At 38.0% G+C, this 72,089-nt stretch overlaps 3 protein-coding genes across 3 annotated transcripts; 2 read left to right on the forward strand and 1 right to left on the reverse strand.

Annotated features, from left to right (window-relative positions):
- Positions 1-11,435: 11,435 nt before the first annotated feature.
- Positions 11,436-21,449, reverse strand: LOC132851450 (synaptotagmin-5). Its single transcript, XM_060878346.1, has 5 exons — positions 21,291-21,449; positions 18,304-19,301; positions 14,071-14,242; positions 13,533-13,699; positions 11,436-12,313 (listed from the first exon to the last, which is right to left on the reverse strand). The coding sequence occupies exons 1-5, from the start codon at positions 21,307-21,309 to the stop codon at positions 12,164-12,166; spliced, it is 1,506 nt and encodes a 501-aa protein (XP_060734329.1). The 5' UTR covers positions 21,310-21,449; the 3' UTR covers positions 11,436-12,163.
- Positions 21,450-25,223: 3,774 nt separating this feature from the next.
- Positions 25,224-48,336, forward strand: LOC132851443 (semaphorin-7A-like). The gene is made up of 13 exons (XM_060878339.1): positions 25,224-25,382; positions 28,885-29,036; positions 29,850-29,894; positions 36,268-36,457; positions 37,182-37,286; positions 38,070-38,209; positions 38,986-39,164; positions 40,194-40,302; positions 40,388-40,583; positions 44,886-45,001; positions 45,912-46,057; positions 47,035-47,084; positions 47,293-48,336. The coding sequence occupies exons 1-13, from the start codon at positions 25,271-25,273 to the stop codon at positions 47,634-47,636; spliced, it is 1,884 nt and encodes a 627-aa protein (XP_060734322.1). The 5' UTR covers positions 25,224-25,270; the 3' UTR covers positions 47,637-48,336.
- Positions 48,337-51,978: 3,642 nt separating this feature from the next.
- LOC132851444 (semaphorin-7A-like) lies at positions 51,979-67,555 on the forward strand. The gene is made up of 13 exons (XM_060878340.1): positions 51,979-52,144; positions 52,925-53,076; positions 53,664-53,708; positions 54,021-54,210; positions 55,080-55,175; positions 55,986-56,125; positions 56,621-56,799; positions 61,345-61,453; positions 61,539-61,734; positions 64,373-64,488; positions 65,085-65,230; positions 66,242-66,291; positions 66,512-67,555. The coding sequence occupies exons 1-13, from the start codon at positions 52,033-52,035 to the stop codon at positions 66,853-66,855; spliced, it is 1,875 nt and encodes a 624-aa protein (XP_060734323.1). The 5' UTR covers positions 51,979-52,032; the 3' UTR covers positions 66,856-67,555.
- The last annotated feature ends 4,534 nt before the right edge of the window (positions 67,556-72,089 follow it).

Genomic DNA, 72,089 nt, shown 5'->3' on the forward strand with positions numbered 1-72,089 from the left:
TGATGATGATGATGATGATGGTGTTGGTGATGGCAGTTGTGGTGATGGTGGTTGTGGTGATGATGATGATGATGGTGGTGGTGGTGATAGTGGTGGTTGTGGTGATGCAGATGATGAAGGTGGTGATGATGATGGTGGTGGTTGTGGTGATGATGATGATGATGATATGATGATGATGATGATGATGATGATGATAATGGTGGCTATGGTGATGATGGTGGTGGTGGTTGTGATGATGATGATGATGATGATGATGATGATGATGATGTTGGTGGTTGTGATGATGATGATGATGATGATGATGATGGTGGTGGTAGTGGTGATGATGATGATGATGATGATGATGATGGTGGTGGTGGTGACGATGGTGGTGGTTGTGCTGATGATGATGATGGTGGTGGTGGTGGTGATGATGATGATGATGGTGGTGGTGGTGGTGATGATGGTGAGAGATCAAGTATAATATTCACAAACAAGCACAGACAAACTGAGAGCCTAAAAAGTTTCTATATTTGTTAAAGCAGTTGCTACAGCAAACATTATGGCACAACATTACATTTAAAACATTTAAAATATCAATGAAAAAGATGTTTTCCAACCCCAACTGCTGGCATGAGCCATAAAACAGCAGGCTTTTTACTTAAGAAGGAATCAAACAGAAAGTAAATCAAGTTTTAAATGTCATAAACTAAAAAACAGCTTCAGCCAGTCTGCTTTTTTATTTTCAAACCCCATGCTGAGATTCACAGCTCACAGCACAGGGTTATGTTTTCCCAGTGCTTCACTTACATCTAAACTAATAACCATGACAACTCACCCATGGAGTATTACAATACCCACACATGCTATTCTATTTATTAAAACCTGATATATTTAGACAAAGTCCCTGCCCATAGTTAACATGATTTTAAGAAGTTACTATAGCAATTGTAATAATAAATACCAAACAAATTGGACCACAAACGACGGCCGCAGGTTTTAACGACGGGGCGTGTATGAGGGAGTGAACGCCAGCGATGTATGAAGTAAAACGGATGGGAAGCAACTGTTATGTTCTCTACAAGCTCCTGATTAAAAGTTCTTTAAATGCAGCTTATAAAACAGGAGGAGTTGGGAAAGCAGGTACGCAGGACGCACCACTGTGACTACGACTCAGTAAACACACAGTGAAAATGTCAAGATTGTTTATTACTGACTTCCTCTGACTCGTCAGGTTTAAATGATTTTTTCATATTATTTTTATATTAATCACAGACAAAATTCACACATTGTAAAGAAATTCTTTGGTTACTGCAAACAAATAAAATAGACGACACAAGTTCTGTCATTGTCAGAAATCTTTTATTAAAAACTCATCAGCCAGCTACAAATACAGTTCTGGTGAAGCGATAATGAAGCATCAAGGAAACCTGGATCGCAATCTGAACGTTGTTCTATAATCAGACATGGAGAACATGTGTTATCACTTAATCTTAAAAGACAGCTGAAATTCTTAATTAGACTGCGTTTCAATCAGCTCCGTATGTCTCTAGGCCATGAATCAGTATACTGGACCCTGATGGCATCTAAATTTCCTCATCAGTCATTGTGTGAAAACCATAACATATAAAATATTTCAGATTTTTTTTATATCTAATATAAATTTGTGTCTGTCATGGCACTTTAAAACAGCCCAGCATCCACTTACCTCATAGCACTTATCACACCCCACACTCGCCATCTGCTCAGGGTACAAGGAAGACCTGCATCTTCCTGTTCTGGCTCCTGGGTGTTAGCCCGTGACCTTGTGACCCACTATCCATGTCTTCACTCAGAGAGATTTCAACGTACTTCTTTAAGTCGCTCTAGATAATCACATGCCGAATACATTAAACATAGTCTGAAGTATTCAGGGCTTAGTGGTTAGCACGTTCGCCTCACACCTCCAGGGTTGGGGGTTCGATTCCCGCCTCCGCCTTGTGTGTGTGGAGTTTGCATGTTCTCCCCGTGCCTCGGGGGTTTCCTCCGGGTACTCCGGTTTCCTCCCCCCGGTCCAAAGACATCCTTGGTAGGTTGATTGGCATCTCTGGAAAAATTGTCTGTAGTGTGTGATTGCGTGAGTGAATGAGTGTGTGTGTGTGTGTGTGTGCCCTGCGATGGGTTGTCACTCCGTCCAGGGTGTATCCTGCCTTGATGCCCGATGACGCCTGAGATAGGCACAGGCTCCCCGTGACCCGAGGTAGTTCGGATAAAGCGGTAGAAAATGAGTGAGTGAGAGAGTGAAGTATTCGGTCCAGACCACAAACTATATTTAGAAGGTTTCTTTACCTCTTGTCTAACTTTTTTTTCCCACAGCGTTTTTTTTTTCAAGAACGTGTGGTGATTCTTCATCGATTCTACGTAACCACTTGTTCATAAAGCACACGGATCTCCACCAAGGTGTTTGTGTTCACTCGGAGCTGTTAGGCTGCTGTTAGTCCACTTTATTTCCAGCGTACGAGACAGATCGTGTTCATCCTGTACAGAAACCCAACCCAGATGGGAGTGTTAACATCAAACACGCTCTATAGCTGTGTGGACCGAGCTGAGCTCGATTGGTATGCGAATGTTGGCCTGGATACAGTCAGCAAATCCAAAGGGTATATTAGTCTAGATATCTGTTTGTGTCCTTAATCAGTGAGCGAATGTATGTGGGTTTGCATCTGAGCCAGTTGGATGAGGTGAAGAAAATACAGACATGTTGCCAGTAATTGGATTTTTCCGTGTGGTTTGATTCTTGCTATGGTTAGAGAATTTTCAATGAGGGTTATAGCATTGCTCGTGAAATACAGAGAAATATGTATGTGACTGTGAGATGGACGAGAGAGAGAGAGAGAGAGAGAGAGAGAGAGAGTGAGAGAGAGTGAGAGAGAGTGAGAGAGAAACAGACCATTAAAAAAAGGGAAATGTCAGACGATAATGACAGTTTCGTGCCTGTGACTAATCCGTTTCAGCTGCAGCAGCTGTTTACTCTGAGCCTCATTAGTTAATATAAAGCAGGCAAATATTTTTCTTCTTTGTTCAATCTTCCCACTGAGCAAAGACAAGACATATCAGAAACTAGGATCGACATTAAACATGATATTAACTCTTTTTTTTTTTTTTTTTTTGTGATTGCGTTCAGAATATGTCAAGCTTGCTGAAATACAAGATTCAGACCGAGAGATCGTCAAACAAAGTGTGACACATTGTGAAACTACATGGAACTGTTCTGTAGAAATACAGACAAACTGACCTTAATTACACAACATAGGGAAAAAAGAAAGGATGAAGAAAGAAAGAAAGAAAGAAAGAAAGAAAGAAAGAAAGAAAGAAAGAAAGAAAGAAAGAAAGAAAGAAAGAAAGAATAGAAGGGAGGAAGGGTAGAAGGAAGGAAGTAAGGAAAGAAAGAAAGAATGAAAGAAAGAAAGAAAGAAAGAAAGAAAGAAAGAAAGAAAGAAAGAAAGAAAGAAAGAAAGAAAGAAAGAAAGAAAGGAGGAAGGGTAGAAGGAAGGAAGTAAGGAAAGAAAGAAAGAAAGAAAGAAAGAAAGAAAGAAAGAAAGAAAGAAAGAAAGAAAGAAAGAAAGAAAGAAAGGATAGATGGGAGGAAGGGTAGAAGGAAGGAAGTAAGGAAAGAAAGAAAGAAAGAAAGAAAGAAAGAAAGAAAGAAAGAAAGAAAGAAAGAAAGAAAGAAAGGATAGAAGGGAGGAAGGGTAGAAGGAAGGAAGTAAGGAAAGAAAGAAAGAAAGAAAGAAAGAAAGAAAGAAAGAAAGAAAGAAAGAAAGAAAGAAAGGATAGAAGGGAGGAAGGGTAGAAGGAAGGAAGTAAGGAAAGAAAGAAAGAAAGAAAGAAAGAAAGAAAGAAAGAAAGAAAGAAAGAAAGAAAGAAAGGATAGAAGGGAGGAAGGGTAGAAGGAAGGAAGTAAGGAAAGAAAGAAAGAAAGAAAGAAAGAAAGAAAAGAAGAAAGAAAGAAAGAAAGAAAGAAAGAAAGAAAGAAAGAAAGAAAGAAAGAAAGAAAGAAAGAAAGAAAGAAAGAAAAGAAGAAAGGATAGAAGGGAGGAAGGGTAGAAAGAAAGAAAGAAAGAAAGAAAGAAAGAAAGAAAGAAAGAAAGAAAGAAAGAAAGAAAGAAAGGAAACCCTGGTGTAATTGTGATTAGAGGTGAACAGAAGCTGATCAGAAGTTTTTATGAGAATCAGACGTTAAAGCTAAAGATTAATTTCTTTATATTTACAACACAAATCTTTCATCTTGTATTAAAAGTCAAAGACATTTCTGAGACAGTTGAAGCCCAAAAATTGAGTTTGTTCCCTTTTTGTTTGTTCCTGTTGTTTTCACGTTCAGTATTTGAACGTCTTTGTCGTGTCTCACTCCACAGTGGTGTTAATATGAAGCTCATATCAAAGTAGGCACTTAGGACTTTAGAGTAAATGTTGATATCAAACCCATTTCTGCTCTCTGAGACGCCCGATTTCTTGTTCATAATCATCTCAAATTTGAAGGTGTTTATCAACAGAGTTAAAAACACACGTGTCACAGTTGTTTATACTGATGTCCCATAAGTCCATATATAATATCTATATATTTATCTGTTGTCCTTCCTGACAGGCATCTCGGACGTCCGCTTGTCTCGTTCCATCCGCAGAGCTTTGATCAGGAGACTGAAGACTGAAACTGTGACAAACCACAGATGGAGCACGAGGACGTGTAACACACGGCTGCTGGTGAGTGTGTGTTCATTTATCATCATTATACAGTGGCTTTCATGAAGAGGAAAAATCATCATCTTAATCAGGCCTCGGTCTGAACTGTTGGACACTAGGGCTTTCTTAGTTAAACCCAGATGTTAACACACACACACACACACACACACACACACACACACACACACACACACACACACACAATAGACATTTGAAAACTCCAAACCACAATTTACCTTAAAGTTCAAAACACCAGGAAAAAATTAGTCAGATTTTTTTCCCCACAAAGACGCCTAATGAAAAGCAGTAGGATTCATCATGATTAAAAAAATACCTGCAAACAGGAGCTACTGCTCAAAATTACACCCCATCCCACCCCCCAGCTGTCAATCAAACCTCAATAAAAGCTAATAAAACACCTGGCTTGAGTCAAGCAAGAAAAAACATCTGTACGCATTAATTTCCTGTTGTTGTGTCTTTTAGCTAGGAACCGAATCAACAGAGGTTCATTTCAGGTTCTTAGGACACACACACACACACACACACACTCACACACACACTCACACACACTCACACACACACAATTAGGGTTAAATGTTAGTCAAATCCTTTAATCCTGGAGGTGCGAGGCATTGTGAACCCTTGTATAAAAATCACACATGAAATTAAAACCACATGAATTGTGTGAATTGAGTAACTTTAGCATCTTTGTGAAGTGAGTGGAGCTTATAAACCTTCATCAATCACTTCATGTCATGTATTATTCCTGAAATGTTGTTTCATGATGCATGTCAGTGTCCAGGGAATTACGATATTCACATAGGTTTCCTTTATAAACCTCAAAAAACACACAACATTTATAAATAAAATGTATTTCCTTGATTTTAGAACTGAATTCAGAAGCACAAAATCTCAAGTATCGAAATGACCTGCATTCATGTATTTGTACACATTCGTTCCTATCACTAAATAGAAAGATATCATAGAGGAATTTCCTAAAATATTAACTTCCATAACTTACATTTTTAAATAAACCAAAAATCTTTTTTATATCTTTCTAAGAAGACTAATTTATTGTCCTAAATTTTTGCTTTTATTAAGTATGCAAATATATATGTAGATGATGCCTCATTTGCACAAAATCATTTTCGGAAATAATTGTGGGAATATTATCATATATCTTGCCTTGTTTAGGAACATCATAGATCTGAATAAAGATAGAGGATGTTATCTTTTGTCACATTTTGTGCTTTTTTAACTTGAAGTAGAAATGTGGATGTGTTTTCCGTCTGACCACCAGAGGGCACTGCGGACTACAGTACAATACTACATCATACATGATCTACTATTTCTTAAATTCATTTATTAATGTGTCTCGTGTGTCTCATATTTTTATGGTCCCAGATTCCTCCTCCTCCTCCTCCTCCTTCTTCTTCTTCTTCTTCTTCTTCTTCTTCTTCTTCTTTCTTTAATCCAATCGGGGCTGTGGTTTGATCCTGTTGTGTTTTGATCCTTCTACCACAGCAATTACTTTATTATAATTAGAAGGAGGAGGAGGATGAGGACAAAAAGAAGAAGAACAAGAACAAGAACAAGATGATATTGTGGGGGAGGAGGAGGAGGGGAAGAAGAAGAAGAAGAAGAACAAGAAGGATGAGGAGGAAGAAGGAGAAGGATGAGGAGGAAGAAGGAGAAGGATGAGGAGGAAGAAAAGTAGATCAAGAAGAAAAAGGAGGAAGAGAAGAAGGAGGAGGAGAGTGAGGAAGAAAAAAGGTAAAAAAAAAACGAAGAAGGAGGAGAGAAAATGAGGAAGAAGAGAAGACAAAGACGAACAAGAAGGAGAAGAGAGAGAAGAAACTTTATAGCCAAGTTCGTTCAAAGCCACACAAGGAATTAGACTGATGAAGCCTCCAGTACAGACACAATAGAACAGACATAATAATATTAACAATAAACATTCAGAGAAGACCAGAGTTAAGGACCAGGTTCTGAAAATAAATGAATGACGGTAATAAATGTGTCGTAGGCTGCAGTGGTCTATATACTGTGTTAATGAACACAGCTTCTTCTTCTTCTTCTTCTTCTTCTTCTTCTTCTTCTTCTTCGTTTAATTACCACAAAGGAGTCACTCATATTTATAAGAAGCAAATGATGATATAAGCTTCTTTGGTTACTGACCACTTTATAGTAATGTCACTAAGAGAACGAGATGGATCTGTGTAATGTATTTTATACGCAGTGTGTTGGCTAAATGTGTGAGTCACAGAGCTTCCATCATTTCATCATAGCCGGAACACCGTCTCCGTGTGCACCAGTCAAATACACCAGTGAGCTGATGTGTGTTTCTGCCCTAATGGCCATCCATTACAGCGTATCAGACAGACCATTAAAACAGCCTGGCCTGCTTTCCCACCCATGACGCACGTTTTTGACATTTACGTGCGGCGCAGGAAAGATTGCTGGATAATCAGAGATACAGTTGTCGAGATTAAAGAGTAGATGTTTGTCATGTTAAAGTTGTGTTCTTAACAACTCGATCTGATATCTGTAGGCAGTAGCATACTGCGTGAAAGCATCATAACTATGTGCTTTGTATTCGGTACAAGTATTTTTCACGGTCTGGATTTCAGACCCTGTAGCTGCATGTCATGTCAGATTCTCTTTGAACTTCAGTGGCTTTCATGAGCAGAAACAAGCAGAGCTGGTTTTAGCAGCGTCTCTCTAAACAGTGCTGCAGAATTCTCCATTCTGATCGGTTCTCGCTTATTCGGTTCTCATCACTCATCACTGTCACCTCTGGCTTGCTCATTAATGATTTAAGTGGAAAGCTGGATTTCTATTATGCTGTTTCTATGGTTAAAATTGCTATTAAAAATTTTATTGAAATAAATTAATGGAAAAAGTGAGACGTGATTGTTTGTGAGTCTTCTCAGGCAGGGAGGAGAGAAATGGCAGGGTCCGAGTCCCAGTGAAGAAAACCTGCATTGATAGTCTACAGTCTCCTGCAGACTGTGGCGGAGTCGTGAAGGTTGGGGAAGACAGCATGAATCACACACACACACACACACACACAGAGAGAGAGAGAGAGAGAGAGAGAGAGAGAGAGAGAGAGAGAGAGAGAGAGAGAGAGAGAGAGAGAGAGAGAGAGAGAGCAAATGAGTGGGCAGAGAGTAAATGTCAGGGTGTTGAGTATATCATAGACAATGAAGGTTGAACTGATTGGGAAAGTGAGTCATCAGGAGTCAGACTCCCTGCAGAGAAAGAAAAACCAGCTAGTTTTTCACCCCCTCATCAAACATCAGGCAAAGGAGAATGGAAACAGGAAACACTTGTATAGATCAAGCTCAAAGGTTCATGCTGTCAGACTTTTCACAGAGTCATCTGGAAATGAATGTTTTTAAAACACATTAATATCTTCTTCTACTTTCGGCTTTTCCAGTTAGGGGTCACTAGAGTCGAATCATCTGTGTCAACCTAACTCTATCCTCAGCATCCTCTACTCTTAAACCAATTACCTTCATGTCCTCATTTAACACATCCATATATCTCCTCTTTGTCCTTCCTCTTGACCTCTTACCTGTCAGCTCCGTCTCCAACATCCTTCTACCAATATAACCATCTCCCTCTACTGTACATGTCCAAACCATCTCAATCTAGTCTCTCTGAACTTGTCCTCAAAACAGCCAACCTGAGCTGTCCCTCTGATGTGCTCGTTATTAATCCTGTCCATCCTCGTCACTCCTAAAGAGAACCTCAACATCCTCATCTCTAGTACCTCCATCTCTGCCTCATGTCTTTTCCTCACTGCTACAGTCTCTAACCCATACAGCAGAGCCGAGAACCTCAACATCCTCATCTCTGCTACCTCCATCTCTGCCTCATGTCTTTTCCTCACTGCTACAGTCTCTAACCCATACAGCAGAGCCGAGAACCTCAACATCCTCATCTCTGCTACCTCCATCTCTGCCTCATGTCTTTTCCTCACTGCTACAGTCTCTAACCCATACAGCAGAGCCGAGAACCTCAACATCCTCATCTCTGCTACCTCCATCTCTGCCTCATGTCTTTTCCTCACTGCTACAGTCTCTAACCCATACAGCAGAGCCGAGAACCTCAACATCCTCATCTCTGCTACCTCCATCTCTGCCTCATGTCTTTTCCTCACTGCTACAGTCTCTAACCTATACAGCATAGACAGCATTGCTGGTCTCACTATTGTCTACACCTTTACACACTGAGAGACAACAGAGTCCTGACTCACTTTAGATCACAGACACAACATCATTCATTTGTATATACTGATTGAAAATGCCCCATACTATGATTTCCAGTCGTGTCTAACTCGTTAAAAATCATCAATTTAAATTAAATTGAATCTGAAATTTGAATTTTCGTGGCTTGGTTTAGGATTTTTACTGCTTAAATAATCATTTGTTATTAAACCCATGAACTTCTTTTGTATCTGTAGTATATTAGAAAAATCCTGGGGGGAAAAAATGGAAAAAATAGGAAAGGTACCTTTTTTTTTTTTTTTTTTTTTTACATTTCCAAAATTAAAAAAGAAAAAAAAGTTGCAGGGATATGAAAAAGACAACAATATTTACATCACATCAGTACTGGAGTCATTCCAGGTTTTTTTCTTTTGTCTTTTTTTTATACATTTTGATGATTTAAAGTTTTTTCCCCAAAAACAAACAGAAAAAAAAAAACATATATTTTCCATCTGTCCGTCTTCTTTATTGTGTCCCAGTCCTAAGGGTGCGCAAACTTCTGCTCTCGTCCACCGAACCAGCCCAGGATGAGTCACCAACATGCCCAATCTGCCATTCGTAATCTTAATAAGTTCATTACACTGTGAGATGAACTGAATTGGATTACTGCCTCATTACACATGACTTCCGTTTCCAGCTGACCTCGTCCTTCAGCTTTAGAAATAACCTCACTTGTTAAAGCTCAGTTTGTGGATAAAAGAAAGAAATACGGTTGAGACAAACAGGTCGAAAGTGATATTATGCAGTTATGTTAAAAAAAAAATAAAGCAGTGAATGTAGAATCTATTAATTCTTTCATCAGAGCAGTGTCTATCATCATCATCATCATCATCATCATCATCATCATCATCATCATCATGGTATCGTTTTGTGATATGTACAAAAATGATATTAGGAACAAAAGCCAAGATAATCAATATTATCTTCATCCTAATGAAGCTTGCTAATAGGATTGTTGTTCCGCTGTAGGAATAAAGGAAAAATAACCGACGCACTCTGATGATGTCGGATCTTTTTGTTTGCAGTGTTCGTAGGGTTACATAACACCTACGTAAGCCCTACATACTGTAAGTCAGTGTGGTTTGTTCTTTAAAATACCAGTTTTTTTTTCTTTCACTCATAATTACTAGGATATTTAACTAATAAAGCCTCTTCACATCGCTCACTCCTTAAGAAGCTTTATAACACATGACATACACTGTATTTCAGTTCTTTTATTCCTTGGATAACGAATAATAAAGTAAAAAGCTATGAAATAGTACTGCAAATGTAAAGCAAGATGATTTAAGTTTATGGTAGTTTTTCATTTTTTAAATAAAAGCATAAATTTGTGTGTGTGTGTGTGTGTGTGTGTGTGTGTCTGTAGGGTGGGGGTGGTGGGGGGGTGCTGTAGGTCATTTTTGTAAATGTTTGTAAATAATAATTTTAAGTAAAATATTTAGGTTTAAGAGTTGAAGGGTTAATAAATGACAAGTTTTACTTTCATATCTCTTTTATGGTTTCATGTTGTTTAACAATTATAGCAGCTATTTTTGACCCATCCTGAGGCATCTAGAGATGTACCAGCTCCAGTCGCATTGTACTTTGGACATGTTGGACATTTTAAGAGAAGATGCCGACTCTATGTGGTCTCTGAGGACAACAACCTCCTCATCCATACACAATAATCAGACTGTATCTAGGTGTAGAAAGGACATTATTCATAATAACACTCTCTGGTGTTTATAACAGTTTATAATCACACCCTCTAGTGTCACCCAAATGAGGATGAAGTTCACTTTTGAGTCTGGTTCCTCTCAAGGTTTCTTGCTCTTCCATCTAAGGGAGTTTTTCCTCACCACAGTGGCCTCAGACACAGTCGCTGAGACGACGTCCATCGTTAAAAACACTATACAAATAAATTTGAATTGAATTGAATTGAATTATAAAAAGTCGTTCACTCACCAGCTTCTATTTTTTTGCCTCAACCGACAAAACAAACAAAAAAAACTCTTTATCTTCCATGTTACAGAGGCTCCACAAAGTGCAAACTGTCTTCTGAAGACTTTTGTATGAATACAGACTGTTTCTGTTCAAAGCTCTGAGACTGGAGACTCCTTCCATAAAAAATAAATAAACAGCTCATTTATTATAACTATTATAACGTAGATATAACGTTTCCTTTTGTTTAAAAAAAACAACACAATTTTAACGTTTATTATTAGACACGAGATTACGTAGAGCTCACGCATGTGCTGTTACCATAGAAACAGTATCGTTATCGTATTAGCCGATGAACCACAGGCAGATCTGCTGTTTCGTTTCTGACCAATCAGATTTGAGAATTAAAAACAAACCTATAAAACACACAGACATCTTTTGTCTTTTCGCGTGCACAGGTGAATCAAAAACACTTTTTACCTCCTCTTTATTATAACGTCATTTTAACTTGTACAACAGAGCAACAGATATGTCATGATTGTGTTGAGCGTTTAGACTCGCTAACGATGCTCACGGACAACCGGAAAAAAAGACGTACACATGGAAAGTGTTATAACACGAGATTATGTCGCTTGACTGAGGTGTTTGTCAGTTGGTGGTAAAGTAAATGTGGACAAATTCTCAGCAACTGAAGTCAACATTTTCTCATAGCTCCCAGTTTATTGGATGTTGATGTTTCTCATTATGGCGTAACGGACCGTAAGTGTATTTATTGTGTAATTGTGCTAATTGTCATTTCTGAGAGAATATTTGATATTTTTTAATCATTTGGTCATGATTTCAAAGTCACTGTGCTTTTACGCTGTCTTGACGAGGTTTAGCCTCAGTCAGTCTCTGAGTTACATCATTCTGGGAAATACAGAATATATACGTGTGTAGTTTAGAAGAAAAACAAAACAGCACAATGTGCCATATCAACACATCCATGTGGTCAGTTATCTGTAATGAAACTAAACATTATTCACATAAATAACCACGAATGCTCTCCTAAACATTACACCAATCAAAGGAAACTGGATTGAATAAAGACCTTACAGACTCCTGCACTCCATAACAAAAAATAAAATCATTTGCAGTTTACACTTTGCATTAATAAATACAGAGATATTACACAATAATAAATAAATACACCATTTATAAGTGTCTCAGTCCCAGTAAAAAGCTGTTGTTGTTGGAGATGAGTGAGAAAAGCCCAGTGTTTAAGAGACGTGTCTTCAGGGTGTATCGGACAGGAGCGTGTGCCAGCGCGCTGTTTCCACCTGCCCTCGGCTGCACATCTCCTTCCAGTGCTGTTGCCCCGCCTCTGGGCCCTCAGAGCCAATCAGAACACGGCCGAGCACGCTGCTTTTCGTGTACAACCGTCCCTGAGGAAATGCAGCACAGTTTACAGAAAGTTTTTATTTTGAAAAAAGTAAAATTAAAAAAAAAATAATAATAATAATTAATGAATTAAAAAAATGACATTTCCACTTAAATGTCATGTCAAGTATTCTCCTCTGTCCTAAAAATGTTTAGTCCTGACACTGGAGACTCCTTCCTTAAATGTTAAATCAACACCTCTATAATTGTTCTTGTTAAATATCCCTTTTAAAAATAAGTATATTAATATTGTTGTTAGATTTTTAAAGGCTGAAAAGTGAATATATGACTATACTGTAAAAATCCTATCTTATTCGATTGTGTGCGTTATTGTAATGATTTGTCTTTCAACTAGAGAAAATGAATGAACAAGTTCTAACCAATCAGAATTGAGTATTTAACAGGGATGAGGCTTTAATAACACTTTGATGTCTGTGTCAGCGATGATACCATGATGTTTTATTTTGTTTAAACATGTCATGGACGGTTCGGACAATTCCGGCTTGTTTCTATCCTGTCTTTGTTGATGTTTTGTGCTCTCACCTGTGTTTTCCCCACCCCATATTTAGCCCGTTCCTCCCTCTGCACACCTGTACCTCATGTTTTATGTGCACTAATTACCTCACAATTCATACTTGCATGTTTTTTTGTTACCTGAATTTCTCTGTTTTAGGTTTTTGCTTTTTTGTATCCTGTTTTAAATGTTAGTCTTTTATGTTTTCCCTAGTGTTTTCCTGTGTCTGTTAATTTAGGTTGTTTGTTTGTTTTTTTGTTTGTTTTGTTTGTACATTTAGGTATGTTTTTTTAGCCACCTGTTTTCTGACAAAACATTTAAAAATGAGAAATTTAAAACAATACACAATATTTTTGACAAGAATTTCGTTTTGTTTTGTTTTGTTTTGTTTTGTAGCTTCTGACTTTTGCACATATGTACCCAAAAGTGCTTTATTTAATATGTGAAACTACCCCAGCATTTCATGATGCTTTACTGAAATGTGAGTTTTTTTGCAATGATATGCTAAAAGTAGAAAGTTATTAATATGTTAATGAACAGTCCTTAACTCTGAGAATGATACAAGCACAATCTCTTTGTGTCTTTCTGCCCATTAAAACAAATATCGTCATTGGAAAAAAAAACAATTGAGAAAGATAAAGATTTGTTGTTGGAAATATAGTTAAATAATTGTTTTTAAGAATTAGAAAGGTCTGATGTCTCCAGTTTACCTGCATGATGATGAACTCCAGGACTAGCTGCAGTCTGATGATATCACCGGGCGGTAAATCGAACAGGAAAGGTGCGTTCCACACAGCGTTCGGTCCGCTCGCTCCCTTCGTCTCTTTAGTACTGATCACTTTCCCGCCATGACGCAGGTTGATAACAACGTAATGATCTGGACCAGATAGAGAACATGAACCAAATAGGATGCGTTGGATCTTATATACTGTATATACTTATGTGCTGGTTGAACATTTTCTTCATAAACAGATCAATTACTGAACATAATTACATTTGTTGAAGCTGTGGGTTTATCAGATTTAGCATGCTAATTGAGGCTTTTAGGAAACTAATTGGAGTAATTGTTTAATTAAGAAGGATAATTTCCTTGTATCGCATTATCACACTGGATCTGAGGAGTTGCTGCTAACATTGTAATAAAACATTATTCTGGACTCAGATAGCAGCATCTTGATCAAAAAAACTACATATATACTGTATGTGTGTGTGTGTGTGTGTGTGTGTGTGTGTTTGTAGCTAGCATACCTGCAGCTCCAGGCATTCGTGTTAGCTTGGCCAGGTTCTCCGCTTTGCGCACCATCACTTTGATCCGATGAGCCTGAGTCTGGTACTGAAGCAGGACAAAAAGTTGACCCAAAGGCTTTAAAATGCACACCGACGTCCTCAGCGTGCCCAAAGTCTCCTGTGTGCTGTGACTCTGAAACCACACGTGAGAAAAAGAGCTGTAGACGTAGGCTGAATAAATTAATTTCTATCCTAGTTGCACCACAGTTCTGCTGAATCCCCACATGTGCTTGGGTTTGAAGGTTCAGTTCAATTCAGTTTATTGTAAAGCACTTTTAACAAATGACATCGTATCAAAGCAGCTTTACACAAGCATAGAAACAGAATAAAACTTATAAAGTTTAATTTATTTGATAGTTCTATAAGGAGTCTCCAGTGTTTATTTATTTGTTTTTAACATTTTTCTTTTTTTTTCTTAGTATTTTTTTTATATTCATTTTTTTTTTTTTTGCATTAATGTGAAAAACAGGCTGGTGAATAAACGACTGAATTTAACTGCTAAATTGTAAACAAATGCAGAAACAAAGTTGTTGTTGCATTAAATGTAACTCTAAACAGATAAAAAATGTGTTAGTAAAAAGTCTGTATGAGGAATACAACGCTTCAGGACTCAGAGGTGGGATTAGTGCTCCAGATAAAACAGAAGAGCTGCACAGATAAGAGCTTCTTGGTATCGTAGCTTTTATATTAACTTTATAAAGAGTTTAATGAGATACAGTACGGTGTTAATGACGTCTAAACCAAGTCGAGTTCTGACTCGGCATAGAGTTAATGCATGATTAATAAAGTGGAGTGGACTTTTATTCTGTAGTTCTGCAGTGCATCAGTTTAATGCCTTTAATATAATATTTCATGACAGAATTCTAGATAATGGCTCGATGTGATTTGTGTTGGTTATGTGTTGAGATGTTGGTGTTGTGGGATGATCGGTGGGACGAACAGCTTTTATTACTCAACAGTCTTGGCTCCAGGATTATTATCCAGGATTCTTGGCTCCAGGATTAATTATAATCATACTCAACCCACACACACACACACACACACACACACACACACACGCACACACACAAAGACACATACTGAGGAGCTCAACTCTGTATGTGTGTGTGTGTGTGTGTGTGTGTGTGTGTGCGCTTCAACATCTCTTCATAACGAACACCTCACTCACAAATGTCACTGACTGATCTCTCTGCAGCCTGGAAAAGTAAGATAGAAATTTTCTTCTTCAGTGTGAATTCAGACTAAAATTGATCACGAGACAAAAGAGGAAAAAAGGCCAAGCCACGTTTAGATTAAGTAGAAATAAGTAGCTTAAGGGTGCAGCAAGTGCAAGAATCCAAGCATGTGGGTGTTTTGACATTTATCATCTCTGCCTCTTGTCTTGTCAATAGTTTGTTTTTGATTGTGTGACATTCACTCGCTCGTCTTTATAAACCTCTTCTGTCTTTGTCTTATCATCCACTCATTAATACCAAATTAACTTTGTATTAGTCTGTTCCCTGACCCTCACTTCTGACTTTTCACTTTCTTCTGATTAACTTTAAGAGTTACTTGTAGTGTTGTAGAACAGGGGTGTCCAACCAGTCAGAGACACAAAGAGCCACATCATACACATGGGCACACATGAACATTCCCTGCCATTTTGAGAGCGAACGTGACACAAATTGTTTACTCAAATGATTTTGCTCTTACTGGGAAACTTTGAGGTATTTTCATCCCACTCACATGCACGTTTGATGAAAATACCGTATTGAACTCAAGCGACACGAACACGCACAATAAAAAGACACAAAATACAAACTTCGATATGAACGTAAGAGCCGCATGAAACCGGGCAAAGACTTCATCCCTGTTGTAGAAAATACTGAAGACAAGTTATTACCTGTTATCACATTATAGCATCTAAAGACGTGCCAGAAAAACACTGGTAACAAAGCATTAACACTGGAGACTCCTTACCTGAGTGTTAAACAGACATCTCCTTACACTTGGTTTAAAGTTAACTAACACGTTTTTTCTTTTTGTTTTTTTTTTCAAAACTCTGAATTGATTTTGAGCTGAAACTATCGTCAGCGCTTCTGTTATATAAATTTAATCAATTTAAACCTTCTGACCAATCGGATGGGGAATGAAACAAAGCTGTAGGAGAATAGTTTTAAAATACATTAGCCTCAGCACTCCAGAAGCAAACAATGGACACCAAAAGTGTTGGCTAACAAAAATAAATCAATAAAGAAAGAATTTTTGGTAAATGGAACGTTTTCTCTTTTCATATTCAGGCAGTTTTCTGTTTGACACGCTCTCAAACTTCTTACCTTTATCTTCCTCTGTCAATCTCTCTGTTTATGTCTTTTGATCTCTCTCTCTCTCTCTCTCTCTCTCTCTCTGAGTAAATGCCCTCTGGCACCATTTTCCTTCTCCACGGAGGACAAACCGTGGGTGTTGCGCCACTCCAGTCACTCAGCAGTAATCCCTATCAACATCTCTCAGCGGAGTGGAAAATGCAGCACACACACATTTACACACACACACACACACACACACACAGGGAGAGCTACGCTCTGATTACAACGCCACATTCTCACGGCAATAGAGCACGTGAGAGTGATATGGATTATTACAGGAGCTGCATTTTCCATCCACCTGCGTCACCTGGATGAAGGAACACCAGAGACACACGGCCACAGCGCTGACCTCAGAATCGGGAAGTGTGACGGAGCAGACGGAGCTGATGACACATCACCAAACAGGCCAGAGGCAAATCTGATATGCCGTGTTGCTCAATCACAGCTTTTCCGCATCGAAATCTAATCTGAGTCATCTCGTTTACAAGATGCACCGATGATTGGTTTATAGCTCTCAGGTTCAGGTCCATTGACCGAGTCGATTGATTGTAGATCAACACAACTGTGAGAGTCCTTTTAGATTATACAATATATCTGTTTATACGTTCTTAGGGAAATATACAACTTTGATGTAAACAGAGTGACAAAAATGGGGTCAGTGTAAAACTAAGAGATTTCTAGTATTCCTAGAATTATTGTACTTAGAAACGAACTATATAAATGAATGTATGAGCAAATTGTGGTTATAGATAAGATATAAGGTAATAGATCAGTAGAAAAGTCACTTAATTTGGGGCACGGTGGCTTAGTGGTTAGCACGTTCGCCTCACACCTCCAGGGTTGGGGGTTCGATTCCCGCCTCCACCTTGTGTGTGTGGAGTTTGCATGTTCTCCCCGTGCCTCGGGGGTTTCCTCCGGGTACTCCGGTTTCCTCCCCCGGTCCAAAGACATGCATGGTAGGCTGATTGGCATCTCTGGAAAATTGTCTGTAGTGTGTGATTGCATGAGTGAATGAGAGTGTGTGTGTGTGTGCCCTGCGATGGGTTGGCATTCCGTACAGGGTGTATCCTGCCTTGATGCCCGATGACGCCTGAGATCCCAGTGACCCGAGGTAGTTCGGATAAGCGATAGAAGATGAGTGAGTGAGAGAAGTCTCAGCTAAGAAATAATGTCTGTTTGTTACCAGCTGATATAATTCCTGTTGTGCAAGCTGTGTAACGTTTTTACCTTAGAAAGTTTTCCTTTAAAGATTTTCCTTTTTAAAAAAATGTTTTATAATCCTCTATAAACGAATGTTCCTGGGCTGCTGTGAGTCACGCCTGTCACGACAATCCTGTAACAGCGATTCGGCTTTAGTGCTGTGTATCAGAGGTGTCAGGTCACAACTGGTGAGAAATTTAGTAATGCATATGTCATACGCTGCCTCAGAGAAGTCAGACATCATCAAGCTCCAGCTGTAGGCTTAAAAGAAGTCCAGCTACACAGCTACACAGTGGCAGGCAGGAGTCATCAGCCAATCAGGGGAGAGATTGAGAGTGGATGATTGCGATTATGTGATATAGAAAAAAAATAAACACTTCAAGACTGATGGGTTAGACGATATTCAGTGCTGCTGAATTTGTTTTGAAGTGATTTAGTTTTAAAGCTAAGGAGTTTCTGGTGTTGGTGAGTTTCTTCAACTTCTTCACTTCGAATCTGGACGTATTTCGCTTTTTTATTAAACAATTGTTTGTGAAAATAAACCAACATTACTGCCACTAATCATTTGCAATTATTTAAAATAAAATGTTCTTTTTCTGTATAAATGAGTTTATTAGTTCTCCTATAGAATTGTAACATGTTTCTGTACCTTTTTTACTCGCCTCCTGGCAGGATTGAGTTGCCGGTTGTATGTGATGGTGGTATCAGGCTCCCAGTCCATCTCGCTACAGTTGAGCTCTAGATCACCAAGCGGTGTCTCACGGAGTCCTGAGAAATCTTTCCCAAACACGGCCAGTTTGAGAGTGCAGGAACGAAGTTCTTCTACGGAGCCGACATTCAGAGTGAACACCTGAGTCTGAGGCTCCAGGCTCAGGCTGTTTCTGCGTGATGGTACGGCCTGCAGGGCAGCGGGGCACATCGGGGGCAGGCTGGCACGCACCATAGCACCACTGAGCCTTCTGGAGCCCCTGAAAACATTGAGGATCATGACGGTGAGAGTGCCATCTGCTGGATGGAACAGCAAGGAGAACTGAAGTGCAGGAGGCTGCTTGTTTGGGAAGGAACTGCGTCTGGAGCTCTGGCTTGAGCTGTACTGAGATGGAGAGAGCTCCACCTGCTGGCTGGATGGCGAATGCTCAGGGTCAGAGCCTGTCAGGAAGCTGTCTCCAATTACTGTTGAGCGTCGGTCCAGAGCACGGCGTGATTTAGACACCAGGCTAAGTTTAGGGATACTCGGGAGCGAGGCTCGGCCATGGACGGTCGGTTTAAATGGGGAACAGGGAACAGAGGGGGTGCTCAGGCGGCGAAGGGCAAACCGAGACTTCTGAGGGACATTCAGACTTGTTGAGACCTGAGGAAAACTGCCCTGGTTGTCATCAGAAGGAGTGAAGCTGCTGGCTCCTGATGGATAGTCCAATACGTCACCGTCCAGCTCTTCATACTGCTGCTTGACTGGAAGAATTTTGATTGATGGAGACGAGCTGAGAGTTACAGTTACATGATCTGCAGGGGCAGACTGCAGGTAAAACCCCTCCTCTTTGGTGTCAGAAGATTGGGATTTCCTGCGACGCCAGCAAACAATGCAGCCCAGCACGAGGCCGAAGCAGAAGACGGCCAGACCGACAGCCAGGAGGATCTGTAGATGAACTGAGACAAACTCACTGATATCACTGAATAGTTCACAAATCTTAATGTTTTGCCTTAATAATCAGTTTGAACGTTTTATACGTGTAGGAGTCAAGCTATATGAATCAAATCTTTCACTTTTATCATCACAGTCTCTGTTATTCATCTGGAACACAAAACCATCAGCTTTATCTCTGCACTTCTTGCTGGCTTGCATTGTATCTCACTTCTTTTAGTGGTGCAGTTTTTCATCCTTCTCTAAACAGCACACATCGCTCCTTATCTGATTACAGGACACAGGAAATATCCATCTGTCCTCATCACAGCTAGATGGAGACGACGCAAACACACTCAAAGCTTTGATCTAAAACAGAGCCACCATGTGACTTCGACAGGATCACGATTGCTCCTCTGCTGATGAGGACGTGGCTGAGAATTTCTTAAGCTATATCTGTAAGGTCAGTGTGTAAGGTCAGGACGAGATTATATAATCGTATTAAACATGCATGTTTTCTCAACTCCATGGCTTGAGGACAGCAAAACAACATCTAAGCATCTTGAGTGTCATGAAACGTATAAGTGCAAAGTTATTAGTGCATTAAAGCAGGAGTACTTGAATGTTTTGCAATCAATCAGAGACATCATTAATTCTCAAAAACATTTAACAGCTTTTAGTTTTAGAAGATTGCACCAATGAGCTGACAATATTTATAGATTTCCTGATGAGGTATTGTTGTTTGGATGTTTCATAAGTCTTTTAATTCAAAGCGTCCAGTTAAATATGTAGTGGTTAAGGTTCTGGACTACCAATCGGAAGGTTGTGAGTTCAAGTCCCATGTCTGCCACTGCTGGGGCCCTGAGCAAGGCCCTTAACCCTCAATTGCTCAGTTGTATAAAATGAGATAAAATGTAAGTCGCTCTGGATAAGGGAGTCTGCTAAAATGCTGTTAATGATAGTCATTTTGATTCCACTGCACTAACAGACCCCCTGGCTATGATTCATGAACCCCTGTGGATCACTACAAGGTAAATTACATGTGTGCCAATACTTTTGTTAAGACCGAGAAAAATCAAACATTAAGACAGTGGGTTTAAGCACTGATGGAGCTAAAATGCCACAAACTTAAACCACACTCCTATCCTCGTATGTTTGGTCAGGATTACCAGCATCAGTACGGTCATTTCATATGGAGAAAGCTGTGAACCCTAGTTGTACCGAGACCCTGACTCAGCACACTGCAGTTCTCACACACAGCTAAACCCAGTGAACTGAAATCTGTTTGCAGATAAAATTCCCCACAATAAAGTGCTGTTTACACTTATTAAAAGGTGGAAAATGTTCTATATGCCTCTCGCAATCCTTCTAAGTGCCTGTGATAAGCTGAGAGCCAGCTCAAGATAAAAATGAGTCACATGGTTGAGTTGTGGTTAAGCAGATGGAGAGCAAGAAACTTCATACAATTACAGAGCACAGGCAAAGCTTTCGGAGCTTTATAGCAGTGAGGAGACAGAAACAAACAGTATATTAACTTAAAACATGACTAAAATGATCGGATTAATCAATTAGTAAACATCATTATTATTAAGAGTAATAATAGTAGTATTGTTGAGGTTGGTTGGAATTCCAAATATAAATAAATAAATAAATAAATAAAATAAAAAGGCATAATATAAATGTATAATTATATTTATATTAAATAAATATATTTATATAAAATAAATATAATAATAAATATCATTATAAACAAACAAACAAACAAACAAACAAATAAATAAATAAATAATAAAATACAATACAATAATGATAATGATTATTTTTATATTTATTTCATATAATAATAATAATAATATTTTCATAATAATAATAACAATAACGTTATTATTATTTTTATAATAATAATAATAATAATAATAATAATAATAATAATAACAATAATAATAAGTGTTATTATTATTGTTGTTGTTATTATTATTATTATTATTATTTACTGTTAATATGATTATGTTTACCTTCTAACTGAATGCGCATGGTTCCAGCGCGCGTGCCTGTAATGAGTGTTGCCGGTAAGTGCACGCGCTCGCGCTCGCGCTGTCCGCTCTCCGGGATCAGGATCAGTTTTCAGCCTCTTGACTCTGCCGCATCGCGCGCTCACCGGAGACGAACTAAGGCACGCGATCATTCAGCAGAAAACAAAACATAAACCGGTGCCCTGGGGGTGTGTTCAAAACCACGCCCACTGCTGCCTCCTCCGCGGTCCGATTGGTCAGTCTTCAAAACATTCTTTCAAGAGTTCCAAACAGTGTGATTGGTCAGTTTTCACTACTTTTACAGCCAATCACAGCCGCTCCTATTATAATGATTATTATAATGAAAGACAGAACACTTTCCTCAGGACGAAGCTTGTAGCTGGAAGTTAATTTTGAGGAACTTTTTCTGTGTTAGAACTATTTGCTATTTGCTTTATTTCCTTAGTGGTCCATGAGGGAAAGATTCATTTTATTCTGCAGATAAAATATTCCAGTATTTTCCCATGAATGCATGATGTTTTCTGTTACACACTGTGTGTACACTCTTAATACACATGTTGTAGCACATGGAATAAGCACATTAACAGAAACCTGTGATTTACCTTGTAGACAGAACTACATCATCTGGTGAACAATGAATCGACACCTTCTGAACGACCAGCATCGAGACTCCAACAGCGTTTAATAAACCGTATTGATCGAAGTGTCGAAAAGTTTGTTTGACCAAAAACAAACAAACAAGAACAACAACTCATTGTGTAACGCAGGTTCACTGAGTCTCTCTGAATCTGACATAATGCAGCACATTTTATCTTCTTTTCTCATTACATCCTCTAACCGTGAGAAATGTTGTGTTGGTATATTATTAAAGCCTGGATTTCTCTCCCTCTCTTCGGTCTCACTCGGTCTCTGACTCAGCTTTTAGAGATTATGCCAAAAGAACCTGTTCAGCTTCTGCTCCTGTAATGGAGCCACTGCAGCGCAACCCAATGATCCTAAAAATAAACCAGGTCCAGCATCATCCAGGGAGAGATTCCAGCTGTCTTTTGGATTTAAGATATGTTCATTTTTATTTCTGTAATGAATAATTACATAATTATTTAATAATTTTTCTCCTTTCAAGCTTTCCACCCACACAGCCAGTGTGTTTTGCTCATGAGCCAAACTGCCTACATCCATCACTCTAGCTGCTAATTCCTTTAATCCAGGACCAGATCATATTCACTCTGATGTCTCGTATAGGTTATTGTACACAAAGCTGCTGCTCTGCTGAATGACTGATAGGCGTATTAGGAGTGACTAATACACTTTAAGTGTGTGTGTGTGTGTGTGTGTGTGTGTGTGTGTGTGTGTGTGTGTGTGTGTGTGTGTGTGTGTGGGTCTCCCTAGCATTTCAGTTTGCTTGACAAGTTTTACACCTATAATAAAACAGACCCAGATTTATATAAACAGGTCCAAATGAGATGTATAATTTCCTGAAGGATGTTTATTTTTATTTGTATTTTATTCCTTTTGTTTAACACTGTTGCATCCTTGATTCTGGCTGGTCAGTAGTTTAATAATTGTCAGGAACAGCAGCTCTGGCACTAATCAAGGCTAATCAGTATAGACAGCAAGAAGAGGAATCAGAGGTTCATATTAACATGCTTGTTATTGATTTTATAGTAACAGCTCATTCATAGGGACGTCACAGTTTTTAAAGGACTCTCCAGTATCAGATTTTTGTGGTGTCACATGACAAGCTGCACTTTTTTGTCTTATGAGGCTTTTGAGGAAGCGACATGTGATAATAGGCACAAACTTGTTTCCACAACATACTATAAACGGATATAAAGTATGACACCTGAAATACATTTTAAATAATATTAGTGGTGTAAGTGAAATGAAAAAATGCTGCTGAAGCAGAATAATCAGCTTTAGGGGTGATACGAGTAACTCCGCTTCATATCAGACCAAATCCTCACATCAAACGCCTTTATTTCTAACATATCATCTGATTCAGCTTAAAAATTAGATAGATAGATAGATAGATAGATAGATAGATAGATAGATAGATAGATAGATAGATAGATAGATAGATAGATAGATAGATAGATAAATAAACATTATTGTTTTAAATTGGATGCCAGAGCATTGTCTATTTTGCATATTACTCATTATCTGTTACATAATACAGACTTTTTGGCTTGCACACACACACACAAAAACACACACACACACACACTCACACTCTACTTCTATTTTATTAGTCTATTTTTTATTACTTCTAACTAAGTGTGTTTGAGGTAAAACCATTAAGATCAGGTCTTACCTGAGGCATGTGCCGCTCTCTCCTCCTGCTCTGATACACAGGTACTCCACTGTCACCATCTTATTTTCAGGACATTCTTCTCTGTAATACAAACACATCATTAAATCACAGAGTTATGATCTATATTCACTACAGGCCATATGTGCTATGTTATATATGTTATATGTTAGATGTTTTATCCTTTCCTAGTTACTTTGTTTTAGAATAGCTATAAATAATGTCTCCCTCATTAGTGCTAATCTTGTTATTACATTTGAAGTTGAAACAGCTGGCACTGGAGGCTCTGTCCATAGATGTTAAATGACTGACTCCTTACGAAAAAACTTCACCATTTATTTATTTATTTATTTATTTATTTATTTATTTATTTATTTATTAATCAACATAGAAACGAGCACACTAATATAAACCTAACAGAACTGCTATTGGACACAATTAATCAACACTTTCTGGCCACACTTAATCAACACTTTCTCTGAGAGAGAGCGAGAGAGAGAGAGAGAGAGAGAGAGAGAGAGAGAGAGAGAGAGAGAGAGAGAGAGAGAGAGAGAGAGAGAGAGAGAGAGAGAGAGAGAGAGAGGGAGAGAGAGAGAGAGAGAGACAGACAGAGAGCTCATGCTTCTGTCAATACTTCAGTAATAAAAGCTTAACAAGAGTTTAATAAATAAAAATAAATAAATGTCATTCTTTTTAAAGCTAATTTTATTAAAACTGTTTAAGTATAATTTGGTCTACAGATACTGTATGTTACAGTCATTATAGTCATTGTCATAAATGAGAAGTTCTGACTTATTTATCACAGAAGCAGCTATAAATCCATTTAAACTCAGATTCTGGGGTTGATGCTATTTTATTATTATTTATTTATTTATTATTTTTTTGCCTTATGAATTCAGTACAAAAGTGAAACAATACGTTTGTTGTCTCTAAAGAAAGTGACATATTTAATAGATCATTTTATTCTCAGACAAAAAGCATAATGAAGTCTATCAGGTTTTACCTGCAAGAACAGAAACCAGAACACCTGAAATACTTACCAGCCAATGTCTTTATAAAACTGCACAAATTGTTGTTCCACAGCTCCCTCTAGTGGATCAAGCTGGATAGTGATAATAAATCCTAATGGTGAAGGTGAAGAATGAAGAAGAATAAAAGTTGAAGCTTTGGAATCTGATCCAGAGATGATTAGATAAGAGAGCTGGAGAGACTTAAAGAGCTTCTTCATCAATTCCTTTAGATAGAGATAAAGTGAGGGTTCAATCCAACTGCACTGTTATCAGATGGTATTCGAATGGCATTGTGGGTAATGTAGGAAATTGCAAACTACACTGAAAACGCAAAATTATATCTTTTGTACAGTTTATAAATATTGTTAGACATTCAGGGTGGGTTTAATATTTAATTCTTCTATAAAACCTGACTAACAAAATAACAGTGAACAAATTAGGAGTATAAATAAATATTTATTTAATCATAATCTTCTTCTTCTTCTTCTTCTTATTATTATTATTATTATTATTATTAAACCAAAGGATTTATTAAAGAATCGACTCAAAAGAGTCGACTCTTGAGCTTCGTCATACCGTTCCGTGTTCCGTGTTTACTGTATAAATGTCTCTCATTGCCCTGATGGAGCCAGTGTTTACTGAAGATGGCATTCAGAGAAACAAACACTTTGCTCTTAGCATTAATTTGGATGACAGTTTTCAGAGTCTCACTTGGGAGTCATCACTTTACACCGCGGATCAAAGTGAACAGAGAAAGTAAGAGAAATGACTCGTCCTTATAATAATATAATAGCTCTCATTATTCAAACATGTTACTTCCTAGAAGTTTCTTTTTTAATTGTCTTTTTTCGGGTTCAACTGAATTAATGCTCATGCAGCTTTCAGACAGCTTTATAGTTGAGATTTGTTTATGATTGTAAAGATTTAAGGTTTAGTTTTGTTTACAATTTAAAATACAAACCTTCTATTGTTCATAGCTGATCATTTTTTGGTTCTGCATCTAATCTTTAGACTTTTTAGACTTTTATTTTGGGAAACAAATTGAGAAATGTCAGATTTAAGAAGTTTTACTTTGCTTCTCCTTGGTCTTGAATTCCATCCTGGTGTCAGTGGATTGTCTGTGAGATGTTTTGCATGTTCCTCCTGTGTCTGTGTGGGTTTTCTTTGGGTTCCATCAGTAAGTGAACTGACTAAGAGAACGTGTCCAGAGTATGTTATTGACTCACACAGTGTTCCTCGGATGGGCTCTGGATCTACTGTACATCTCTGGACAGGATAAAACACTGAACTTGACAGAAAACTGTGTGAGTGAGCGTGAAAACAGATCTAGATCAAATTGGATGAGGACATTTTGTACAAAAATGAGCACAAATATATATGAGTAATAATCTACACTGTAACATTTATATACATGTATAAGATTCATTTTCTCTGACAGTTTTCCACCTTAATTGTAATATTAATACTACTAATATAAATATGGGGGGCACGGTGGCTTAGTGGTTAGCACGTTTGCGATGGGTTGGCACTCCGTCCAGGGTGTATCCTGCCTTGATGCCCAATGACGCCTGAGATAAGCACAGGCTCCCCATGACCCAGGAATAGTTCGGATAAGCGGTAGAAAATGAGTGAATGAATGAATAATATAAATATTAATAATAATATCAGTAATGATTAATATTATGAAGACTATAATTATTAATAATCATTTTAATATGTTATTATTTCTATAGTGTTTGAGCTGAAGCTGTCATTTGAATTTATTAAGTTATTCAGTTTTTTTTTAAAGTTATTCAGAAAATTTTCCCTTGCAGCATCGGTTTATGAATAAAAGTTATTATCTATTCAGCCGGACACTGTGCTGCATCTAACACTGCTGCTTAGTATTACTTATCATTTTTTGCCGGTTGTGTTGTATAACATCTTGCATGTATGAATCTATGGAGATGAAGTCATGTCATGCAGAAATGCAGTTCATCAGAAGAGAAATGTGAACTGCTATGTAATTAAAAGATGCCAGAAGAAGAAATGTAGTTGCAGTTATATAGAAACATAATGTGAAACAATTAAAGTGTGATGTTGAACATGGGACGACTGTAAGCAGTTTATAACTGAAGCACTAAACCAAACAGACCATCTTATCTCGTGTCCAAACCCATCATGTGGATAAATGTTAATATACTTTAACTGGGTGTGGTTTTATGTCCCCACATATCACATGTAAACAATAACTTGATATGTGCCTCATTCATAAGTTCAGGGAGAGTCCTGGTCTTTTTCATCTTCTTCTTGTGTTTCTGACTTCTTCATGTTTTCAGCTTGAATTGTGGTATAAATTTCCCACAGACCTTTGCTCCAAAATCATCACAGAATCAGAATCAGAATCAGAAAGGTCTTTATTGCCATGTATGTTTTCACATACGAGGAAGTTTTTCTAGTACAGGAGCTCCACAGTGTAAACAGAATGGCAATGATAAGAAATGAACACATATATAATAGACAGTTGTATGTACAGTGGAAAAAAAGAATGTGCAAATTGAAGTATAGATGTGCAAATTAAAATATAAATGTGCAAAGTCAAATATAGATGTGCAAATTAAAATATAAATGAGTACTTGTAAACAATGTAAGAATAGAGTTTGTTCTGTGTATGTTAAGTGTTCATCAGATGTATGTTAAGTGTTCATCAGATGGAACAGTGTAGAACTGTTTCAGCAGATCCTGTGGCAGGTTGAACTTCTTCGAAGGAAGTACAACCTCTGCTGAGCCTTTTTCTCAATGGAGTCAATGTGAATGTCCCACTTCAGGTCCTGGGAGATTGTGGTTCCCAGGAATCTGAATGACTCCACTGCTGTAACAATGCTGTCCATGATGGTGAGTGGGGGGAGAGCAGGGGGGTTTCTCCTGAAGTCCACGATCATCTCCACTGTCTTGAGCGTGTTCAGCTCCAGGTTGTTAAGGCTGCACCAGACAGCCAGCCGTTCAACCTCCAGTCTGTAAGCAGACTCGTCACCGTCCTGGATGAGGCCAGTGCTAATGGTGCAGGTGCTAGATTTGAGTTTTCCCAGTCTCACTAGCAGAAAGCTGGTGATCCACAGACAGACAGAGGAGGGCACGGAGAGCTGGGTTAATTTGGGCTGAAGGAGTGATGGGATGATGGTGTTGAAAGCAGAGCTGAAGTCCACAAACAGGATCCTCACTTAAGTCCCTGATCTGTCCAGATGCTGCAGAACATAATGCAGTCCCATATTGACCGCATCATTCACAGACCTGTTTGCTCTGTAGGCAAACTGCAGAAGGTCCAGTAAGGGTCCAGTAATGTCCTTCAGATAAGCCAGAACCAGTCTTTCAAATGATTTCATGACCACAGATGTTAGAGCCACAGGTCTGTAGTCATTAAGTCCGGTAATTTTGTGTTTCTTTGGGACGGGGATGATGGTGGAGCTTTTGAAGCATGAGGGTACTTCACACAGCTCCAGTGACGTGTTGAATATCCGTGTAAAGATGGGGGCCAGTTGATCAGCACAGGTTTTCAGACAGGCTGGTGAAACACTGTCTGGGTCTGGTGCCTTTCTTCTTTTGTTCTTTTTGAAGACCTGACACACCTCATCTTCACTGAACTGAATTTTAGGTGTGTTGGAGTCGGGGGTCACAGGAGGTGAGAATTGGGCTTTTTCAAACCTACAGTAGTACTCGTTCAGGTCGTCTGCCAGTTGTTGATTCACCACAGTGCTGGGGGATGGTGTCGTGTAGTTTGTGATGGCTTTCAGACCTTTCCACACTGAAGCTGAGTTGTTAGAGGAAAACTGAGCCCGTAGCTTTTCAGAATAATTTCTCTTTGCCACTCTGATCTCCTTTTCCAATGTGTATTTGTCCTGTTTGTACAAGACTGCAGTGAACCATGGTTTATCATTGTTGTAAGTGAGTCCTGGTAGGAAGGAATACAGAAATCCTCACAGAAAGTAATATATGATGTTACAGTCTCTGTGAGCTCGTCCAGGTCGGTGGCAGCATCTTCAAAAACAGACCAGTCAGTGAGATAGAAACAGGCTTGTAAATCCTGCTCCGCTTCCTTAGACCATCTTTTTACAGTCCTTCATCACAGGATGAAGTCACAAGCAGCAAAGGGTTCTCTCAGTTACAAAAAAAAGTTATATGAGTTATTCTCTCTCTCTCTCTCTCTCTCTCTCTCTCTCTCTCTCTCTCTCTCTCTCTCTCTCTCTCTCTCTCTCTCTCTCTCTCTCTCTCTCTGTCCTAGATGGAGCTTTTCTTACATTAAGCACATCAAATGGACACGTGATGGGTAACCTGACATTGATCCAGGATTCTCACAGAGTAAATATCTATGCCGGAGGACCTCAGGGCCTGTTCATGTTCGATCCAAGAATAAAACATCCAACGCTGAAGAAGGTAAACTGTATCCCAGCATCTCTTTCCATATGTTACTCAATACTGTATGTAAATTACTATCATACTGTGTATTATTATAAAATGAATAATAGTGATAATAGAAAAAGGAAAGAGACGAGATGTATTAATAATTAATATCATTATAACATTTGGAAGGATTTCTTGAGGAACGGTCCAGAAACCTGTTTTGCTCCTGTTTAGAGAGAGAGAGAGAGAGAGAGAGACAGACAGACAGACAGACAGACAGACAGACAGAGACTTACAGAGAGAGACATACAGAGAGACAGACAGACAGAGACTTACAGAGAGACAGACAGACAGACAGAGACTTACAGAGAGACAGACAGACAGACAGAGACTTACAGAGAGACAGACAGACAGAGACTTACAGAGAGACATATGATAATAACATATGATTATAACATTTGGAAGGATTTCTTGAGGAACGGTCCAGAAACCTGTTTAGCTGTTTAATTTAATCAAGTCGCCGTATTTCTTTATGTTTGCATATCAGTCTAGTAGTCGAGGCGACACAGGAATCCTACAGCACCATTAGCCTTAAACCTATTTTAAATTTCTAGACTGTCATGTGTAAGAAAACAAATCGATGAAAGCTTCCATACTAACATCTGAGTACGGAAAGTCATTTAGAGCTCTAAACATATTCCTTTATAATATTTAAGCCTTTTTGGAGAATGATCTCTTACTGATGTGTATCTTTGGATCTGAGTTCATACAGTCTGCAATTTCAAATATTATTATTCGAATAATAACAAAGTCTATTAATATTGTCACGTTTTTCTTTCTGGACAGGTGAAATTGCCCATATTTGAACCTGAATGCCTGAACAACCCTACTGTAAGTTTCACACATATTACAGCATGTGATCATTTCTGCTTTATAATCAATATGATTTATTTTTAACTAATAAAGTGTGTACCGTGTTTGCTGGTTAGTTTTCATCCTCTTCCAAACATCTGGTCATCTGGTTTGTAAACAGGGTGACTATATTTTCTTTTCTTTAAAGTAATAGAATAAAATGTAAGATTTCTTGCCTGGTGCAAAGTACGGTTACTCGAACCACATCCAGGTCGATTGTTTTCTTCTTATATTCTTATATGTGCTTTGAAAAACAAAGTTCCTTACAGTTCTATATAGAACCCTGGAGCTCTGGACCATTAGAGGTTTTATGGTTTTATGTAGAACCCTTATGTAGAGAGCGATGAAACTTTTTAACAGTACACTGTGATTCATTCTGTGGGATGTGGTAATCTAGTGAATTACAGATCAGAAGGTTGTGAGTTCAAACCCCAGCTCCACCAAGCTGCCCCTGTCGGGCCCCTGAGCAAGGCCCTTAAGCCTCAAGCAGATAAAGTGTATGTCACTCTGGTTAAGGGTAAATGTAAATATTAAAACGTCTCTATAATTAAAAGAATGTGTAAGGTGAAATAAGTTCCATTACTTTTTGGGGTTTTTACTTTTTTGCGAGATGTTTGTGAACGACAAATTTTTAGAAAGGATCAAATAGTTGATTCATTTTGAAAAAGAATTCAAAGTGAAATGATGAAACTCTTCAGTAGGATTGAGGAGCATCAGTGTTATCAAAACTATGGACTACAAACAATTCATTCATAACACATGGTCGTTGTTTTTGTTAAAAAGACATGAATACTGTGTAGTAATAATAATAACAATAATAATAATAATAATAATAATAATAATAATAATAATAATAATAATAATAATAATAATAACGTGATCCGCTGTGGTGACTCCGAACAGGGAGTAGGCGAAGGAATAAAAATAAACAAATAAAAAACTTAATTCATATAATAAAAATAAATAAATGAATGAATGAATAAATAAGTAAATAAATAAATAATAATAATAACAATAATAATAATAATAATAACTACATTTGTAAAGTTTGTTGTGATAAACTTTGATGCTGGCTTGTCATGATGTTGGCTGCACATGATGTGATCAGAATACCCATGAGGAAGTTCCCCTCATTGTTCTGAGTCTTTTGATATGTCACATGTCAAACTGTTTTTGATTTTGACAAAGGTTTTTGATTTTGCATATATTGGGGGCGGGTCTGTGGGAAAACCAAAAGGCCAGTCACTACACCAATTGAAACCTTTGTCCAGAGTATCACCCTAAAGGAGCTGGCCGAGGTTGGTGTAGATAGCTCGAAAGCTGGCCGAGTTATAAACCTCTAAATTTATAATAGGTGACTATAGCAAAAAGGGCCACTTTGAGACCCAGAACCATGAGTACCGGTACTCGTATAGCTTAGAAAAGTAATAGCAACAAACTAAAGGGTCTATGACATATCTGATTTTGGTGCATGTGGCTCCAAAGCCCTAGGTGGAGCAGCAATTAATACATTTTTGTCTAAGAAGAATAAGTAAAACAGAATGTTGGCTTCTACAAGCTAACATAATTCTTCTTCTTCTTTCGGCTTTTCCCTTCAGGGGTCGCCACAGCGAATCATCTCTCTCCACCTAACCCTATCTTCTGCATCCTCAACACTTGCACCCACTAGCTTCAAATCCTCATTAATTACATCCATATACCTCCTCTTTGGCCTTCCTCTTTGCCTCCTGCCTGGCAGCTCCATGTCCAACATTCTCCTACCAATATAGTCACTCTCCCTCCTCTGAACATGTCCAAACCATCTTAATCTCGCCTCCCTAACTTTGTCCCCCAAACGTCCAACATGAGCTGTCCCTCTGATGTACTCGTTCCTAATCCTGTCCAATCTTGTCACACCCAAAGAGAACCTCAACATCTTCAGTTCGGCTACCTCAAGCTCTGACTCCTGTCTCTTCTTCAGTGACACTGTCTCTAAACCATACAGCACGGCCGGTCTCACCACTGTCCTGTACACCTTCCCCTTGATTCTTGCTGATATTTTCCTATCACACAGAACTCCTGACACCTTTCTCCACCCACTCCAACCTGCCTGCACTCGCTTCTTTACTTCTTTCCCACTCTCTCCATTACTCTGGACTGTTGACCCCAAGTACTTAAACTCCTGTACCTTCTTCACCTCTTCACCCTGTAACCTTACTATTCCACTTCCCTCCCTTTCATTCACACACATGTACTCAGTCTTACTACGACTGACTTTCATTCCTCTTCTCTCCAGCGCAAACCTCCACCTCTCCAGGTTTTCCTCCACCTGCTCCCTGCTCTCACTACAGATCACAATGTCATCTGCAAACATCATTGTCCAAGGAGACTCCTGTCTGACCTCCTCTGACAACTGGTCCATCACTATAGCAAACAGGAAGGGGCTCAGAGCCGATCCCTGATGCAGTCCCACCTCCACTGTAAACTCCTCTGTCTGACCTACAGCACACCTCACCACTGTCCTGCTCCTCTCATACATGTCCTGCACCACTCTGACATACTTCTCTGCTACTCCTGACTTCCTCATACAGTACCACAGCTCTTCTCTTGGCACCCTGTCATACGCTTTCTCTAAGTCTACAAACACACAGTGCAACTCCCTCTGACCATCCCTATACTTCTCCATCAACATTCTCAGAGCAAAAATTGCATCTGTTGTGCTCTTTCTGGGCATGAAGCCATACTGCTGCTCACAAATTTTCACCACCTTCCTTAACCTAGCTTCCACTACTCTTTCCCACAACTTCATTGTATGGCTCATCAACTTTATCCCCCTATAGTTGCTGCAACTCTGCACGTCACCCTTATTCTTAAAGATCGGCACTAACACACTCCTTCTCCATTCCTCAGGCATCCTCTCACTTTCTAATACCCTGTTGAACAAACTAGTTAAAAATTCCACTGCTGCCTCTCCTAGACACTTCCAGACCTCTACCGGGATGTCGTCAGGACCAACTGCCTTTCCACTTTTCATCCTCTTCAAGGCCTTCCTGACTTCATCCTTTCTAATCTTATCTACTTCCTGTTCCACAGAGTTCACCCCTTCTACTCTTTTTTCCCTCTGATTTTCCTCATTCATCAGCTCCTCAAAGTATTCCTTCCATCTCCTCTGTACACTCTCCTCACTTGTGAGCACCCTTCCATCTCTATCCTTAATAATTCTAACTTGCTGCACATCCTTCCCATCTCGATCCCTCTGTCTAGCTAACCTGTACAAGTCCTTCTCTCCTTCTCTAGTGTCTAACCTAGTGTACAACTCATCATATGCCTTCTGCTTGGCCTTAGACACCTCCCTCTTCACTCTGCGCTGTAACTCCTTGTATTCCTGTCTATTCTCTTCAGTCCTGTCCATATCCCACTTCTTCTTGGCTAATCTCTTCCTCTGGATACTATCCTGAACTTCCTCATTCCACCACCAAGTCTCCTTATCTTCTTTCCTCCTTCCAGATGACACACCCAGCACCTTTCTCCCTGTCTCCCTGATCACTTCTGCTGTAGTTTCCCAGTCATCCGGCAGCACTACCTGACCACCCAGAGCCTGCCTCAACTTCTGTCTAAATTCCTCACAACATTCCTCCTTTTTCAGCTTCCACCACTTAGTTTTCTTCTCTATCTTTGACCTCTTCCTCTTACAGACCATCAGAGTCATCCTACACACCACCATCCTATGCTGTCTGGCTACACTCTCTCCCACTACCACTTTACAGTCACTAATCTCTTTCAGATTGCCTCTTCTACAAAGGATGTAGTCTACCTGTGTTCTCCTACCTCCACTCTTGTAAGTCACTCTATGTTCCTCCCTCTTCTGAAAATACGTGTTAACCACAGCCATGTCCATCCTCTTAGCAAAGTCTACTACCATCTGTCCTTCAAGGTTCCTTTCCTTAACTCCAAACTTGCCCATCACCTCCTCATCACCTGTGTTCCCCTCACCAACATGTCCATTAAAATCTGCTCCTATCACCACTCTCTCACCCGTGTGAATACTCTCAATCACCTCATCGAATTCACACCAGAATCTCTCTTTCTCCTCTAACTCACAACCTACCTGTGGGGCATAACCACTAACAACATTCAACATCACTCCTTCAATCTCTAACTTCAGACTCATCACCCTGTCTGACACTCTCTTCACCTCCAGAACATTCCTCACAAACTCCTCCTTCAGGACCACACCTACCCCATTTCTCTTACTATCCACACCATAATAAAACAGCTTGAATCCTGCTCCTATGCTACGAGCCTTGCTACCCTTCCACTTGGTCTCCTGTACACACAGTATATCCACCTTCCTTCTCTCCATCATATCAGCCAGCTCTCTACCTTTCCCTGTCATAGTACCAACATTCAGAGTCCCTATTCTCAGTCCTACACTCTTACCTTTCCTCTTCTCTCTCTGTCTGTGCACTCTCCTCCCTCCTCTACTCCTTCGACCAACAGTAGCCCAATTTCCGCCGGCGCCCTGTAGGTCAACGGCGCCGATGGCGGTCGTTGTTAACCCGGGCCTCGACCGATCCGGTATGAAAATCTTACTGACAACTCGCATGGTTAGATTTGGCAATGTTTTATGCCGGATGCCCTTCCTGACGCAACCCTCTCTATTTATCCGGGCTTGGGACCGGCACAGAAGTCACTGGACTGTGACCCCCATGGCTAGATTACAAGCTAACATAATTAATAACTGCTAAATCATTGTAAATTAACCGTCTTAAGCCCTATTCGGACGGGATTAGTTTTACGTGGGGACGTGGGGGTAAAGTAATTATTACCAGAGCTTCTCTGTGAGAAGTCCCGTCCGAATGTGCCATCTCGGTAATCATTACGGACAATGTCAGTAAAGATTACGGCGACTTTTACCTTCTGTAAAAAGGTCCGGAAAAATTACCTCAGGTAATAATAATCCCGTCCGAATAGACCCGCTGTAAATATGTACGGTAAAATTCCGTCATTTCCTGTTTAAAAGTAGTTTTTGGCGCGTTTTGCAAGCATGGAGGCGCCATGTTGTCTGTTTGCGCACGTAATAACAGGAAGCAACGTCATACGCACATGACGACAAGGAGGTTAGTGTGGTGTGTAAAGCGAATTACCCCTCCCACTTCTGCTAGTTTTACTGAGATGTCTTGTATGGGTGCGAATTGGCCAATTAATATTACAGACGTCCTGAGGTAAAATTGCATTACTCCACGTCCCCACGTAAAACTAATCCCGTCCAAATAGAGCTTTAGCCTTAGACTCAAAGATGTTCACTGACTTCTCTTCAATGAACGCGTCAAATGTTTTTTATAAACAGATTCTATATAAAGAAGAACTTTTATTAACATCTCCAATTTATTATCAAACTCTATATCGTACTTTTATCCGTCTATGGTTACATTTAACTATGTAAGAACATCTAAGACGCTGGATAGGAGTCAAGTCAAGAAGTTTTTATTGCCATTTCAACCATATATAGCTGACACAGTACACAGTGAAATGAGACAACGTTTCTCCAGGACCATGATGTTACATAGAACAAAGACAGAACTAAGGACTTTAGTTAGTTCTAGACAAATAAAGTGCATCTGTGCAACCTGGTGTACACAGTGCAGGACAAAAGACAATAGACAATAGCAGCGCCGGCCAAAGTACATACTGTATGTTCTATAGGTCATGTGCAGAAATACTGGAATGAGAAATGTGAAAGAGAGCAAGTGTAAAGAGCGAGAAATTGTGTGCAGAACAGCATGTAAACAGTTTAATATGGTGGTGCTGTAGACATAGATGTATATTGGAAGAGTGTGTATTTTGGTGTAGGTCAGTGCAGTCCATCCAGTTGAGTGTGTGTGTGTGTGTGTGTTGTGCTTGGTACAGTTCAGTCCAGTTATTGAATAGTCTGATGGCTTTTGGGAACAAACTGTTACTGAGTCTGGTCATGAGGTCTGAATGCTTTGGTACCTCTGTGTGGGGTGTGTGGGGTGTGTTGGACATCCACAATGCTGTTGCTTTCGAGGATGTAGTGTGTGGTGTAATAGAGAGGTGATAGAGGACAGAGCTGTGCACAGTGTGGCTCTGATCCGCTTTGTGTAAACTCCTCTGTTTCCTAACAAATGCTTCTCTGTGTTCATTGTACCATGTTACACTTCAAAAGACTCCCACCATGAAGCAGACAGAAATAATTATACTTTTAGGTCATCAGTCAGCATTTTGATCATTCTGGATAAATGGTCCTGTGACGTCTGTTGGTTTCAGAAGGATGTCTGTTGGCCTCAATTATACAGCCTTTAATATACATACTGCTTTTTTCAATTGTTGAAATCTTTATTGATTTTTTCAGAATTGTGAATATGAAATCTCCATGCTGAAAGAGGGGAGGAATGGAAATCCACTGTTCCTGTGTGGGACCACAGAACATCACACAAACTGCTGTGATGTACATTTAGGACTTTCTAGTTTGGAGCACAAGCTGGTGAACTGCTTCATCATGAAGTATCCAACACACATCAACGAGCCGTCTGTTCATGTTGGTAAGAAAGCCAACAAAACTGCTTTTTTTATTCACAGATCAAGCTTTGGCCAGGTTTAGATTTATTGGCACCCTTGGTTTGGTATTTTGCAGACCTAAAGCCATGTCCGTGTGGAAAGTTCTGGAGAGTTTTGGAGAATTACTTACTTAGGAATATAGAAGAAGGCATTTTTACATGAAAAAGATCTATACCTGAACTATGACACTGACATTATGACATTGAAAAAATATTCCAGTTCACACAGTCATGCAGTATCTTTACACTGGCATAGGAGGACATCCGTTTTTTTGGGTAAAAGTGCCAAAGCTGATAAGCATTTGTAGGGGAGGTTTTAACTGTTGTTTAAACTGATGTCTCCTGTTAATTTAAGCTTCTTTTTTTAAGCGTCACCTAAACTTTTATCAGTTTGTTCTCATGATATTGTATTTCAGTAACAGTGCTGCTAGAAGCTGTCTTTAGGCTGCTTTAACATCATTAAACGTACAAAGGTTTTGTCAGGTTTTTTGGGAAAAAAAGTATGATGAATAAAAAGTTTCTTATATGATGCAAATTCTGTCCAGTGCTTTTTCTATGTTTTCAACTATTTTTTTTTATAAAATTGTCAAATTCTAAAATTGTGGATGTTAAATATCTCAGCATGTTACCTATTTGACCTCTAGTACAGCTGATGAATTCTGAGAGTATATACAGTGGTATGCCCTGTTTTTGTTGGTGCATTTTCCAGATGATTCTCTATATTACACGATCTCACGTCTGGACCCAAATATTCCCAGTGGCCTCTACAGAGAGACCAGAGATGAATACATCTGGCCGCTGGCAAGACAAATCGGTGAGAGAGCCATGCTGCATCCAGCAGTAAACAATTCACATTTTTGAGAGATTTGTATGAGAGAACAGTCTCAGCACAGGACCTAGGAGTTAGGAGCTTGTGCAGAGTTTATTGAATCACAGTCTATATGTTGTAATGGGCAAATAAGCAGTGGTCAGACAGTGTGCTGGTATCGATATTCAAACACAATCGAACTCAAATCCAAATAGTCAAAAGACAAAGTTAAAATATTAGAAATGCACAGAAATACCAGTATGAATTAATAAATGAACACTTCACAGTTACTAATTGGAAATTGTCATTGTGTGGTGAGCGAAAAAAAAACAGAATAGACAGAAATGGCCAGACTTCTGATAGTTCAAACAATTCAACTGCTTTGAGCTCGTCATCTGATTGGTTGGATTCAACAAGATTTCTGGGAGACGTGTGTATCATGTTTGTTTTTTTGAGGATCAGCTAAACAACGCTGATGTTCAGAGTACAGACTGGTTAATTTGCATGACATCCTTAAATTGATCTATGGTTGCACATGAGGCCAAACAAAAAAGCTGAGTGTCAGTCATATGACCTCCAATTAAATCTGCTGTGAAGTCCAGATCTTCTGCCGTCAGTCTTCTAAGGACATTAGAGTTTGAGGACTTTTCTGTCCTGGTGTGTTTTGATGAGATTATACTAGTGTTTAAATGTTAAAAGGTTAAATACTAACAGATAGACTTTATCCACTGAATCTAACTTTACTTAGCTTACTTAAACCCAACCTAATATGTTTTTCTCTGGTTTCAGAGCAGAAGCATGTAAAAATCTTAGCAAATAAAGGGAATGGATCACTGGATGGAAAAGTCTACTCCTTCTACATAGAGCAAAACCAGAACCAGAACTTGGACCTGCCTCACTGGATACCTCGAGTTTCTCAGATCTGCATGGTAATATAATAAGTTCTGCTTTTCTAGAGCTACAGTGAGGATCGATTGAGATCCTGAAAGAACAACCTGAGGCAAGGAAAGACTCCCTGAGATGCCCCTAGTAGGCTAGGTAAAAACAGAAATACTTCTAAAACACTACAAAGTCTTAAAGTCCTGAGTGTCTACTTCATCTCACCACTCCATCGTTGATGATTTTCCTATAACATTATGACACAATGTGTTTTATACCTTAAGCAAAAGAAGCAATTTCTAGAAATCTTTCTTCCAGCTTTGGAGGTTGTGGTCAGAGCACAGGTTTAGCATCCTTGGAGCAATGAGGGTTAAGGGCCCTGCTCAGGGGCCCAACAGTGTCAGCTTGGCAGTGTTGGGGCTTAAACCATGAGTCTCCAATCAACAACTGAGAACATTAACCACTTGAGTCACAACTGCCCTGATGAACTATACACATTCAGTATGTTGTATAGAAAATAGTTAGGCTGTGACAAAAAAATTCAAGAAATGAGTTAAAGAGAAATTCAAATGTAAATTAAAATGGCTTTTAAGTGACTGTGAAATGAGTTTGACTTGTTATTTTATTGATAAAAATCAATTCAGCCTGCAGCTACTGTTTATAGTCTTTGCCAGTTCAGCTCTTGACTCCTGATAGCTCTTGATTCAGCTTTTCAGGTAGTTTAATAACTATGAATGCTCTGAGTCAGCATAGCTCATGGCATTGAAATGAAGACGCCTCAGAAAACCCGCTCTGACCAGATTAAACTAGCTGTTTCTTCTTTCAGGCAGATCTCGGTGGCAGTAGAGCAATACTACAGTTCCGCTGGACATCCATGCTGACCGCACGCCTGTTCTGTGGAGATGAGAAGAAGCGTCTCTCGTATACCGAGCTGCTGGACGTTGCTGTGCTGGAAGCTACGGCATGGGAAAACACCATGATTTACGCCCTCTTCAAAAATACCTAGTAAGATGGTGTGTTTGATCGAGCACCTGACCTGTGGCGTATTGAAATAAGCCACAAAATTATACGAGTTAATCCTGCTCGCTTAAAGCTTAAGTTTAGCATTAAGCATTAATCTGAAGCTAGCTAATGTTAAAATAAGGTTATGAGAGCATATCTATCTTGCTATTAGAACTGTAAAACATGGTGTAAATAAATCTGTCACAAGTCATGTGACTCGCTAAATCAGTAGCTTGCACAATCTTTTTATCCTGCTATCAAATTAATATAATGAGAAATAAGATATAAAGTATGCTAGGGCTAGTCATAGGTAAACACTCTCTAGTTAACCTGCTTAGCGAGCTCACCATATGACTTAAAAATCCTCTCAGGTTAGCTCATGTTAGCCACCTATAGCTGGTGTTACTCGTAAATCTATTGAAAACACACACACACACACACACACACACACACAGTAGCTAAGTAGCACTAGCAGTGAATTTATTTCCTTACAGATAACGGACTCATGATGTATTTGATGTTAAAAAACGACTGCCTTACTGCTTTTTCAAGACTGTTGATCTGCACTTTGCGATTTTACATTTTCTGATACTTCATTTTTTTCTTGATAATTTGTAAATGATTTTGTAAACCAAAGAATATATTACCAGTTTTTCTCAGGTTAATCCCCGATAGTTTCTTAGTTTGCTTATGAACATTTATGAATAGCACTCCTGTTGAGACACTTTGGCACAGTTTTAAACCACACATTTGCAAATAGTCACATTGTATGTTTGAGCTGAGTCAACAGCAGGCAGTGTCTGGTTTATTTTTCACTTTAGCTGTAAGATTCCTTGTAATCATTTATACATTGGGAATCTTTCCATTTATGGCTGATGCAGAAGTTTTACTTCAGCTTTCAGTAGCCTTGTGTTTTCTTCAGCTGTTTCTGTTCCCTTACACACTACGTCTGTAGGTTTAATTTAATAGAAGAAGAAACACTGTGTGTGTGTCTCTGTGTGAATTTTGTATCAATCTATTTCTTTCCCACAGCAACTTGAGAGCCGTGTGCGTTTACAAAATGTCCGACATCATTCACGTCTTCACGAACAACACATTCACAGCTGAGAAGGAGACTTTTTCTTCACCTCTTCCCGGAGAGGTAAACTACCGTTCCATAAAAAAGAAATTATCCTCACCTTTATCTCTGCACTCCTTGTTTAATCAATTTTAACCCTGTTTTTCAGTGTGTACCAAACAGTCCTTTGTTACCGACAAAAATTCTGAAGTTTATGGAAAGTCTCCCTGAGCTGAAGCAGTGGATTAAACCTGTACGAGACCCTGTGGTGTTCAAGAACAACTATCACTACACACACCTCCAGGTGGACACACTTGTGAACAGGAAGTCAGGAAATAGCCATCATGTCCTCTTCATGAGTCTCAGTGAGCAGGTTTCTATTTTCTAGAAGCATAATCATCAGAACTGTGACTGTAAACAAGAAGTGTATGAGTCGTAATACAGGATAAGAAGACGTACTATAAGAACTTTGGAAAGGCATAGAAAAAGAGTGTTGTGTCCCTGGTGTAAGAGAGGCATGAATTATTACTATGACTGCAGGACTAATATCTCTGATTAGTATTTCTGGGTTAAGTATTCATTTACCAAAATACTGATATTGATCTGTTTTACCACGCAGACATACACCATACCATACATGCTTTATCGCTTGATGTAGCTAAGATACATGTTGTCCTGACTAGCCCAGCTAGATTTAGATTAGCACTATAGATAAGCTAGACTACTATGTAAAAGAGCCTAAGCTGTTGGTATTGTAATACTATTATAATATAGGGATGATCTTTTGGTCTAATCTCCTAATTCGGATGCCTACTTGATGTCAGAGATTAAAATTTCAAGTTGGTCCAAATGAAAATATATTTGCAATGACAAAATGAAGTTGATTTACATGATACATTCTGAATTGAGAAACGTATCCCTAATGATCAAGGCAGTGGTAAAGGTAGTGAGACAACATGAAGAAGAGAGCCAGACTCAAAAAGGGAAATGGTAATCATATGAGTGGCAGTGATTTTGATTATTAATCATTTCTCTTTTTGTATCTATACTCTGAAGTCTAACAGTGTTCATGTAAAGAGGAACTTAAGAGCACTTTCTGAATTTGTTATACTGTAGTCATGACATGAGGTCTGAAGGAACTGAACATGAGTCTTGCACTAAAATGTCCTCAGTAATAACTCTCATTTTGGTTCTGAGGACTGTAGGACTGTTTAGCCTTTTGTTCATCTTGTGTATTGATTGAGGGCAATATGTCTTAGGGGCAGATTTACAGATGTCACACTGTATATCAGGAATAAGCTGAATTTTAAAACAGAGATTAAGCAATAGCACACACATTCCTTCTCTCTCTTTTTCTCTTTGTGTGAGTCTCTCTCTGTCTGTCCCCCTCTCTAATTGTGTCTCCCCTCCCCACCCCCCCAAAAAAGACAACACTACGGGATATTACCTCTCGGAGCGATGTGCGCTCCGATACAGGTTACAACCCTGAAACTCAAACTCCTAGTTGAGCTCCTAGTGGTAATGTTACCTCTCGGAGTGCTATGTGCATATGTACATATTACCGCGCTACTCTTACACTATGTTCGCACACCGAGTGCCGAAACATGCCGTCTTAAATAGCACCGTGCACTGGTGTCACGAGGTGCGCTAATTGCAGCTACATGACTGAGAGCCTATAAAGAGGCATGCTGGTGGCTGCGGGTTTGCCTGAAAAGCACCGCGACGTTACAGTACCCCCACACATAGGAAAGGTCCCAGGCTTGTTGCTCGGTCTCTCCGAAAAGTCCTAACCAGCTCCGGGTCCAGAATATGTCTCGCAGGGACCCATGAATGTTCCTCTGGACCATAGCCCTCCCAATCAATCAAATACTGAATGCCCCTCCCGTGACGTCGGAAGTCCAGAATCCGCCGGACAGTAAAGGCCGGGGCTCCATCGATGAGACTCGGTGGGTATGGGGCCTGGTCAACAGGTGGCGCTAGGGAGCTACAGAGGACCGGCTTCAGCCTGGAGACATGGGATGTAGGGTTGATCTTCATGGACTGGGGGAGCTGCAGGTGGTACGCCATGGGATTAATCCGCCGCAGGATCTTGAATGGCCAACTTCTTGGACTCAGATCTTTGGTCGCCAGCCAGACCCTCTGTCCTTGGCAGAATGTGGGTGCTGCACATCTCTTGTGGTTGGCCATGCAGGCGCTCCTCTGAGCAGCCATTTGGAGGGCGGTCTTTACCTCCTGCCAGATCCTGTTGCACAGGGCCAACATTTGGTCTGCTACCGGGACCCCGACTCCCCCTCTTGCTTGTCAAACATGGGAGGCTTGGGGGGTAGCCAAACTGACTTTTGAAAGGCAACATCTGGCAGGGACAGAACAGGGACCATCTGGCCTGTCATGGTTTCAGTCTCTTGGCCTGCTGGATGTAGGTCAGGTTTTTCTGGTCCGTCTGGATAAAGAATACGTGCTTGGCCCCCTCAAGTCAATGCATCGACTCCTCCAGAGCCAATTTAATGGCCAGGAGCTCGCAATCCCCTACATCATAATTCCTCTCTGGCGCCTTCAGCCGGCGAGAGAAATATTGACAGGGGTGCAGCTCTTCCTTTGCTCCTGACTGCTGGGACAGAATGGCCCCTACTCCTATATCAGTGGCATCAACCTCCACTATGAACTGTATCTCTGGATCAGGGACCTGAAGCAACAGGGACGGAAATCAGCCTCTCCTTCAAAGCCTCAAAGGCCTCCTGGGCCTGGACGGTCCATACGAACCTCCTCTGAAGCTTCTTAGTCAGAACACAAAGTGGTCTGGCCAAGGTACTAAAATTGCTCACAAAGCACCAGAAAAGGTTAGCGAGTAAGTCTGGACTGAGGAGGGCTGAGGCCATTCCTTGACCGCCTTGATCCAGACTGGATCCATGTTCAGGCCTTACTGAGAGACCACAAATCTCAGGAAAGAGATGGTATTCACATGGAACTGCGATTTCTTGAGCTTCACATATAGGCCATTCTCAAAAAGAAGCTGAAAGACTCACCTTGTCGCTCGGTTTGGCATGTCCGAAGGCGATTATCAATGCGTATGGCCCTGGTGTATGTGAAGCGGGGACGAGGTCAGAGACCCAATAGGGTTTTCAAATGTGCTTCACAGGGCAACAATAAATGAACAAACTGTAGAGTAGTCCACTAGCCGGCCCTGATGGGGGGGGGGTGGGTGGGTCTGGAACCGTAGCAGTGACCGGCTCCAAGCTGCTGGCCTGGGGAGCATCACCCGAAGGGCTGTCTACAACTGGGGCTCCTTAAGGCTGCAGTAAAGCCCGGATCTGCCCTGGCTGATCAGAAACTTGCTGAACCTTGGTATAAATAATGGGAAAAATTCTTTATATATATATACATATATATATATATATATATATATATATATATATATATATATATATATATATATATATATATATATATATATATACATATATATATATATATACGTATATATATATATATATGTATATATATATATACGTATATATATATATATATATATATATATATATATATATATATATATATATATATATACATATATATATATATATATATATATATATATACATATATATATATATATATATTTGTGACCAAGAAATAATGAGGGAAGATGAAATGCTTGAGATGACGGGAAATGCCCAAAGCGGGGTTTGACTTGCAGAGGCTAAAATCCCCGAACTGTACAACTGAAGTGCTACTGCTACACCAACAGACACGGAAGATACACTAGAGGAAGGGCACAGAAGTGTTTACTCCTCGCTCTACAGAATATTACCTCTCGGAGCGATGTGTGCTCAGATACAGGTTACCAACCTGAAACTCAAACAAACTCCTAGTCGAACTTCTAGTGGCAATGTTACCTTCTCGGAGAGCTATGTGCTCCGATACATATTACCACGCTGAGACTCGACTGGAAACTTTTTCTAACTCCTATTGGTTCATATATATGTATTATGTATATATGTATATGCACCCACGACATTACATATATTTACAGTCGCAAGCACCTGTTTCCTTGTTAACCAAAAAAGCAAAAGTTTTTAGTCTTCATGAGTTTGTCATACCAACGATAACATTTTCTGAATATAATACAGAAATAATAATATATAATAATAATAATACAGTGATAAAAGGTGTATATGCAGTAACATAATCTGATATTGCATTGACATTGTTTTTAAATAATTTCACACTGATTTAATGCCTTAATTATTTAAACTTAAACTTTGCTTTTTTCGTCTCTTTTGTTGTTTTTTTATTTTTATTTTTACTTTATTTGGTTAAATAAAAATGTAGTATATTTTAATAAATTATTAAATTTATATTTTCCATTTATCATATTTTATCAGTAATAAAATATTATTTTTTTTATAATATTTGTATTAATCATATTAAGTTTAGTTTTATTTCACAAACATTTTAATTATTTTATTATATTTACATTATATTTGTAGACCATGTTTTAAAATGCTAATCATACTTGCAGTTTGCTGTATATTGTGATATTTATTGTGTACAGCAGAAATATCTTTTGGATTCATTATTCATATATATATATATATAAGGTGTATGTAAGACCAATTTAGAGAATATATTAAAGTAAATAAATCCGTACTTTGGTTTTCTCCCCCTAGACAATGGCAACGTACATAAAATCCTGGTGCAGGAGGACGAACCCTTCATCATCGCCGAGTACAAGCTCTTTAAATCCAGGACACACATCTCCAGCATGCTGCTCGACAGAGTAACAGTAAGAGAACAATGAGAAACTGGGACATACTTTCTGTGTGGAAAATCTCATTACCTGAACTGACCTCTGTTTATATAGAAAACATAACTACATTAATAACACTATGATAAAAATGGCAAGCAATTGATAGATGCTGCTCCTTTAAGGCATTAAAGCAGGTTTGAAAACCATAAACACACCAGTAGTTTAACACACCAGTTTTTGTGTATATTAGGGGAGCTTTCTCATTTTATTTCATTAAAACCTGATCTTTTTAACCAAGCAGAACAGCTACAAATGACATCAGGTATGTTTACAAGGGTCCATCTTTATCAGTCTGAATGAATTTGGTTTATACGTAACCTAAACTTCAGAGCTCGATTCTAATATTCATTCACACAAGGGCACTTACATAAATTCTATGCAAATAGTGACCAGGACTTTCCCCCGGATTCTGTGTTTGAGATGTAAATAGACATACAACCGCACTGCGCATGTGTACAAGGTATTTTTTAATCTGATTCAAAAGTCGGGTCGATCAAGCTGTTTACATGAAGGCTGTTGAATCTGATTCAGCTCATGATTTGATGACTAACCCAAAACTTTATTTTGAAGAGAGCTTGAGACAAAGACCAAGGCCTGGAACTTGATTAATTGAATTCAATTCAAATTTATTTGTATAGAGCTTTTTACAATTATGATTAGGTAGAAACCTGTCGTTAAAAAGGACTTGGCTTCATTGATCTTTTGTTATATTTCAGTATGTAACAGTAAAACGTGTTTAAGGACCGACTCTAAATAGAATAGATTGTATTTTCAGCACTGTGGGTTTCATTACTGCAAGACCCACTGTGTATTCCTGTAAAGGCAGAAGAAGTTCTTCAGCTGATAACATTCATGTGTCAACAGTTTATTTTTGTTCTTGTTCCAGAAAAAGCTCTTTGTGAGCTCCAGCACTGAGGTGGTCCAGATTGACCTGTCCAACTGCAGCATGTACGGGAAAGACTGTAAGTCGTGTGTCATGGCCCGGGACCCGTATTGCAGCTGGGACTCGGAGGAGTGTTCAGCTGATAATAGGTACGTGTTCAAACCAGCTCATGTTGAATTATTTCCTGCTCTGGAAATTTAATTTTAAGGTCAAATCATAGTTTAAGCAAAATCAAAATAATAAAAAAACAGTGCAGGAAGGATGCAGCTTTGCGGGTTGAGGTGTCTGTTGTGTACACAAACCCTTTGTTTGTGTACACAACATATACAAGAGTGCAGAGACGTGCATGTTGTAATGTTCTTCCTGTTTAACAAAGGGATGTTGCAGCAATGCAGCAATGAATTAAGATTGTATGAACAAGTCCAGCTCTTTGTTACATTTGCCCATCTTTTGCTTCATGCTCTCATGCAAGCTGATCTCATGCAAAATGTACAAACGTTCTAAAAAAGAGCACCATCATATAAATAAAGTCTAAAGAAAGGGTAGGAACTCATTGTGTTCCTAAAATTACCACAAGAACCACCAACCAGACATGAGAAAGAGCAGACATTTATAACACTTTTATCACACACACTCACACAGAAACACACACACATGCACACACACAAAAACACACGCACACTCAAACATTCTTTCCATCATCAGCCTCTCTTTTCACCTTAAAAATCCAAGATTGCTTTCAATAATAGGGAAAAACCACAAAACGGTTAAAAAAAGTTTACTCTGGGAGTTTAATGACACACTGACACTGGAGACTCCTTCTATGAAGCTTGTATAAACATCATACCAACGATTATACATATAAATGACACGTGTATAAATCCACATATTATCCATCGTACAAGCCTTTCTGAATGAGCTGTTACTATGGAAACAGTATAATATTGTGTACACAGAGTGAGATTTGAGATTCGTCTTGTTGTCAAAGCTGCTGTTATAAAACTGATCCCTGACAGTTCTTAGCTGTGTAGTGAAGAATGAAGAGAATTTGTAGAACATTTGAGAATTAATGATAGAGTTTTGGATTCATCTGAAATCTGACGATTGTTGCTTTTTTTTAATATAGATCCTTAATACAAGATGTAACCCATGGAAGCCACACGACATGTGATAATGGTAGGTGTGTGTGTGTGTGTGTGTGTGTGTGTGTGTGTGTGTGTGTGTGTGTGTAGACATTGGATTGTTTTTTATAACCAGCTCATGTGATGCTGCCGACGTCATCAATAATGCGGATGTTAACTGACTTCTCATGATGTTACTTTATGGATGCAGTTAGTATCCATTATCTCTAATATTAATGATGTGCTCATTTCTAACTTCGCAGGTTTCCCCAAAACCAACCACAAAGAAGTCAAAACAGACGTCCCTGAGAGGGTCCCTCAATACTCTAAATACTACCTTAAATGTCCAGTTGAATCCTATCATGCCTCATATTCATGGCACCACCAGGGCAGTAGGAAGGACTGCGTCTCAACGGAACATGACTGCCTTTTGTTGATCGACAGCATGAGCGAAAAGGACGAAGGCGATTATCAGTGCATCGCTTCAGAGAACGGCTACCAGAAGACGGTGGTCCATCAGAAGCTGCAGATGAACGGCGCCTCTGAGACCAGAGCGACTCCAGTAGCTTTAGCCTGCCTTCTGTTCCTGATCTCTGTGATCTGCTAGTGCTGTTCCTGTGTTTTGGGGACTGAAATACATACGAATAAACACAAAACTCAGAAGACCCTAGTCCTGGATGAGTAGACTGAACCAGACCATGTGCTTTTCTGATACTGAGATTCTTCCTGTATACACAAGTGTTACCACATCATCCACTTCTTCCTTGCACTCGATGTGTGTGACTCGACTCATAAAGCCCACAGAATGACCAATACTTCCACAGGTTTCCACAAGAACAGAGAAAAATACAATTTTACACCATCACAAACTGTAAAATCATGTATATAGTTTCAACAGTGTTGCAAGTTATAATGAACCATTAACAGCATTTGCACTTTGTAGTTTAATTAGATTAGTTTTTCTATTTTTGTAAGACCATCAGTTACAAAGCGTATGAATGTCTCTCACATGAACCTCATCAGGATTTATTTATGATTTAATATTTTGGATGGACAGACGTTTTCTCAACCCAGCGATGATTCTGAGATGTTTGTGAGTCCAGAGCACATCTCTAACATCTGTTGGTGTGAGTTGTGATGAGGAGGAGTAGATGATGATGAAGAGGTGCAGCATGGGAAATATCTTCATGGAAAGCAGATTGAGTGTATCGGATGGAGAAGGAACTTTCCTCTTACTTGAGTTAATTACTTGAGCTAATTCTTCTTAGCTGCGTACACTCAATAAAACAACTCAACAATCTCTGCTACCTCCTTCCAAGCTTTATTTTTATTTCTAATGTCTTTATATAGGTTATAAAAATAAGATGAAGATGAGAGAAAGGTTATAGATGAGAGGATGAGAGAAGATGAGAGAAAGGTCAGCTGATTTGTTCAGAAATAAGGAAGCGGGGCTGCAGGTGGAGAAGTAAACAAAACATTGCACGAGTCATTTTGAATTACGGTGTGATTAAGTGAGCAAATTATCTTTATTATATATATATACATATACACACATACATACATACATACACACAGTATATTTACACTGTTGCACATGTATGTATAAAAATGGACCACTTTATGTTTCTTAGGCGCGTGAATGTAGAGAGTCTGAAATAAAATGAAAAAGAAAGACAGGATTAGAAACAAGGAAGTGACCGAGTTATTACTCAGAGGTTTCTTTCTAATGACTGGAAGGAGAAAAATTAGATAGATAGATAGATAGATAGATAGATAGATAGATAGATAGATAGATAGATAGATAGATAGATAGATAGATAGATAGATAGATAGATAGATAGATAGATAGATAGATAGATAGATAGATAGATAGATAGATAGATAGATAGATAGATAGATAGATAGATAGATAGAAATTGGATGCCAGAGCTTTGTCTATTTTTCATTTTGCTCATTATCTGTTTACATAATACAGACTGTTTGGCTTGCACACACACACACACACACACACACACACACACACACACACTTACAAATGGATAATCTAGTGTTGGAGATCATGTTTCTGTCAATAAATGAATAATGACATAAATAAATGTCATTCTTTTTAAAGCTAATTTTATTAAAACTTTAACTATAATTTGGTCTACAGATACTGTATGTTACAGTCATTTAAGTAAAATGAGAAGTTCTGACTTGTTTATCACAGATGCAGCTATAAAACCATTTAAACTCAGATTCTGGGGTCGATGCTATTTTATTTATTTATTATTTTTGCCTTATGAATTCAGTGGAAAAGTGAACAAAAAAGTTTGTTGTCTCTAAAGAAAGTGACATATTTAATAGATCATTTTATTCTCAGACAAAAAGCATAATGAAGTCTATCAGGTTTTACCTGCAAGAACAGAAAGCAGAACACCTGAAATACTTACCAGCCAATGTCTTTATAAAACTGCACAAATTGTTGTTCCACAGCTCCCTCTAGTGGATCAAGCTGGATAGTGATAATAAATCCTAATGGTGAAGGTGAAGAATGAAGAAGAATAAAAGTTGAAGCTTTGGAATCTGATCCAGAGATGATTAGATAAGAGAGCTGGAGAGACTTAAAGAGCTTCTTCATCAATTCCTTTAGATAGAGATAAAGTGAGGGTTCAATCCAACTGCACTGTTATCAGCTGGTATTCGAATGGCATTGTGGGTAATGTAGGAAATTGCAAACTACACTGAAACCCCAAAATTATATATTTTGTACAGTTTATAAATATTGTTAGACATTCAGGGTGGGTTTAATATTTGGTGGGTGGGTTTAATAATTCTATTAAACCTGACTAACAGTATAATATAACAAAATAAATAAATATTTTTTAAATAAAATCTTTTTCTTCTTCTTCTTCTTCTTCTTCTTCTTCTTCTTCTTCTTCTTCTTCTTATTATTATTATTATTATTATTATTATTATTACAGTTCAGAAGTTTGTTTATTAAATAAGCACCAAAGTATTTGTTAAAGAATCGACTCCCAAGAGTCGACTCTTGAGCTTCGTCATACGGTTCCGTGTTCCGTGTTTACTGTATAAATGTCTCTCATGGCCCTGATGGAGCCAGTGTTTACTGTAGATTAATATTAATACTACTAATATAAATATTAATAATAATATCAATAATGATTAATATTATGAAGACTATAAGTATTAATACTCATTTTAAAGTTTTTATTTCTATAGTGTTTGAGCTGAAGCTGTAATTTGAATTTATTAAGTTATTAATAATTTATTAAGTTATTCAGTTTTTTTAAGTTATTCAGAAAATTTTCCCTTGCATCGTCGGTTGATGAATGAAAGTCTTTATCAATTCAGCTGGACACTGTGCTGCATCTAACACTGCTGCTTTGTATTACTTATCATTTTTCTCCGATTGTGTTGTACAACATCTTGCATGTATGAATCTATGGAGATGAAGTCATGTCATGCAGAAATGCAGTTCATCAGAAGAGAAATGTGAACTGCTATGTAATTAAAAGATGCCAGAAGAAGAAATGTAGTTGCAGTTATATAGAAACATGATGTGAAACAATTAAAGTGTGATGTTGAACATGGGACGACTGTAAGCAGTTTATAACTGAAGCACTGAACCAAACAGACCATCTTATCTCGTGTCCAAACCCATCATGTGGATAAATGTTAATATACTTTAACTGGGTGTGATTTTGTGTCCCCACATATCACATGTAAACAATAACTTGATATGTGCCTCATTCATAAGTTCAGGGAGAGTCCTGGTCTTTTTCATCTTCTTCTTGTGTTTCTGTCTTCTTCATGTTTTCAGCTTGAATTGTGGTATAAATTTCCCACAGACCTTTGCTCAGACCTCTCTCTCTCTCTCTCTCTCTCTCTCTCTCTCTCTCTCTCTCTCTCTCTGTCCTAGATGGAGCTTCTGTTACATTAAGCACATCAAATGGAGAGTTTAACAAATAAAAGAGTTTAACAAATAAAAATAAATAAATGTCATTATTTTTAAAGCTAATTTTATTAAAACTGTTTAACTATAATTTGGTCTACAGATACTGTATGTTACAGTCATTTAAGTAAAATGAGAAGTTCTGACTTGTTTATCACAGATGCAGCTATAAAACCATTTAAACTCAGATTCTGGGGTCGATGCTATTTTATTTATTTATTTATTTGCCTTATGAATTCAGTGGAAAAGTGAAACAAAAAGTTTGTTGTCTCTAAAGAAAGTGACATATATTATAGATCTTTTATTCTCAGACAAAAAGCATAATGAAGTCTATCAGGTTTTACCTGCAAGAACAGAAACCAGAACACCTGAAATACTTACCAGCCAATGTCTTTATAAAACTGCACAAATTGTTGTTCCACAGCTCCCTCTAGTGGATCAAGCTGGATAGTGATAATAAATCCTAATGGTGAAGGTGAAGAATGAAGAAGAATAAAAGTTGAAGCTTTGGAATCTGATCCAGAGATGATTAGATAAGAGAGCTGGAGAGACTTAAAGAGCTTCTTCATCAATTCCTTTAGATAGAGATAAAGTGAGGGTTCAATCCAACTGCACTGCTATCAGCTGGTATTCGAATGGCATTGTGGGTAATGTAGGAAATTGCAAACTACATTGAAAACGCAAAATTATATCTTTTGTACAGTTTATAAATATTGTTAGACATTCAGGGTGGGTTTAATATTTAATTCTTCTATAAAACCTAACAAAATAACAGTGAACAAATTAGGAGTTTAATATAACAAAATAAATAAATATTTTTTTATTCAAAATATTCTTCTTCTTCTTCTTCTTCTTCTTCTTCTTCTTCTTCTTATTATTATTATTATTATTATTATTATTATTATGATTATTATTATTATTATTATTAAACCAAAGGATTTGTTAAAGAATCGACTCCCAAGATTCGACTCTTGAGCTTCGTCATACGGTTCCGTGTTTACTGTATAAATGTCTCTCATGGCCCTGATGGAGCCAGTGTATACTGAAGATGGCATTCAGAGAAACAAACACTTTGCTCTTAGCATTAATTTGGATGACAGTTTTCAGAGTCTCACTTGGGAGTCATCACTTTACACCGCGGATCAAAGTGAACAGAGAAAGTAAGAGAAATGACTCGTCCTTATAATAATATAATAGCTCTCATTATTCAAACATGTTACTTCCTAGAAGTTTATTTTATAATTGTCTTTTTTCGGGTTCAACTGAATTAATGCTCAATATGAGCATTGCAGCGTCGGTTCATGAATGAAAGTCTTTATCAATTCAGCTGGACACTGTGCTGCATCTAACACTGCTGCTTTGTATTACTTAACATTTTTCTCCGATTGTGTTGTACAACATCTTGCATGTATGAATCTATGGAGATGAAGTCATGTCATGCAGAAATGCAGTTCATCAGAAGAGAAATGTGAACTGCTATGTAATTAAAAGATGCCAGAAGAAGAAATGTAGTTGCAGTTATATAGAAACATGATGTGAAACAATTAAAGTGTGATGTTGAACATGGGACGACTGTAAGCAGTTTATAACTGAAGCACTAAACCAAACAGACCATCTTATCTCGTGTCCAAACCCATCATGTGGATAAATGTTAATATACTTTAACTGGGTGTGATTTTGTGTCCCCACATATCACATGTAAACAATAACTTGATATGTGCCTCATTCATAAGTTCAGGGAGAGTCCTGGTCTTTTTCATCTTCTTCTTGTGTTTCTGTCTTCATGTTTTCAGCTTGAATTGTGGTATAAATTTCCCACAGACCTTTGCTCAGACCTTTGTTCCAAAATCATCACATCATGAAGTCACAAGCAGCAAGAGAACAGTTCTCTCAGTTATAAAAAAAGTTATGAGTTATCCCCCCCCCCCTCTCTGTTCTAGATGGAGCTTTTTTTACATTAAGCACATCAAATGGACAGGTGATTGGTAACCTGACGTTGATCCAGGATTCCCACAGAGTAAATATCTATGCCGGAGGACCTCAGGGCCTGTTCATGTTCGATCCAAGAATAAAACATCCAACGCTGAAGGAGGTAAACTGTATCCCAGCATCTCTTTCTGTATGTCACTCAATACTGTATGTAAATTACTACCATACTGTGTATTATTATAAAATGAATAACAGTGATGATAACAAAAGGAAAGAGACAAGAGATGTATTAATAATTAATATCATTATAACATTTGGAAGGATTTCTTGAGGAACGGTCCAGAAACCTGTTTAGCTTAATTAGCTAACAGCTTGTTTAGCTGTTGTTTAGCTGTTTAATTTAATCAAGTCGCCGTATTTCTTTATGTTTGCATATCAGTCTAGTAGTCGAGGCGACACAGGAATCCTACAGCACCATTAGCCTTAAACCTATTTTAAATTTCTAGACTGTCATGTGTAAGAAAGCAAATCGATGAAAGCTGCCATACTAACATCTGAGTACGGAAAGTCATTTAGAGCTCATATTCCTTTCCTTTTATTATTCCTTTATAATATTAAAGCTTTTTTGGAGAATGATCACTTACTAATGTGTATCTTTGGATCTGAGTTCATACAGTCTGTAATTTCAAATATTATTATTCAAATAATAATAAAGTCTATTAATATTGTCACGTTTTTCTTTCTGGACAGGTGAAATTGCCCATATTTGAACCTGAATGCCTGAACAACCCTACTGTAAGTTTCACACATTTTTCAGCATGTGATCATTTCTGCTTTATAATCAATATGATTTATTTTTAACTAATAAAGTGTGTACAGTGTGCTTCTCTGTGTTCATTGTACCATGTTACACTTCAAAAGACTCCCACCATGAAGCAGACAGAAATAATTATACTTTTAGGTCATCAGACAGCATTTTGATCATTCTGGATAAATGGTCCTGTGACGTCTGTTGGTTTCAGAAGGATGTTTGTTGGCCTCAATTATACAGCCTTTAATTGTTATACTGTTTTTCAGTTGTTGAAATCTTTTTATTGATTTTTTCAGAATTGTGAATATGAAATCTCCATGCTGAAAGAGGGGAGGAATGGAAATCCACTGTTCCTGTGTGGGACCACAGAACATCACACAATCTGCTGTGATGTACATTTAGGACTTCCTACTTCAGAGCACAAGCTGGTGAACTGCTCCAGCTTGAGGCATCCAACACACATCAACGAGCCGTCTGTTCATGTTGGTAAGAAAGCCAACTTTTTTTATTCACAGATCAAGCTTTGGCCAGGTTTAGATTTATTGTCACCCTTGGTTTGGTATTCTGCAGACCTAAAGCCATGTCCGTGTGGAAAGTTCTGGAGATACCTGAACTATGACACATACTTTTGTTGAAAAAATATTTTTATATGCATTTTCTTTTTCTTTTTGTACTCATTTCTGTCATATTTATCAAACTAAGCTAATTAACCACTTAAATAATGCACTAGATTTAACAGAACACCAGTGAATTTAAATATGTAAGTGTATCCAAATACACTGGCACATGGAGGACATCCGTATTTTAGAAGAAGAAAAAAGAAACAATTTGTGGAATGTTCTAAAAAAACAGGGAGGAAGGGCATTACTAAAGCACTTAACCACATAGGGTAAAGGTGCCAAAGCTGATACTGTAAGCGTTTGTAGGGGAGGTTTTAACTGGTGTTTCCTGTTAATTTAAGCCTCTTTTTTTAAGCGTCCCATAAACATTTATCCGTTTGTTTTCATTTTGTCTTTAGGCTGCTTTAACATCATTAAACGTACGTATGCACGCATAAAATGTCTGAGGTTTTGTCAGGTTTTGTTGAAAAATTTTTTTGCCAATGAATATATACATAAGGATGTTGAATAAAAAGTTTCTTATATGATGCAAATTCTGTCCAGTGCTTTTTCTATGTTTTTTACTATTTTTTTTAATATTGTCAAATTTTAAAATTGACAAATTATTAAACTTATTATACACAGTAAGAATAGTGAGGAGGTTAAATATCTCAGCATGTTGCCTATTTGACTTTTGAACTGTCTAGTACAGCTGATGAATATAATACACCCTGTGTTTGTTGGTGTGTTTTCCAGATGATTCTCTATATTACACGATCTCAGATCTGGACACAGGTGGCCTCTACAGAGAGACCAGAGATGAATACATCTGGCCGCCGGCAAGACAAATCGGTGAGAGAGCCATGCTGCATCCAGCAGTAAACAATTCACATTTTTGAGAGATTTGTATGAGAGGACAGGACCTAGGACTGTGTATTAGCACAGGACCTAGGAGTTAGGAGCTTGTGAAGAAGAGTTTATTGAATCACAGTCTATATGTTGTAATGGGTAAATAAGCAGTGGTCAGACAGTGTGCTGGTATCGATATTCAAACACAATCGAACTCAAATCCAAATAGTCAAAGACAAAGTTAAAAACTTTGAAATGCAAAGACATAGCAGTCAATCGGCTCAAAAAAACATCAGCAGTAATGACAATCAGGGAAAGAACGTCTCAGAATGAATTAATACAATAAGACTTCACAGTTATTAACTGGAAATTATGTCATGTGGTGAGCTAAAAACAGAGTAGACAGAAATGGCGAGACTTATGATAGTTCAAACACTTCAAGAGCTTTGACAGCATTTCGACTGTTAGACGTGTGTGTCATGTTTTTTTTTTGGAGGATCAGCTAAACAACGCTGATGAGAACAGACTTCCATTTCCATGACTTCCTTAAATTGATCTATGGTTGCACATGAGGCCAAACAAAAAAGCTGAGTGTCAGTCATATGACCTCCAATTAAATCTGCTGTGAAGTCCAGATTTTCCACCGTCAGTCTTCTAAGGACATTATCCTCTACTGTCCTGGTGTGTTTTGATGAGATTATACTAGTGTTTAAATGTTAAAAGGTTAAATACTAACAGATAGACTTTATCCACTGAATCTAACTTTACTTAGCTTACTTAAACCTAACCTAATATGTTTTTCTCTGGTTTCAGAGCAGAAGCATGTAAAAATCTTAGCAAATAAAGGGAATGGATCACTGGATGGAAAAGTCTACTCCTTCTACATAGAGCAAAACCAGAACCAGAACTTGGACCTGCCTCACTGGATACCTCGAGTTTCTCAGATCTGTATGGTAATATAATAAGTTCTGCTTTTCTAGAGCTACAATGAGGATCGATTGAGATCCTGAGAGAAGAACTAGGTTGAACTTCAGTCCGTGAGCTTCCAATCAACAACCAAGAGCACTTGAGTCACCACTTGAGTCACCTCTTGAGTCACCACTGCCCTGATGAACACATTCAGTATGTTGTATAGAAAATAGTTAGGCTGTGACAACAAAATTCAAGAAATGAATTCAAGGGAAATTCAAATGTAAATTAGAAATGAGTTTTAAGTGACTGTGAAATGAGTTTGACTTGTTATTTTATTGATAAAAATCAATTCAGCCTGCAGCTACTGTTTATAGTCTTTGCCAGTTCAGCTCATGACTCCTGATAGCTCCTGATTCAGCTCCTCAGGTAGTTTAATAACTATGAATGCTCTGAGTCAGCACAGCTCATGGCATTGAAATGAAGACGCCTCAGAAAACCTGCTCTGTCCAGACTAAACTAGCTGTTTCTTCTTTCAGGCGGATCTCGGTGGCAGTAGAGCAATACTGCAGTTCCGCTGGACCTCCATGCTGACCGCACGCCTGTTCTGTGGAGATGAGAAGAAGCGTCTCTCGTATACCGAGCTGCTGGACGTTGCTGTGCTGGAAGCTACGGAATGGGAAAACACCATGATTTACGCCCTCTTCAAAAATACCTAGTAAGATGATGTGTTTGATCGAGCACCTGACCAGGGGCTCTGTGTGATTTGCATGATGTGTATGTGTAATATGTTTCCTGATGATGTTCACTGCGCAGTGACCACACAAGCTTATTTGTGACCTTACTGATATGATCTTTAAATGCTGTGCTGAATTTACATCTGATACGCTAAAATCATATCCGGTGGCTAATATCAGTCAAGAATGAACACATCAAGTAACTGTGCAAAACAGAGCAGTAATGTTTCTGTGGCGTATTGAAATAAGCCACAAAATTATACGAGTTAATCCTGCTTGCTTAATGCTTAAGTTTAGCATTAAGCATTAATCTGAAGCTAGCTAATGTTAAAATAAGGTTATGAGAGCATAGCTAGCTTGTTATTAGAACTGTAAAACATGGTGTAAATAAATCTGTCACAAGTCATGTGACTCGCTAAATCAGTAGCTTGCACAATCTTTTTATCCTGCTATCAAATTAATATAATGAGAAATAAGATATAAAGTATGCTAGGGCTAGTCCAAACTTTTTGACTATTTATCATATATTTAATATGCCGCAGCACCCAAAATGTATCAGTCCGCACCGCTGTGTCTATGGAACCGGGCAGTAACCAAGCGCGTCTCCCCTGGAGTTCTTAGTCGAGTCTGACACTTATCAGCTAATCAACACTCTCTAGCCAATCTGCTTAGTGAGCTCACCATGTGACTTAAAAATCCTCTCAGGTTAGCTCATGTTAGCCACCTATAGCTGGTGTTACTAGTAAATCTATTGAGAAAAACACACACACACACACACACACACACACACACACACACACACACACACACACAGTAGCTAAGTAGCACTAGCAGTGAATTTATTTCCTTACAGATAACGGACTCATGATGTATTTGATGTTAAAAAACGACTGCCTTACTGCTTTTTCAAGACTGTTGATCTGCACTTTGCCATTTTACATTTTCTGATACTTCAATTTTTTCGAACTTTACAAATGTAGTTTGTAAATGATTTTGTAAATCAAAGAATATATTACCAGTTATTCTCTATTTAATCCTCGATAGTTTCTTATAGCTAGGAGTTTGCTTTTGAACATTTATGAATAGCACTCCTGTTGAGTTAGCTCTAGCGCAGGTTAGCTAGCTAGTTAGATCGTTGCTGCCCTATGACAATGTTGACATTTGAAATCACCAAAAAAAACACGCCCCTAACCCAAATGGGTGTCACCCCTGTTTTGATAGCTCTGCCCCACACATACATACGTAACCCAGGCAACTATTATGGCGGAACCTGTTGGGGCAGCTGGCCGAGAGGATATTTTTATCAATAAATGAACTCAATGAGTAATACTATGGTAATATAAATGTGTTTTTGTAGTACTGTGTGTTGTAAAGTGAAAGGTTTAGCTCTGTTTCACGTGGAAGACGTTCAGTTCTCTCCAGCGCTAGAAAGCTGATCCTATATTAACACGGGTCCTACTTCTTACCTTAACGTAAGCCTTTTTCACTTTTCGTTTTTATCTGCCATGTCAATCTTTCAGTCACTTTCTGCTAATGTCAGACGTGCACTGAACACTCTCTCTGAACAGTGCACTCACATATTGACAAGACACGCCCCTTTCTGCTCATTGGCTACATGTTTGTTTTGTTTTTTGGCCTGACTCAGTTTTCTGAAGTATTTCTCAAACAACATGCACTCCACCTTTAACCTTAACAATTTTTAAATCCTTTTATAAAGCAGCTCTAACTAGTGTTATGATGTAGCTAGATGTAATGTTAGCTGACTTTAGCTGGTTTTTGCCAAGTTGGGTTAAGGTAATTATTGTAGCTAACCTTTTCCATTAACGTTAAAAAAAATTCTCACAGAAATCCTGGCATGTTAGCTTACGTAAGCAGGCTAACAGCATTTGTACAAATACATGCACATTGACAGTGACACACAGGCAAATAAGGTAGCTACTACATGAACTAATAAAACATATGTCTGTTCCCTACAGGAAGCATTTATTTAAAGTAGAGACACTTTGGCACATTTTTAAATGGTCATGGTGTATGTTTGAGCTGAGTCAACAGCAGGCACTGTCTGCTTTATTTTTCACTTTAGCTGTAAGATGCCTAGGGGGCACAGTGGCTTAGTGGTTAGCATGTTTGCCTCACACCTCCAGGGCTGGGGGTTCGATTCCCGCCTCCGCCTTGTGTGTGTGGAGTTTGCATGTTCTCCCCGTGCCTCGGGGGTTTCCTCCGGGTACTCCGGTTTCCTCCCCCGGTCCAAAGACATGCATGGTAGGTTGATTGGCATCTCTGGAAAATTGTCCGTAGTGTGTGATTTGCGTGTGTGAATGAGAGTGTGTGTGTGTGCCCTGAGATGGGTTGGCACTCCGTCCAGGGTGTATCCTGCCTTGACGCCCGACGACGGCTGAGATAGGCACAGGCTCCCCGTGACCCGAGGTAGTTCGGATAAGCGGTAGAAAATGAGTGAGTGAGAGAGAGAGTGTAAGATGCCTTGTAATCATTTTTGCGGTTGGGAAGTGAGTGTGTTTTGGGTTCAGTGCTAAATCAGGAATCTTTACAATTATGGCTGATGCAGTAGTTTTACTTCAGTTTTCAGTAGCCTTGTGTTTTTTCTTCAGTGTTTCTGTTCCCTTAGACCAGGGTCTAGGCTCTTTCATCCCTCTGCTGTGGCTCCATGTAGATTTGGAAAACAAATATATAATTTAAATTTATTTTATTTTAGTTAGTTGTCAAAACATTTGTCAAAATGTAATTCTAAGATTAGATAGATAGATAGATAGATAGATAGATAGATAGATAGATAGATAGATAGATAGATAGATAGAAAGAACTTTATTGTCATTGCATAGTACAGGTGCACAGCAACGAAATGCAGTTTGGCATCTACCAGAAGTGCAAAATGTAGCAAAATATCTAAATAAATATCTAGCATATTTACAGCAAGTGGTATATATGAAAGCGTATACAGTGAATAAATATTACAGAATTACAGAAATGGTTCTAAGGCTATGGCATTGAAGAGGAATGTGCAGAGTGAAAGGTTACAAGATTACAAGATTATGGTATTTAAGGAGTTAGCAAGCTGAATAAACAGTCTATTTTATATATATATATATATATATATATATATATATATATATATATATATATATATACACATATATATACACGTTATGTACACATAGATGAATGTGAAATGTTGGGTAGAATGTACAGTAAATATATAAAGATGATATAAAGATACATATACATATAGATAAAAAAAATAGTGCAGATGTAATGAATCCAATAAATGAGGAGTAAAAAAGATAAACTATGTAATATGTACAAGTATTGTACAGAGGTTATATACAGTGTTTTGTTTTGTGTTTGTATTGTAGTGATTTAGCGGTGTAATGTAGAGTTCAGTAGTGTGATGGTGGATGGAAAAAAGCTGTCCCTGAACCTGCTGGTTCTGGTGTGTAAGTTCCTGTATCTCCTTCCTGATAGTTAAACAGTTTATGACTGGGATGTGAAGAGTCCTTGATAATGTTGTGATAATGTTGATTATGATGCTCTTGTAACATTAACAGGGCTCTCAAGTTTTGAAGACAGGCAAACGTGACATACCCTCGCTAATGAATATGTTTTTTTTTCATTGGTTGTTGCATTAAATCTTACCCAGATAGTGCTATTTTCTGATTTGCTATTGTGTAGCCTCTTTTTTTGATTGACTGATAAGTGTCAAGCTCGACTAAGAACTCCAGGGGAGACGCGCTTGTTTCCTGCCCGGTTCCATAGAGACAGCGGTGTGGACTGATACATTTTGGGTGCTGCAGCTTATTAAATATATGATAAATAGTCAAAAAGTTTTTCTGTGTGAGAAATACGATGTGTGGCGGGAGAGCGGGAGAAAAGACCAAAATGCATGACTGTCACTCTCAGTGAGTGACACTTGACAGCCCTGTATTAAAATAAACCGTGTTTAATTTTTTTGTCGCTCGCAATATGCGTCATAACCGCCGACTTGCGAAATCCGACACACAGAAGCAGACGCATTTGTGGTTCGCTGCAGCCGGCAAGTTAAAATTTTGATGTCATGAATATGAAGAGGACTCAATTAGACATTGCACATTTTATTTGAAAGTAACCTTCAACCCAGCGTCTTTTTTGTTAAGGTTAGTTCAAACTGTTCAAAATATTTTTGTTTGCTTGCAGAAATAAAATTTTGTTTACTCGGTAGCAGTTCACTGATTTCATAAATGCAACACACTACAGTTTTTTCTATACAGTACTTTCCATAAAGGTAAAAAACGATATATGCAGCTGTTCTCTTCATTTTAGATGTCAAAAGGGTTTTGTGGCTCCCTGTGTTTTTTTTCTGTGGGAAACGGGTCCAAATGGCTCTTTGAGTGTTTAAGGTTGTCGACCCCTGCCTTAGACACTAAGTCTGTAGGTTTAATTTAATAATTTAATAAATATTAATTTAATAGAAGAAGAAACACTGTGTGTGTGTGTGTGTCTGAATTTTGTATCTATCTGTTTCTCTCCCACAGCAACTTGAGAGCCGTGTGCGTTTACAAAATGTCTGACATCATTCACGTCTTCACGAGCAACAAATTCACAGCTGAGAAGGAGACTTTTTCTTCACCTCTTCCCGGAGAGGTAAACTACCGTTCCATAAAACAGAATTTATCCTCACCTTTATCTCTGCACTCCTTGTTTAATCAATTTTAACCCTGTTTTTCAGTGTGTACCAAACAGTCCTTTGTTACCGACAAACATTCTGAAGTTTATGGAAAGTCTTCCTGAGCTGAAGAAGTGGATTAAACCTGTACGAGACCCTGTGGTGTTCGAGAACAACTATCACTACACACACCTCCAGGTGGACACACTTGTGAACAGGAAGTCAGGACATAGCCATCATGTCCTCTTCATGAGTCTCGGTGAGCAGTTTTCTATTTACTAGAAGCATAATCGTCAGAACTGTGACTGTAAGTGTATGAGTCGTAATACAGGATAAGAAGATGTAAGAACTTTGGAAAGGCATAGAAAAAGAGTGTTGTGTCACTGGTGTAAGAGAGGCATGAATTATTACTATGACTGCAGGACTGATATTTCTGATTAGTATTTCAGGGTTAAGTAGTCATTTACCAAAATACTGATACTTATCTGTTTTACCACGCAGACACTAGCACATTATCACTTGACTTGTTCATTTGAGGATGTAGCTAAGATACATGTTGTCCTGACTAGCCCAGCTAGATTTAGATTAGCACTATAGATAAGCTGTACTACTATTTAAAGGAGCCTACGCTGTTAGTATCATAATACTTATTACAATATAGGGATGCTCTTTTGGACTTATCTACAGTAATAATTCGGATGCCTACTTGATGTTAGAGATTAAATTCTATTTGGTCCAATTAAAAATCTATTTGCAAAGACAAAATAAAGTTGATTTACATCATACATTCCGAATTGAGAAATTTATCCCTAATGAGCAAGGCAGAGTTGAAGGTAGTGAGACAACATGAAGAAGAGAGCCAGACTCAAAAAGGGAAATGGTAATCATCTGAGTGGCAGTGAGTTCGATTATTAATCATTTCTCTTTTTGTAGCTATACTCTGAAGTCTAACAGTGTTCATGTAAAGAGGAACCTAAGAGCAAGAGCACTTTCTGAATTTGTTATAGTCATGACATGAAATCTGTCTGAAGGGACAGAACATGAGACACCAAAATGTCTCATGTTACAGATGTTACACCATAGATCAGGAATAAGCAGAATTTTAAAACAGAGATTAAACAATAGCACACACATTCCTTCTCTCTCTTTTTCTCTTTGTGTGTGAGTCTCTCTCTCTCTATCTCACTCCCTCCCTCTCTCTTTCTACCCCCCCAAAATATTTACATATTACCACGCTACTCTGGCATAGACTACGTTCTGGTGGCTGCGGGTTTGTCTGAAAGACACCTGCGACGTTACAGATATTTACAATCGCAGACGCCTGTTATCTTGTTAAAGGTGGGGTGCACGTTGTTTGAGAAATGCTTCAGAAAACTGATTCGGGCCAACAAACAAAACAAACGTGTAGCCAATGAGCAGAAAGGGGCGTGTCTTGTCAAAATGAGGCGGAGAGAGTGTTCAGTGCGCATGTGTGACATTAGCAGAAAAGGATTGAAACATTGAGTAGGTGGATAAAAACGAAAAAAAAGTGAAAAAAGGCTTACGTTAAGGTAAGAAGTAGGACCCGTGTTAATATAGGATCAGCTTTCCAGAGCTGGAGAGAACTGAACGTCTTCCACGTGGTTTAGTTATAAACATTCCTTAAAATATCTTCCTCCGTATTCATCAGAACAAAGAAATTTATACAGGTTTGTACCATCATGAGGGCGAGAAAATTATAAAAGAATTTTTTTTATTTTTGGGTGAACTGTCCCTTTAAATTGAATGTGTGTGCGTGTGCATGCGAGACAAGAATATGGCTCTGCTTGCAACTCTGAAGTTTTTTATATTTATATTTATGTTTTATATATATATGTGCATCCCCATGAACGATCCATACACTTTTCACTCAAAGCCTAACACTGAAGACAAATTATAAGTGCTACTGCAAAAAAGCTGACATTTCCACATAAACAGTGACCAACCATTTACACTACATGGCGCTTACAAAAAATTTAATTTGATAGAAATTTGTCATTCAAATGTGAGCGATGTGGTCGCATACTGCTGTTCTGCTCTTCTCATCTTGCACAAAATCCCGGTACCCGGACTTAATTATTTTTGGTGTAGCGCCTTCCATGTTTCGTCACGACTGTTAAGGTTTATTAGTTAGTGCGCGCGCTCCCTCTGCCTGTCTGCTGCGTCACGTGATTAGATTACACTCTTGCGTGGGTTTAAAAACAGATTTAAAAACAAAATAGACAAAAAAGATAAAACAAAAACAAAAAACAAGTTATTTCGAGTCATTTAACTCAAGTCCGAGTAAAGTCTCAAGTCATGAATGTCAAGTCAAAGTCAAGTCGAGTCTTTTTTTAATATTTGTCAAGCAAGTCTCAAGTCTCAAACTTGCCACTTAAGTCCGACTCGAGTCAAGTCATATGACTCGAGTCCCCCATCTCTGATATTTACATTATATTTGTAGACCTTTTTTTTAAAATGCTAATCATACTTTCAGTTTGCTGTATATTGTGATATTTATTGCGTAAAGCAGAAATATATTTTGGATTCATGATATAATTTTTGTCACATCTTACTACAGGTTCAGTGATTTGTTCAGCTTTAATTAAAAAATGAAGAAAAAGGGAAAAATTAAACAGCTGGCTTTTAATAACATTACATTATACATTGAATAAACACACTCACGGGTGACTGATATAATTATACGATACAAGTGTATCATGATATTATTACACTATGATGTCATAATGTCCATATATATGTATGTATATATATATGGACATTAACATCATATATATATATATATATATATATATATAATATATATAAAGGTGTATGTAAGACCAATTAAGAGAATATATTAAAGTAAATAAATCTGTACTTTGGTTTTCTCCCCCTAGACAATGGCAATGTACATAAAATCCTGGAGCAGGAGGACGAGCCCTTCATCATCGCCGAGTACAAGCTCTTTAAATCCAGGACACACATCTCCAGCATGCTGCTCGACAGAGTAACTGTAAGAGAACAATGAGAAACTGGGACATACTTTCTGTGTGGAAAATCTCATTACCTGAACTGACCTCTGTTTATATAGAAAACATAACTACATTAATAACACTATGATAAAAATGGCAAGCAATTGATAGATGCTGCTCCTTTAAGGCATTAAAGCAGGGTTAAAAAGCATAAACACACCAGTACATGCAGTTTTTGTGTATATTAGGGGAGCTTTCTCATTTTATTTAATTAAAACCTGATTTTTTTAACCAAGCAGAACAGCTACAAATGACATCAGGTATGTTTACAAGGGTCCATCTTTATCAGTCTGAATCAATTTGGTTTATACGTAACCTAAACTTCAGAGTTCGATTCTAATATTCATTCACACAATTCATTCATAATATTCATTCTAATATTCATTCACACTTTCGTTATATTTCAGTATGTAACAGTAAAACGTGTTTAAGGACCGACTCTAAATAGAATAGATTGTATTTAAAGCACTCTGGGTTTCATTACTGCAAGACCCACTGTGTATTCCTGTAAAGGCAGAAGAAGTTCTTCAGCTGATAACATTCATGTGTCAACAGTTTATTTTTGTTCTTGTTCCAGAAAAAGCTCTTTGTGAGCTCTAGCACTGAGGTGGTCCAGATTGACCTGTCCAACTGCAGCATGTACGGGAAAGACTGTAAGTCGTGTGTCATGGCCCGGGACCCGTATTGCAGCTGGGACTCGGAGGAGTGTTCGGCTGATAATAGGTACGTGTTCAAACCAGCTCATGTTGAATTATTTCCTGCTCTGGAAACTTGATTTTAAGGTCAAATCATAGTTTAAGCAAAATTAAAATAATAAAAAACAGTGCAGGAAGGATGCAGCTTTGCGTGTTGAGGTGTTTGTATGTACCCATGCAAGAGTGCAGAGACGTGCATGTTGTAATGTTCTTCCTGTTTAACAAAGGGATGTTGCAGCAATGCAGCAATGAATTAAGATTGTATGAACAAGTCCAGCTCTTTGTTACATTTGCCCATGTTTTGCTTCATGCTCTCATGCAAGCTGATCTCATGCAAAATGTACAAACGTTCTAAAAAAGAGCGCCATCATATAAATAAAGTCTAAAGAAAGGGTAGGAACTCATTGTGTTCCTAAAATTACCACAAGAACCACCAACCAGACATGAGAAAGAGCAGACATTTATAACACTTTTATCACACACACTCACACAGAAACACACACACACACACACACACAAAAACACACACACACTCAAACATTCTTTCCATCATCAGCCTCTCTTTTCACCTTAAAAATCCAAGATTGCTTTCAATAATAGGGAAAAACCACAAAACTGTTAAAAAAGTTTACTCTGGGAGTTTAATGACACACTGACACTGGAGACTCCTTCTATGAAGCTTGTATAAACATCATACCAACGATTATACATATAAATGACACGTGTATAAATCCACATATTATCCATCGTACAAGCCTTTCTGAATGAGCTGTTACTATGGAAACAGTATAATATTGTGTACACAGAGTGAGATTTGAGATTCGTCTTGTTGTCAAAGCTGCTGTTATAAAATATTAATCTAAACCTTCTGAGCAATCAGAGGCACTGTGCTGTTATAGTGATTAAACTCTGAACCTGATCCCTGACAGTTCTTAGCTGTGTAGTGAAGAATGAAGAGAATTTGTAGAACATTTGAGAATTAATGATAGAGTTTTGGATTCATCTGAAATCTGACGATTGTTGCTTTTTTTTAATATAGATCCTTAATACAAGATGTAACCCATGGAAGCCACACGACATGTGATAATGGTAGGTGTGTGTGTGTGTGTGTGTGTGTGTGTGTGTGTGTGTGTGTGTGTGTGTGTGTGTGTGTGTAGACATTGGATTGTTTTTTATAACCAGCTCATGTGATGCTGCCGACGTCATCAATAATGCGGATGTTAACTGACTTCTCATGATGTTACTTTATGGATGCAGTTAGTATCCATTATCTCTAATATTAATGATGTGCTCATTTCTAACTTCGCAGGTTTCCCCAAAACCAACCACAAAGAAGTCAAAACAGACGTCCATGAGAGCGTCCCTCAATACTCTAAATACTACCTTAAATGTCCAGTTGAATCCTATCATGCCTCATATTCATGGCACCACCAGGGCAGTAGGAAGGACTGCGTCTCAACGGAACATGACTGCCTTTTGCTGATCGACAGCATGAGCGAAAAGGACGAAGGCGATTATCAGTGCATCGCTTCAGAGAACGGCTACCAGAAGACGGTGGTCCATCAGAAGCTGCAGATGAACGGCGCCTCTGAGACCAGAGCGACTCGAGTAGCTTTAGCGTGCCTTCTGTTCCTGATCTCTGTGATCTGCTAGTGCTGTTCCTGTGTTTTGGGGACTGAAATACATACGAATAAACACAAAACTCAGAAGACCCTAGTCCTGGATGAGTAGACTGAACCAGACCATGTGCTTTTCTGATACTGAGATTCTTCCTGTATACACAAGTGTTACCACATCATCCACTTCTTCCTTGCACTCGATGTGTGTGACTCGACTCATAAAGCCCACAGAATGACCAATACTTCCACAGGTTTCCACAAGAACAGAGAAAAATACAATTTTACACCATCACAAACTGTAAAATCATGTATATAGTTTCAACAGTGTTGCAAGTTATAATGAACCATTAACAGCATTTGCACTTTGTAGTTAAATTAGATTAGTTTTTCTATTTTTGTAAGACCATCAGTTACAAAGCGTATGAATGTCTCTCACATGAACCTCATCAGGATTTATTTATGATTTAATATTTTGGATGGACGGACGTTTTCTCAACCCAGCGGTGATTCTGAGATGTTTGTGAGTCCAGAGCACATGTCGAAGATCTGTTGCTGTGAGTTGTGATGAGGAGGAGTAGATGATGATGAAGAGGTGCAGCATGGGAAATATCTTCATGGAAAGCAGATTGAGTGTATCGGATGGAGGAGGAATTTTCCTCTTACTTGAGTTAATTACTTGAGCTAATTCTTCTTAGCTGCGTACACTCAATAAAACAACTCAACAATCTCTGCTACCTCCTTCCAAGCTTTATTTTTATTTCTAATGTCTTTATATAGGTTATAAGAATAAGATGAAGATGAGAGAAAGGTTATAGATGAGAGGATGAGAGAAGATGAGAGAAAGGTCAGCTGATTTGTTCGGAAATAAGGAAGCGGGGCTGCAGGTGGAGAAGTAAACAAAACATTGCACGAGTCATTTTGAATTACGGTGTGATTAAGTGAGCAAATTATCTTTTTTATTATATATATATATATATATATATATATATATATATATATATATATATATATATATATATATATATATATATATATATATATATATACACACATACATACATACATACATACAGTATATTTACACTGTTGCACATGTATGTATAAAAATGGAGCACTTTATGTTTCTTAGGCGCGTGAATGTAGAGAGTCTGAAATAAAATGAAAAAGAAAGACAGGATTAGAAACAAGGAAGTGACCGAGTTATTACTCACAGGTTTCTTTCTAATGACTGAAAGGAGAAAAATTAGATAGATACAGTAGATAGATAGATAGATAGATAGATAGATAGATAGATAGATAGATAGATAGATAGATAGATTGATTGAAATTGTATGCCAGAGCTTTGTCTATTTTTCATTTTGCTCATTATCTGTTTACATAATACAGACTGTTTGGCTTGCACACACACACACACACACACACACAGACACACACACACTTACAAATGGATAATCTAATGTTTCTGTCAATAAATGAATAATGACATAAATAAATGTCATTCTTTTTAAAGCTAATTTTATTAAAACTGTTTAACTATAATTTGGTCTACAGATACTGTATGTTACAGTCATTATAGTCATTGTCATAAATGAGAAGTTCTGACTTGTTTATCACAGATGCAGATATAAAACCATTTAAACTCAGATGCTGGGGTCGATGCTATTTTATTTATTTATTATTTTTTACCTTATGAATTCAGTGGAAAAGTGAACAAAAAAGTTTGTTGTCTCTAAAGAAAGTGACATATTTAATAGATAATTTTTTTCTCAGACAAAAAGCATAATGAAGCCTATCAGGTTTTACCTGCAAGAACAGAAACCAGAACACCTGAAATACTTACGAGCCAATGTCTTTATAAAACTGCACAAATTGTTGTTCCACAGCTCCCTCTAGTGGATCAAGCTGGATAGTGATAATAAATCCTAATGGTGAAGGTGAAGAATGAAGAAGAATAAAAGTTGAAGCTTTGGAATCTGATCCAGAGATGATTAGATAAGAGAGCTGGAGAGACTTAAAGAGCTTCTTCATCAATTCCTTTAGATAGAGATAAAGTGAGGGTTCAATCCAACTGCACTGTTATCAGATGGTATTCGAATGGCATTGTGGGTAATGTAGGAAATTGCAAACTACACTGAAACCCCAAAATTATATATTTTGTACAGTTTATAAATATTGTTAGACATTCAGGGTGGGTTTAATAATTCTATTAAACCTGACTAACAAAATAACAGTGAACAAATTAAGAGTATAATATAACAAAATAAATATTTTTTTAAATAAAATCTTCTTCTTCTTCTTCTTCTTCTTCTTCTTCTTCTTCTTCTTCTTATTATTATTATTATTATTATTATTATTATTATTATTACAGTTCAGAAGTTTGTTTATTAAACAAGCACCAAAGTATTTGTTAAAGAATCGACTCCCAAGAGTCGACTCTTGAGCTTCGTCATACGGTTCCGTGTTCCGTGTTTACTGTATAAATATCTCTCATGGCCCTGATGAAGCCAGTGTTTACTGTAGATTAATATTAATAATACTAATATAAATATTAATAATAATATCAATAATTATTAATATTATGAAGATTATAAGTATTAATACTCATTTTAAAGTTTTTATTTCTATAGTGTTTGAGCTGAAGCTGTAATTTGAATTTATTAAGTTATTAATAATTTATTAAGTTATTCAGTTTTTTTAAGTTATTCAGAAAATTTTCCCTTGCATCGTCGGTTCATGAATGAAAGTCTTTATCAATTCAGCTGGACACTGTGCTGCATCTAACACTGCTGCTTTGTATTACTTAACATTTTTCTCCGATTGTGTTGTACAACATCTTGCATGTATGAATCTATGGAGATGAAGTCATGTCATGCAGAAATGCAGTTCATCAGAAGAGAAATGTGAACTGCTATGTAATTAAAAGATGCCAGAAGAAGAAATGTAGTTGCAGTTATATAGAAACATGATGTGAAACAATTAAAGTGTGATGTTGAACATGGCACGATTGTAAGCAGTTTATAACTGAAGCACTGAACCAAACAGACCATCTTATCTCGTGTCCAAACCCATCATGTGGATAAATGATAATATACTTTAACTGGGTGCGGTTTTATGTCCCCACATATCACATGTAAACAATAACTTGATATGTGCCTCATTCATAAGTTCAGGGAGAGTCCTGGTCTTTTTCATCTTCTTCTTGTGTTTCTGTCTTCATGTTTTCAGCTTGAATTGTGGTATAAATTTCCCACAGACCTTTGCTCAGACCTTCGCTCAGACCTCTCTCTCTCTCTCTCTCTCTCTCTCTCTCTCTTTCTCTCTCTCTCTCTCTGTCCTAGATGGAGCTTTTGTTACATTAAGCACATCAAATGGAGAGTTTAACAAATAAAAGAGTTTAACAAATAAAAATAAAGAAATGTCATTCTTTTTAAAGCTAATTTTATTAAAACTGTTTATCTATAATTTGTTCTGACTTGTTTATCACATATGCAGATATAAAACCATATAAACTCAGATGCTGGGGTCGATGCTATTTTATTTATTTATTTATTTATTTATTTATTTGCCTTATGACTTCAGTAGAAAAGTGAACATAAAAGTTTGTTGTCTCTAAAGAAAGTGACATATATTATAGATCTTTTATTCTCAGACAAAAAGCATAATGAAGTCTATCAGGTTTTACCTGCAAGAACAGAAAGCAGAACACCTGAAATACTTACCAGCCAATGTCTTTATAAAACTGCACAGATTGTTGTTCCACAGCTCCCTCTAGTGGATCAAGCTGGATAGTGATAATAAATCCTAATGGTGAAGGTGAAGAATGAAGAAGAATAAAAGTTGAAGCTTTGGAATCTGATCCAGAGATGATTAGATAAGAGAGCTGGAGAGACTTAAAGAGCTTCTTCATCAATTCCTTTAGATAGAGATAAAGTGAGGGTTCAATCCAACTGCACTGCTATCAGCTGGTATTCGAATGGCATTGTGGGTAATGTAGGAAATTGCAAACTACACTGAAACCCCAAAATTAAATCTTTTGTACAGTTTATAAATATTGTTAGACATTCGGGGTGAGTTTAATATTTAATTCTTCTATAAAACCTGACTAACAAAATAACAGTGAACAAATTAGGAGAGTAATATCACAAAATAAATAAATATTTTTAAATAAAATCTTCTTCTTCTTCTTCTTCTTCTTCTTCTTCTTCTTCTTCTTATTATTATTATTATTATTATTATTATTATTATTATTATTATTATAGTTCAGAAGTTTGTTTATTAAATAAGCACCAAAGTATTTGTTAAAGAATCGACTCCCAAGAGTCGACTCTTGAGCTTCGTCATACGGTTCCGTGTTCCGTGTTTACTGTATAAATGTCTCTCATGGCCCTGATGAAGCCAGTGTTTACTGTAGATTAATATTAATAATACTAATATAAATATTGAGCCATGTAAACCATTTGCCACACATTCACACTTGACACCCCACTGCTCCCACTACAAAGCTCCCTCCATTTAAAAAAAATTTGTTCCATCTCTCTGTCAAAGAGTAAAACAATACAGAATTGAATGAGGTATAAACAAATCTTTATTGAATGGAATATTTTAAATAGAATTTTGAGTTGAATATTAGCAATAGCCCCACTTAAACTGCCTCCCTCAGATTCCTCTTTATCCATTTTCAAATATAAAATACTATTTATAATATGACTTGGATCTTGCAATATTAGTGAATAGTGAATATGCAATAGCAGATATCAGAAATGACGTTTTTACTAGTGTACAATGTAATTCCTGATATCAAAAATATGGTTACTACTAAAAATCACACTCTTAATATTTACATTTTAAGGATTGAAAACTGAATACTTGATATCAAAAATCCCTATCATGTGAATGTATAAAAGCTAAAATGGCTTGCCAGACCGTATCACTGTGTTTTATAGTATGCATGAGAGCAATACTTGATCCCTGATGGTTATTATTTACTGAGGGATGTACATTCATATTGACCTGGCATTATGCCCACTCCAATGTAAATCCATTGGTTTCCATATTGCATTAACGTTGTTGTAACCTTGATTGAGAGACTATAAACATTGTCATTTAGGATCGCTATCACGCTACTTTTTGTACTGGTCCCCACACAGATGTTGCTGCTGGAAAGCGCGCGTGTCATTAAGTGCACGATATTGCACGCGCATATGAACGCATGTTCACGCGTGGCGCGGTTATCGAGCTGCCGTTTATAAACACCGTTGCCCTTGGGCG

Source organism: Tachysurus vachellii, chromosome 9, assembly GCF_030014155.1.
Source record: "Tachysurus vachellii isolate PV-2020 chromosome 9, HZAU_Pvac_v1, whole genome shotgun sequence".
Lineage (NCBI taxonomy): Eukaryota > Metazoa > Chordata > Actinopteri > Siluriformes > Bagridae > Tachysurus > Tachysurus vachellii.

What these genes read in the sequence shown, in the direction of transcription:
- LOC132851450 (XM_060878346.1), bottom strand. An exon ending in ACGAATGCCTGGAGCTGCAG is followed by an intron (nt 13,700 to 14,070) that starts GTATGCTAGCTA and finishes TATCTGGTCCAG; the next exon opens with ATCATTACGTTGTTATCAAC. An exon ending in TGGAGTTCATCATCATGCAG is followed by an intron (nt 12,314 to 13,532) that starts GTAAACTGGAGA and finishes GCATTTCCTCAG; the next exon opens with GGACGGTTGTACACGAAAAG.
- LOC132851443 (XM_060878339.1), top strand. Translation starts at nt 25,271, where the DNA reads ATGGCATTCAGAGAAACAAACACTTTGCTCTTAGCATTAATTTGGATG. An exon ending in AACATCCAACGCTGAAGAAG is followed by an intron (nt 29,037 to 29,849) that starts GTAAACTGTATC and finishes CTTTCTGGACAG; the next exon opens with GTGAAATTGCCCATATTTGA. An exon ending in GAGTGTTCAGCTGATAATAG is followed by an intron (nt 46,058 to 47,034) that starts GTACGTGTTCAA and finishes TTTTTAATATAG; the next exon opens with ATCCTTAATACAAGATGTAA.
- LOC132851444 (XM_060878340.1), top strand. Translation starts at nt 52,033, where the DNA reads ATGGCATTCAGAGAAACAAACACTTTGCTCTTAGCATTAATTTGGATG. An exon ending in AATGCCTGAACAACCCTACT is followed by an intron (nt 53,709 to 54,020) that starts GTAAGTTTCACA and finishes TGATTTTTTCAG; the next exon opens with AATTGTGAATATGAAATCTC. An exon ending in GCCGCCGGCAAGACAAATCG is followed by an intron (nt 55,176 to 55,985) that starts GTGAGAGAGCCA and finishes CTCTGGTTTCAG; the next exon opens with AGCAGAAGCATGTAAAAATC.